The sequence below is a fragment of the Cupressus sempervirens genome, chromosome 1 (genome assembly GCF_028749045.1).
Source record: "Cupressus sempervirens isolate cs-2001-9-10 chromosome 1, ASM2874904v1, whole genome shotgun sequence".
Classification (NCBI taxonomy): Eukaryota; Viridiplantae; Streptophyta; class Pinopsida; order Cupressales; family Cupressaceae; genus Cupressus; species Cupressus sempervirens.
This window is the reverse complement of record NC_143118.1, coordinates 888,491,322-888,563,410: the sequence shown is the minus strand read 5'-3', so window position 1 is coordinate 888,563,410 and position 72,089 is coordinate 888,491,322. Positions and strand designations below refer to the sequence as shown.

The 72,089-nt window shown below is 36.6% G+C and overlaps 2 protein-coding genes across 4 annotated transcripts; one reads left to right on the top strand and one right to left on the bottom strand.

The window, feature by feature from the left end:
- The first annotated feature begins 18,137 nt into the window (after positions 1 to 18,137).
- Positions 18,138 to 59,082, top strand: LOC149580700 (plant UBX domain-containing protein 10-like). Of its 3 annotated transcripts, XM_089792911.1 has the most exons (6): positions 18,166 to 19,776; positions 22,923 to 23,096; positions 57,304 to 57,468; positions 57,577 to 57,795; positions 58,304 to 58,468; positions 58,577 to 59,082. In XM_089792911.1, the coding sequence occupies exons 1-6, from the start codon at positions 19,108 to 19,110 to the stop codon at positions 58,811 to 58,813; spliced, it is 1,629 nt and encodes a 542-aa protein (XP_089649037.1). In that variant the 5' UTR covers positions 18,166 to 19,107; the 3' UTR covers positions 58,814 to 59,082. The 3 variants fall into 3 exon arrangements, with proteins under 3 accessions (XP_089649040.1, XP_089649037.1, XP_089649048.1); XM_089792914.1 differs by lacking the exon at positions 57,577 to 57,795 and having other exon boundaries at positions 18,138 to 19,776; XM_089792922.1 differs by lacking the exons at positions 57,304 to 57,468; positions 57,577 to 57,795.
- On the bottom strand, positions 38,357 to 41,276 carry LOC149580701 (uncharacterized). Its single transcript, XM_089814488.1, has 2 exons — positions 38,709 to 41,276; positions 38,357 to 38,594 (listed from the first exon to the last, which is right to left on the bottom strand). The coding sequence occupies exon 1, from the start codon at positions 40,429 to 40,431 to the stop codon at positions 39,868 to 39,870; it is 564 nt and encodes a 187-aa protein (XP_089670614.1). The 5' UTR covers positions 40,432 to 41,276; the 3' UTR covers positions 38,357 to 38,594; positions 38,709 to 39,867.
- Positions 59,083 to 72,089: the final 13,007 nt, after the last annotated feature.

Here is a 72,089-nt window from a genome sequence, read left to right as displayed (position 1 = left end):
TAGCTCAGGGATTGGGTGAACCACGTTCAATCTTGGTGCCTTGTGTTCATTTCTGTGTGTTCTATTATTTTCTGTTATTGGTTATATTTGCATGTAGTTTTTTTTATATCTGTCTGTGGTTTATCCTAATAGATATCATATTTGGAGGTCAAGATGCTTTATGTAAGGATTTTGCAAATAAAATGAAGCAAGCATTTGAGATGTCTATGTTTGGAGAGATCAAGTTCTTTGTGGGTTTGCAAGTACATTAGATGAAATATGGTATATACATCACTCAATCAAACTATCTCAAGGAAATATTGAAATTTTTTAGATTGGAGGATTCCAAACCAGTGAGTACACCTATGGTGATAGGACACAAGTTGTAAAAGAATGATGATTCAACTGAGGTGAATCAAACATTATATAGGTCTATGATTGATAAATTGTAATATGTAGTACATAGCAGACTTGATATTGCATTGTCTTTAGGGATAGTTACAAGATTCTCTACTAATCCTAGGGAGAATCATTTGATGGTTGTAAAGAGGATAATGAGATATCTGAAAGGAATAGAAGAGTTTGGTCTATACTATAAGAAGAATGAAAATTTTGAATTGAGAGCCTACATTGATGCTGATTGGGGTAGAAATATTGATGTTAGAAAGAACACCAGTGGAGGAGCATTTTTCTTAGGCAAGAGGCTAGCTACATGGACTATCAAGAAATAAAATTGCACTTCACAATCTACTACTAAAGCTGAATATGTTACCGCTGTTATAAATTGTACAAACATTGTATGGATCGAACGGCTACTCAAAGGTATGAAGGAAGAGATCATAGAACTAGTGATACTTTATTATGATAATACGAGTGCTATCAATATATCAAATAATCTTGTGATGCACACAAAGACTAAGCACATTGTAATCAAGTATCATTACTTGGGAGAGTTAGTTCAAGATAAAGAGGTGAAGATAGAATATGTTAACACAAAGGAGCAAATTGCTGATATCTTCACAAAAGCATTATCTAAGGATGCTCGTGAGTATCTAAGAGGTAAACTAGGGGTGATACCCCTATCTAAGGCTATCTAAGTAACAAGAGGAGTGCCCTACATCAAATAAGCTGATGTTCATATGTTACACATTGATGCAGAGGATCTTACTTTAGGAGCTACCTAAAGTAATCAAAGAGTTGAAACTTCAAACTAGTCAGAAGCAAGGTGACAGAGGGAGAAATTGAAAAAACTGAAAAAGTTTATATTTGCCATGTTAAAGATGACAAGTCTTTGGAATTATTGTCAAAGAGGGAGAGTTGTATTGATCAAGAGGGAGAGATTATATCAAGAGATTGTTGTCAAAGAGGGAGAGTTTATTGATCCTAATAGGAGATAATTGTTGAAAGAGACAGTTGTTGGTTAGGAGGATGAAGAAAGAGAAATTCTAAACATCTACCTAGTAAGAGGGAGATATAGTAAGAGGGAGTTATAAGAAAATATTTTGTAACCTATTCAAAAGATGGAAGTTGCTGATAGAGGGAGAGATTTCAATACAAGTTTTCTTTTTGGTATTGTCTTACTATTTTAACCTAGTTAGTTTGGTTGAACAAGGTGTTTACCATTTGGTTGATTTGGTTGATCAGTTTGGTTTGCCATCAATGCCAAAGAGGGATATTGTTAAGATCAGATTGAAAAGATCATTATTGAGGGAGATTGTTGAAACTAGATTGAAAGAGGGAGATTGTTAAAGAAGACTATGTGTTTCAATCATTGTTTTGACACTGATGTCAAGCATGCTATTTGCTGGTAAGACAACTGCTTATACAATTTGAGTACTATCACTTATTTGATTGATAAAGAGGATTTGATCAAAAGATGTAACAATAGCACCTAGAGGAAAAGTTGAGTTATGATTATGTAATGAAGTATAAGAATAAGTTAAGATAGTGATAACATCATGTATTGATAATCTACTTAAGGTTACAAAGGCGAGCTACACTAAGAAAGTTTAGAAGAACAAGTTACACAAAGTTTGTCTGCCAAGCTTGATTGAGTGGATAGTAGGTGTTGAGCAAGGACAGAGCAAGCCAAGCAGAAAATCAGTTGGAGCTGAGTAAAAACTCATTCTAGTGTATGTCGAGCAGAACAGTGGATGCCTAGTAAATTTTAGTTGATGCCGAGCACCAGTAAACTTTAGTTCATACTGAGTAATTTCATAGTAGATGTTGAGCAACACAGTATGTACTAAACATCAGAAGCTTGATAATGCCAAGCTGTTGCATTATTTAAAAGATCGTGAATTTGATGGAATTGAGCTTACAAGTTTATTTTTTTGGATTATGTGAACCAGGTGGAAGATAAGGTTGATGAGCTAGTGGCGCAGAATTCAAGGTAAACCATTTTTAGGTGAATTCAAAGAGGATTCTAGGAGAAGTTTCTAGAAGAGATATGAGATATGGGGTAAATACATTGTATCCTACCTAATCCATCTTAGCCCTACCTAATACGATGATCTATAATCTATGAATGAAGTTGTAAGTTGTATCACATCAAAGCCTTACTATTACTCTCTAACAATTGTATCAGTCTAGGGTAAATCCTTTGGATTAAGATTGACCTAATAGTCATTTGTAAATCCGTTAACCAGGTGACATTCCAAGTGAATGGTCTAAAATCATCTAACAAGGCTTACTCCTAATAGGTTAATTGAAATCCTTTAACAAGATCACATTTAACAGTGTGTCACTTCACAAGAGTGAAAAGAGTAGCATGTTACTGGTGGTTTTTCTCAAATTGGGTTTTCACGTAAATCATTGTGTCAAGTGTGTTGATGAATCTATTATGTTTCATGCTTTACATTTGTGCAAGTTGATTTGACAGTAACCTACAAGTTTTAAGTGATTGCATAATCTTATGGATGCATACATGATGAATAATCTTTTATGGGTTCACTAAGCTTTCAAAAGTTTTATTTATACATCTGGACCTTGGATAACTGATTCACCCCCTCCCTTCTCAGTTATTCTAAAGTATTCCAAAAATTTGGAAATGTATGCCCTTGTCCAATACCTTAAAAAATGGAGACACTATTTGTTGTCCAAAGAATTCATTGTATACACAGATAACTAGGCTCTTAGTTTCATAAATAGTCAAGAGAAACTGAATCATAGGCATATGAAATGGGTAGAAACATTACAAGCATTCACTTTTTCTATTAAGCACAAAAAGGGAGTTGCAAATAAGGTTGTTGTATGACACAAATTCAGTTGGAAACTACAAGAATTCCAAATCTGAAAGATATGTATGTTAATGATGCTGATTTTAAAGAGATTTATCAATCATGTACTAATTTGGATGATAGATACAATCATGAGTATGCTGATTTTCTAATTCAAGAAGGGTTATTGTTCAAAGGAGGACAAATTTGCATACCAAAATTTTCTATGAGAAATAAAATCATACAAGAGAAACATAGTGGAGCATTATCTGGTCACTTTGGACTAGATAAGCCTTTAGAGCTGGTTTGTAGGAATTACTTTTAGCCAAAGTTACAGAAAGATGCAAGAAAATTCTTGGAAGAATGCACCATTTGTCAGAAAAGAAAAGGTAAAAGTACTAATGTAGGATTATATCAGCCTTTGCCTATTTCTCCCAGACCATGGGAAAGTATCAGTATGGATTTTTTAATGGGATTACCAAGAACTGAAAAAGGGTATGATAGTGTTTTGGTTGTCATAGACAAATTTAGTAAATGGCACATTTCTTACCACATAAATCCACCAAAGATGCATCATACATAGTAGATTTATTCTTCAATGAGATGGTTCAAATTCATGGATTACCACTTAATATTGTTTCAGATAGAGATGGCAGATTTGTAGGTCATTTTTGGAGGACCCTTTGGAAGAAACTTGGCACAAATTTATCTTTTTCATCTACGTATCACCCATAAACCAATGGTCAAATGAAAGTTGTCAATAGATATATGAGAAATTTGTTAAGATGTTTTACAAAACAACATGGAGAAAAATGAGATTCTATACTTGCTCAAGTTGAATTCTCACACAATGATACAATGAATAGAAGTACAAGAAAATCTCCATTTTAGATTGTGTATGGTACACACCCAAGAGGAATTCTTGAGCTGAGAGAACTTCCAAACACTTTTCTAAGTAGTTCACATGGTGAAGAATTTGTCGAAGCTATTAAAGAGGTCCAAGATCAAGTCAAGTTGTAGCTACAGAATTCAAATCAGAAATACAAAGAATTTGTTGATCAGAAAAGAAGAGAAGTATAGTTCAAGGTTGGTGATTTAGTATGGAAGTATTTGAAGAAATAAATATTACCTCAAACAAAGCATACAAAGTTATTACTTATGAAGGTTGGTCCTTGTGAAATTCTAGAAAAATATGGACACAATGCATACAAGATTCAATTACCTACAAAGGTTTTGAAACACAATCCACAAATGAAGATTCAATAACAACATATTTGTGGAAAGTATCTAAACTAACACCACCTCAATTAGAGAAGATACTTGATACAAAGTTAAAGAAGACTCGAAGGAGACAATATACATAGTATTTAGTCAAATGGAAGAATAGACCAACAACAAAAGCTATTTGGATGGATGAGAAACAAATCAGTAAGCATGGTTCATCATTACAATATCTGTTGGACTAATTGCCAGCCTTCCCCTTCAAGATTTGTGACATGGCTTAACCGCCTCCTATGTTCTATAAGTCTAGTGGTTGTATTGGGCATTGACAGGTGGATCTTTTGGTGCAATGACTACTCTAGCTTGTAAAAATGGTATTAGAGCTTGGTCATAGGTTTGAATCTCCTTGGGTAATGCTGAGGGGGGAATTGTTGGACTAACCACCAGCCTTCCCCTTTAGGATTTGTGACATGGCTTAAGCACCTCCTGTGTTCTATTAAGTCTAGTGGTTGTATCGAGAATTGATAGGTCAATTTTTTGGTGCAACGACAACTCTAGCTTGTAACAATATCTCATCTCAAGTGGACTTGAGATTCATTCTACAGGGGAGTATGTTGTAGTGGCAAATCAGAAAAATGCTACAAGAACTAACATGGTTGAAAATGGTACAAGAAGTTAATGTAATGTTTTAAATGTGTTTTCAATTTTAATGTTTTTAATAAAGTCCTATGTTGTGGTGGCATAAATGGAGTAGTGATTCGATGAACTCTCCAAGTATAGCCACTTAAGACAAAGAGTGTTTGCTTTTCAGTTGAGTCAATTTTCTTTATGAGCTTTGTGCGTGTTTAAAATAATTAAGCCAACTAAGCATTAGAAAACTACAAGAAGTTGGTGGCAGATTCTCACTCCTAACTGATTCCAATGATTTGAAATGACTTTTGATTCTCGATTGTTGACATTTTCATATCCCATATGGAAAGACGGGAAAATCATGAAAAAAGGCCAATTTGGGAATCTAAAGAGGTTATCAGATGCATAGCAGAGGAATATAAAGTTTTAAGTTTTTCTTATTTTTAAGAATCTTTGATTTTGAATGTGCAATTTTCCTTGTTTTCTTTCCTGAATTGATATTCTGAATTATTAGAACATATCGATGGTTTTGTTTAGAACAACAATACATTGATCAATTTTGAATTCAAATTAAGTTTGTTTTTATTGGAATTGGTTCTAGAAAACATGATTTTCTGATTCAATTGTATGTAAAGATCCACCATTTTGAGGGTCATGAAAATCAATGGGAGTCATTTAAACTCTCCACATGATCTATTTTCTAGGATTGTGGAGGAGTTTTGTATCATGTGTTTTTGTTTCCTCTTTTTTTCTAGTTATGTTTACCCCTACTCGTGCCGCACAGAAGTTAATCTCTAAATCGGGTGAATATGTTCATGTATTCACTGATATGTATAATCACATGAATAATATGTGATAATAATAAACATCGATGCGAGCCATGAAATGTGTAATTTTGTTTCATGTTTGAAATGTCCTATTTAATTGTCGGATTAGACCCGAACTTAAATCACACATGCAAAACAATGGTGTGGATTTGGATCATAGTCTATTGTTGTTTGTTAATTAGAGTGTAGACATTTTGATGTTATGTTTTTGTATTAAAAAATGTCCAAGTCATTTGTATATTTTAGATTGAAAGTGGTCGATTTATATTAAATAGATGCAGTGAACCATAGGTTGCTACATGAGGTTAAGGAAGCTCATGTTGCATGTTAGTGTATGAATTAATATTAAGGGAATCAGTTAGATAGCTATTTGAGGTTGATTTAAGAATGATCCTGGAAGGCATATGTGCCCCTTGAAGAAACTTAGTTGAGTGATTAATTTCCTCCTAAGTTTTCCAAGGTGAGGCTCTACATCAAAAATAATATAAAAATAGAGAATATTCTAGCACCCTCCCTTAATGGTTATCATACTACCCTAGAGAAGACTATACATGTTTTGTGGTCACAAATTATGAAGAACATTCTACCTCTACTGAGACACTTTGTGGATTTTCTAAAAGTCGATGACCAAAAGTAGCCAAAATCCATCCAAAAAAAAATAGAGAATGGTGCCCCCTTCTTCATAGTGCTCCACAATAAGAGACAAGAGCCACTGAGATGAGTTTTCCACTAACCCTCTCAGAGTCTAATTTTTTTTTTACCACAAATTATTACAAAATGTCTGACTTGATATTGGATAATAGAATTATATGTCCTTGTAGAAAGAGATGCATTAAGAATATTTGTCATGATTTTGAGAAAAAATTGGCAAACCCTCCAAACTTTTGTAGATGAACATGATGCCCCAAAATACATCGCAAGATACCGTGATTTGCCAATAGCTTTTTTTAATAGATGTACACTGTATCTCAAAATAAACTGGAAAAAGTATGCTTTTTGTGAGAAAACCTACCCAGGCCTGAAACTAAAATTTACAAAGCATCATTTTTGGAAATAGTGGTAAAACCTTGAAAAATAGAAATTGTTGATGTAAAAATCTAAGTGAACTTTGTGAAGTATATAAAACAAAAATGATTTTTGAGGTAAAAATCAATTAAAACCATATATATAGCTAGCATTAAATCTGAGACACACATTAGCATACAATACATAAAAATTGAGAGCCCTTTCGAACTATAGAAACCTGGTAAGGGCATCTAGGAGAAAACCTTTAATTTTTGAGAAAAAAATTATATACTCTTAGATGATTAAAAAAATTATAAAAACTCCATAATTTTATTTGATAATTTTTTTGAAGGATAAAAAATTATGAAAAAATCACAAAATAATTTTTTATTGGAAAAAATTGTAAACTCCAGAAACCCACAACTTAAATCTAATTTATGAATTTAGGATTTTATGCCAAAAAAATGTTTTACAAAACCAATAAATAATTTTTTTAAAGAGTTAAAAATATTTTTAAATTTGAAATAATTTTTATGAGTTTTTATTGTTAAAACACAAAATATTTATTTTGAAAAAATATTAAAACCTTACATCTAAAGATTGTGACACCTAGAGATTGCAACAAAAAACTAAAGATAGGTTAACACAAGCAGGCTAAAAAAGTCATGTCCAGAGCAAGCACAACACTTTAAGACTTTAACAACTAAAAAAGCTCAAAAAATGGTGTTCATAAGATGTTGTTTCAATGGGTCAAAAATGATGGAAAACACCAAATCAGGCCGAAATAATCATGATGTGGACAAAACAAAATTAAATCAATAAATGGAAGGCATAAAAACAAATAAGCATTTGAAATTGCAAACTAATTAGGAAAAAAATCAAACAATTTTAGCCTACATGCATTGGTGTGATTTTTATTAGGGTTCAAACTTGCGAAAAATACAAAAATCATTTGAAACCTTAGCTATAGGCTATAGAGCACAAAAAAATGGACGACCCAAGATCTTGAAGAAAAAAATAACTTCCACAAGCTTGGGCAAGATCTAGATCCTTTATATAGCATTTTGACCTAGTTTTTTTTTTTAAGTCTTGGATTTGTGTGAAAAATTGCACCCCTACCTAATTTTGACATCCTAGATCTATTTTCAGGATTGAAATTGAAATCTGGGTTCATCTTGATGGTCAAATTTGCATTAAAATTGGGGTAGGTTTTGAGAAAGCTAAAAAATCAAATAATGCAACAAATAAAATGAATTATGAAGTTAATAGATAGTTTCCTAGAACATACTCATTTTATGGTTACCGTCACTTCTATAATTATTTTGGTCATAAAGCAATGAATTGTAGGGTTATGTCAAGATGAAGGATTAGCTTTGTAAGACCAAATTCTTTTGGTTTCTTAAACAATTTTAACTTGATTTGTTTCAAATGTCAAAATTTAGGACATGTATATGTATATGTATATGTATGTGTGTGTGTGTGTGTGTGTGTGTGTGTGTGTGTGTGTGTGTGTGTGTGTGTCTACATGTGCATGTGCATGTGTATGTGTATACACATACATGCACATGTGCATGTGTATGTGTATACACATACATGCACATGTGCATGTGTATGTGTATACACATACATGCACATGTGTGTATATATATCTACACACTAACATACATATATATATAGATATATATTGTCATGCCCAAAATATGAGGCAAAAACACACCAATATTTTTTTTTTATAGTAATAATCCACTATGTTAATACATGCTATACTGATTAGGGTATGGAAAGATGACATAGGATTAAAGTGAGTTTCAAATACATATCATTAAGATGCAGAGTTGACATCTCCACATACTGTATGGGTTCAAACCCCTAAGTCCTAACGCTATGGGAACACTTAGTTCCAGTTGAATGAGTCGATCAATTAAACATTAGCTTCAAATTATAAAGGTATAACATCAAGTTCAAGATACATATATAGGATTTCCAAGTTTCTTAAGTTGACTATGATGCTATCCTTTTATCACTATACTAGATCAATCTTTAACAGAATCTAATTATGCATTTAAAAGTTAATCTATCATAACATACTAATACTTAATCTAGATGTTATCATAACTCATTTTGAACTAATTAAAAATATTAAAATATTTATCATAAACTATTTACAACATCTAACTTGTCTTCTATAATAACCAGACTCATCATATTTCATTACCTAGTCAAATTTGAGTTATAACACTTCTCAATCCACTAACCACCTTTTAGGTTTAAAATTCAAATGTAAAATATCCCAATATTATACTCATCACAAAATTTTAAATCCCAACGAAAGACTAATAACATAAAATTCCCAACTAATCCATTTTCCATTTTATCCTTCACTTAACTACTAAGAATGTTATCTAACAATAACTAACACCATCATAATGACTCTAACCCTTAAAACAACTTCAATATCCTACACCAAAATAAATGCTAACTATTATTTTCAAAATAATAATAATGATTCACTAACATTAATATAATCTAAAATAATATTACTTCCCTAATCACGTTCTACTTCCAATCCTTTCAAATCTTCATTAAAAAATATATTAGTTTTAAATTAAAATAACTAAACAATACTAACTAAATACTAGTTCTATCTACAAAAGTAAGTTTAAATAATACCAACTTAAACTTCTTCTTATACTACTATAATTAGAAATTAATAATAAATCTAATCACTAATATACTAACTAAAAAACATACTAAAACACTAACATCTATCAATAAATAACCTTTGTTAAATTCTAACATCTAAATTCAAATATAAATTTCATAAAATATAAAGTAACATCTAACATTAATTAAATCTATTAACTTTATTACTTACTAACATTATTCTAACCGAACATCTAACATAACTAACTTAACAACTAACATATCCTATCTTAACTCTAACACCTAACCTAAATTCCTCTTGGCAAGTGGACCAGCCACTTGCTTGGGCATTCTGAAGGAGATGGTCAAGACCAATACACATGTTCATAAAGGGGGGTGGCTGAGAACCAAGAAAGGAGGAATTAAAAAGTTGAGGTGAAAAAAAGGTTTATTTGATGAATGTTCACTTGCCTTGTTCAAACCAAAACTCATGCCCACTTTGGGTTTATGGAAATTTATGACATCATCTTGTATGGGGATTACCACCACTCCAAAGTCAACAAAGGAGGCCAAGGCTTTATTAAAAATCTTTAGGCTTCCTTATTATTCATTTTGCCAAATCCATGTCAAATCCATTCTAACATAGGGGCACGTGAGAAGACTTATGAGGCATTTTGGAGGGAAGTGAATTAAGAGTTATGGCTAAAAGTTTAGTGGGTGGGACTTAGGACAGACTTAGGATAGTTAGATATTTATTTTATTAATTTTTTATTTTTTTTTGTTTCAATGTATTTTATGTCATTTATTAAAAAAAAAAAATTGTTAAAAAGAATCTTGAAAGAGATGCTTTGTTCACAAAAGGATTAATTGATTTTCCCATACAAAGGGCAGAGAACTTTTTGCTCTTAAATTTTTTTTTTTTTCTTCAAGTCCTTTTTTTTGTAAGTGTAAGATTTGCAAATACAATTTAATTTATATGGTAAGGGGATCTTTTTTTCTTTTAAATTCCTAGGATAATTAATAGCATAAATGTTGATGTTATATTGATGCACTCGAACATGATTATTTTTCTTCTCAATTATTGCAAAATACAAATTGGAGTACCAATCATATAAATTGATTTTCCTTTAATCCATGTTTGAAGTCAAATTGCATAGCTTAAATAACTTCATTGTATCTAATTACCAACAATCATATGAATACAAATTTGAATTAAAGAATACCGTAGGGAAAGTAAAACATCATTGCATCTATTTATTGATAAACTTATGCATATAAACTAAATCATAAGGAATATCATAAGAAAGAAAAATACTAATTTTTTTCCAACATATGTGGGCTAGCCACTTCTTATTTGTTTTATTCAATCATTTGATTCAAGGACTTTGTCGAGAAAGAACCACGGAAGAAAACCCAACATCATAGTCATTTTAAAAATAAGTTCAACGTATAACATTTTACAACAAGATCATTATCCCGAGGAGAAAACTCCCAACACATTTTAATTGAAACAACAACTCTGAGATCCTGCTTGGCTCCATAACAAGGTAGCCACTACAAAATCTACGATTCTATCAAGATAATCATGGAGAGAACAAAACTGACTAGGAGACAAATAGATTTAACACGAAGACACAATCAACCTATTTACTCCCATCATAGGTTTGCACAATAGGTTCATTCATCAAACCAGACTATGGAGAAGGTGGATTTTTCTAAGCAGGAGAAGTCGGTCACAACACCATAACATATGCCCTTTCGAAGCTAATATCACAAGAACTTTCGTTCTTTCATAGATGCCCTTTCGAAGCTAATATCACAAGAACTTCCGTTCTTACACTTCTCAATTTTTCAAAATAAAAACATAGTTTGTACTGACGAGTAGGGGCCCATAACACCCTACTCTCTCCCTCTCCTTGTCATGAGGAGAGACTCTACACTGTCGAAGTCCAATTGAAGTCCTCCTCTCATACATGGCCACTTTTTCCCTATCCAAGGGTGAGTAATGCCAACACATCCCTTACAATTTTTTTCAAAAATCAAATGTAAAACACAATTTTTTTTTTATAAAGAGATACCATTACAATCCCATCCCAAACATATTCATCAAACACACGAACACACATATGCAAAAACCTACTTTAATAAATGAAACATAGCATGAAGACATGAGCTTGAAGGATTCCTACCTTCACAATATGGTCATGGCAAACTAAAATTTAAGAAGAACTTTCCTTCGTTCTCCTTCAATCTTTACTTTTCTTTCTAAAACTAGAGGTTGGGTGAACAATCTTTCACTCTCAAATCTACCACTAAATAGACTCCCAACTCAACCATCTACAAAATGCAATAATTTCTCCACTTGACTAAAGGGTTTTAGAGTGTTCTAACTCAATCCTGTCATTAAGGTAAACCTCATGGTGGAATATAACTTGTCAAACTCATGGTGTAACTCTAATTTTTACACTAAAGTAAAAATGAGATATTTGGGTGGTCACAAAAGTCAACGAAAGGGGCTAGAGGGGTGGAAAATGCCTCCAACTCATACATATACCCCCTAGGTACTCAATTTTCATAATCTAGGACTATTTAATGACCTATTAAATTGCTTGAAATATTTGGACTTTCTAAAAACTTTAAGAAATAAAATCTTACCATTAAACCCTGATTAGGGTAATTAATTCCAATTACCAACTAATTAGTATTAGGTTATTAACCTAGTCCAACTCATATTTTTAGGCTACTCAGCTAACCCTAATTATCATGCTAAAATGCATATACAAATCATGAGTGTCAAGTGGCACTATAAAATCACTATTACAAAACATTAACACTTAATGATTACATAATGATACAAAGATTCAGATTACAATACAAAAGAAAATACGAGACAATGGGGTCTACATCTTTATTAGACTCAACCTAGGTAGTTTTCACAAATGGTACACAGGGTCTAGTTCTGATTCTCCATTAGATTTCCCGGTTAACAATCCTACACACTTCATTTCACATATCAGTAGCTCAAGAAAAATCACATGTACATATATTTAAAACTCATATAGATAATCACACAGATCAAACATCAACTTATTCATTAATTTTGATTAAAATACTAGCATAATCATTGTTAGGCATGCATATACCTAAACATCATAAAAATCACCAATAAGGAATATTGAATTATCAGAATGCATATAACGTAATTATTAAGGTACCATAATCAACATCATTGTTATAAGGTGAGATGTCTTGTATCATCATTAGTGCAAATTAATGTTTAAACAATCGAGATAATGTAGTAGTTCTCGAATCATTGAGTATTTAAAACATGAGTGTATCAACTAAATTCAATTTCCATTAGGGCATCTAAACCATAAAACATTTCTTCATATCCATTCAAATCTCCTATACGGATTTAATAGAGAAATTTGTATTTAATAAGTACATATGTCGAGGGACCTTATATATGTATGTGTGTGTGTATTATATATGTGTATGTATATATACATACACATATATGTATATGTGTGTATATACATATATGTACATACATACACATGTATATGTGTATAGACATATATGTACATACACATATATGTATATATACACATATGTATGTATATATACATGTACATGTGTATATATACATATACATGTACACGTACATATATGCATGTATCCATATACATGTGTGTGTATATGTGTGTGTGTGTGTGTGTGTGTGTGTGTGTGCGCGCATAGATATGTATATTTACATACATACGTATGTGTATACATACATACATACATATGCACACACACACACACACATGTATACATATAAATGTATATGTATGTGTGTGTCTCAAACATATATTTTACGTATATCTAAATACTAAAAATATGTACATATGTGTGTGTGTGTGTGTGTGTGTGCATATAAATGTATATATACATGCACATGCATATGTACATGTGCATGTACATATGTGTGTATATACATATATTTGTGTGTGTGTCAAAATTTTTTTTTAGATATATCCAAATATTAAAACTAGTAGTTGCATGCTTTTGTGCTTACAATGATAAGCTGATAGGTGCTTGATAATAAAATTATTTTTAAAACTAACAATCACATGCTTTTGTACATGCAACGAGTGCGCCGATAGGAGATGAGATTTAAGAGAAAGACGTAGAATGAACATTAAATAATGTAAATATAAGTTTTTAAAAAATAAAAATACAAAAATAAAAAAGTTGAAGTTTAAAATATAGATATAAAATTTACAATATTTAGAAAATTTGAATATTACTTAAGAAACATGTTCAATAATTTCAAGATTTTACAATTAAATTAAATTTATCATATATGAAAAGAAAAAAAACTCATCAAAAAAGTTTATAATGAAGAAATACAAAAAAAAATATGAAAAATAACGACATCTTTAACAAATATTCTATTGACTAAATAAATTATAGAAACTGAAAAAATAATATTTAAAGAAAAAATAAATTAAGATAAAAATAATAATTTGAAGTAATTTAAAAACTAAAATCTAAATCAATTTAAAAAATTAAAAGTTTAATAAATAGAGATCACAACATAATCTAATGTGGAGATCACACGTAACTATTTTTTAAATAAATAAGAAAAGAAAAACAATAGTTAAAAGTGGATATTTAAAATATAATCTTATATGAACAAATTAGATTATTAATAATTTTTAATTTAAATAACATAATTTTTATTAAAATCTTTTAAATAGATTAATAAATATTATTTATTTAAATTAAATTTATCAAATATCATTTTAAAAAATCATAAAAAAATTATTATGAAAAATTAATAAGAAAAATATAAAAATATAATATGTCTAACAAATATTCTATTGACTAAATAAATTAGAGAAACTAAAAAATAATGCTTGAAGAAAAAATTAAACTAATATTAAAAAAATTAAAAATTAAAAAATTAAAATTAAAATTAATTTTAAAAATTAAAAGTTAAATGAATAGATCACAACATGAGCTAATGTGGAGATCACAACTAATAAATAGAAAAAAAAAAACAATAGTTAAAAGTGGAGATAACAACTAATAAATATCAAAACGAGAGTTTAAAGTGGAGAAAAAAAAAAAAAAGGTCGGTAAATAATTAACGGGAAGAATTTTCCATTTTCCAATCAAACTAACAACTTTTTCGGACAACTTGCAAATTTTTCGTCAAAAATTTAATTTCTGAGAACAAAGTTCCAACAAATAGCCTATCGGCTAAAATATAATCTTATGTGAATTAATTAGATTATTAATCATTTTCAATTTAAATAACATAATATTTACTAAAATCTTTTAAATAGATTACTAAATATTATTTATATAAAAAATTCCATCAAAAAATCTATTATAAAAAATTAATAAGAGAAATATGAAAGAATAGCAACGTCTCTAACAAATATTCTATTGATTAAATAAATTATAGAAACTAAAAATATATATTTAAAGAACTAAACTAATATAAATTATAAATTAAAATAATTTAAAAACTAAAATCTAAATCAATTTTAAAAATCAATACACACACGTATATATATGTATATTTATAAATGTATATGCATATGTATGTGTGTGTGTATCAAACATATCTTCTACGTATACCTAAATATTAAAAATATGTACGTGTGTGTGTGTGTGTGTGTGTGTGTGTGTGTGTGTGTGTGTGTGTGTGTACATACATATATATAGGTGTGTGTGTCAAAATAATATTTCAGATATATCTAAATATTAAGACTAGCAGTTGCACCCGTTTGTGCTTACAATGATAAGCCGATAGGTGCTCTATAATAAAATTATTTAAAAAAATATAATCTTATGTGAACAAATTAAATTATTAATAGTTTTTAATTTAAATAACATAATATTTACTAATTTTTTTAAAATAGATTAATAAATATTATTTATATTAAAAAATCTCATCAAAAAATCTATTATGAAAAATTAATAAGAGAAATATGAAAAAATATTTGACTAAATAAATTATAGAAACTAAATAATAATATTTAAAGAACTAGACTAGTATAAATAATAAATTAAAATAATTTAAAACTAAAATCTAAATCAATTTTATAATGTGTGTGTGTGTGTGTCAAACATATCTTCTACCTATATCCAAATATTAAAAATATGTACATGTGTGCATGCATGTGTGTGTGTGTGTCAAAAAAATCTTCTAGATATATCCAATTATTAAAACTAGTAGTTGCATGCTTTTGTGCTTACAACTTGATAATAAAATTATTTTTAAAAATATAATTTTATGTGAACAAATTAGATCATTAATAAATTTTAATTTAAATAACATAATATTTACTAAAATCTTTTAAATAAATTAATAAATATTAGTTATTAAAAAAAATCTCATCAAAAAATCTACCATGAAAAACTAATAAGAGAAATGCAAATAAATAACGACCTCTCTATAGAATAAATAAATTATAAAAACTAAAAAAGATTATTTAAAGAAAAAACTAAACTAATATAAAAAATTAATTTAAAATAATTTAAAAACTTAAACCTAAATCAATTTTAAAAATCAAAAGTTAAATAAATAGAGATCACAACATGAGTTAATGTGAGATAAAAGTAATTATTTTTTAAATAAACAAGGAAATGAAAAAACAGTGAAAAATATAGATTTAAAATATAATTGTATGTGAACATATTTGATTATTAATCATTTTTAATTTAAATAACATAATATTTACTAAAATATTTTAAATAGATTAATAAATATTATTTATTTTAAATTTAAGTTATCAAATATGAAAAAAAATTATTTAAAAAACCCATCAAAAAATTTATTATGAAAAATTAATAAGAGAAATATTTTTAAAAAATTGAAAAATACCAACATCTCTAACAAATATTCTATTGACTAAATAAATTATAGAAACTAAAAAAATATATTTAAATAAAAAATTAAACTAATATAAAAGATAAATTAAAATAATTTAAAAGCTACAACCTAAATCAATTTTAAAAATCAAAAGTTAAATAAATGAGATCACAAGATGAGCTAATGTGGAGAGACGAGTAATTATGTTTTTAAATAAATAACAAAAGAAAAACAATCGGTAAAAGTGGAGATAATAATTAATAAATATTAAAACAAGAGTTAAAAGTAGAGAGATAAAAATTGGCCGATAAATAATTAATAAGAAGAATTTACAATTTTTTGGCCAAACTAACAACTTTTCTAGCCAACTGACAACTTTTCCATCAAAAATTCAATTTTCGAGAACAAAGTTCTCACAAATAGCCTATTGACTAAAATATACAAAGTATTATAGTAAGAGTCACATGCTTTTGTACATGTAACGAGTGCAGTGATAGGAGATGAGATTTAAGAGAAAAATGTAGAATAAACATTAAATAATGTAAATATAATTTTAAAAAAAAATGAAAATACAAAAATAAAAAAGTTGAAGATTAAAATATGGATATAAAATTTACAATATTTAAGAAATTTGGATATTGCTTAAGAAACGTGTTCAATAATTTCAAGATTTTACAATTAAATTCAATTTATCAAATATGACAAAAATATTGACTAAATAAATTATAGAAACTGAAAAACACAATATTTAAAGAAAAACTAAATTAATAAAAAAAAAATTTAAAGTAATTTAATAACTAAAACCTAAATCAATTTAAAAAATCAAAAGTTTAATAAATAGAGATTATAACATAATCTAATGTGGAGATCACAAGTAATTATTTTTTAAATAAATAAGAAAAAGAAAAAAATTAAAAGTAAATATTTAAAATATAATCTTATGTGAACAAATTAGATTATTAATAATTTTTAAATTAAATAACATAATATTTACTAAATTTTTTAAAATAGATTAATAAATATTATTAATTTAAATTAAATTTATAAAATATGAAAAAAAATCATTTAAAGAAACCCATCAAAAAATCTCTTATAAAAAATTAATAAGAGAAATTAAAAAAATTAATATGTCTAACAAATATTCTATTGACTAAATAAATTATATAAACTAAAAAATAATATTTAAAGAAAAAATTAAACAAATATAAAAAAATAAATAAAATAATTTAAAAACTAAAATCTAAATCAATTTAAAAAATCAAAAGTTAAATGAATAGATTAGAACATGACAACTAATAAATAGAAAAAGAAAAACAATATTAACAGTAAAGATAACAACTAATAAATATCTAAACAAGAATTAAAAGTGGAGGGATATCAAAATTCAACTTAAATTTTCCATCAATAATTTAATTTATGGTTGTCTTTTCAAATTTATAAACCAAACACAACTTAAATTTTCCATCAATAATTTAATTTATGGTTGTCTTTTCAAATTTATAAACCAAACACAACATTCTAGCTCTTGTTTTTATATATTAACTTTAGGTTTAAAAAAATCAACCCCTCGAATTAGATATTCACAACTAAATTTTGTATAATATCATTACTAACATGAATATTAATTCTTTCATTATTGTTAAAGTTCAAATTTTCATATATTACCTTAAATTTCCAACAAATTTTCAACCTCCCTTATTTATGTTAAGCTATTTATTTATACCAAATATAGTCATTTACAATAAATAGATGCGGCATATTTCTTTTATGCACCTAAAGTTTTTCTTCGCAAAACTATTGCTACAGATTTATGATTCAACCTCGATCTCCATCTTGCTTTCTTCCGTTCGAGATGATATTTTCTCAAAAGAAAAAGTAGTCTGGTTTATTCGATACAAATGTGGCAAATTCTTCCTACTAAACAAAAATACTTGCCGACAAACTGTGCAGGTAGATTCCTGTGCATCATTTTTTTCAGCCACAGCAACTTTACGTAAGAATCTAGGTATGCCGAGTTACGGATTTGGAACTGGGTTCTGTTCTTTTGACAATTTATACCTCATAACTTGAAATCTCAATGGAATGGTGATTGCAATGAAATTCCAGAATTATTTTATCTGGGATATTCTTTCCTTCACTTTGTAGCAGAAGCAATCCTTAGGCATTGTTGGGGTGAAGTTCAAATTCTTCTGTCAGAAAGTAGCAGAAGGATCAGGATATTATGGAAAATAAAATGTTCAAAGTCAGATGCCTTCATGACGTTACAAGCTTGGAGGATTTATCGATATGCTTCAGTATTTCCCAATTTCACGGTTGGGAATTTGATGCTGCAGTATATTCTATACTGGATGAAACTGTCAAAGAAACACCGACAAGTTCTCTATATAGTAGCTTGAGTAATTGGGTTCCAGCCCTAGAACAAACTGCTAACCATAAAGAAAGGATTTCGCAAAATCCGCCCTGTGGGTTAGATTCAGTAGAGGTTTTTTTGATAGGGAAAAGGTGTTTATTGTAGTAGTTCAGCCCAATCTTTTAATTTTTTGATATAGTCCATCTATAGGCCAAATCCCACAAGCTACTTAGCTCAATTGATAGAGAAGAAAACGATTATCATTGCAGTTCTTATCTATGCCAAACACCGGAAGAAAGTTTTTATAGAGGAAGAGAGGATTATAATTACAGCTATTGTTCAGACCAAACCTCCACAAGAACTATGGATCACAATGGATTGAGAGACCCATTTGTTGGCAATGGAGATAATAGGGGGCGGAAGAATCACCGACAGCAAGTGGATTCTACGTCAGAGCCGCAGTCAAGCTGTGCTGCTATGATGGCAAAGATAGTGTCTCTGCCTTCATGTATTGTAGGGGGAGTATCCAAAGCAGTAGGATATGGAATGACAGTGGCAGGGGACGTTTTATCTCATATTGGCATGGTCAGGAGACAACCACAGAGGATCCAGCAGCAGAATCCCTTCCTAGACCCATTTACACCATATGTTCAGAATGATGAGCCTCCTGTGGTTCCAATTCAATCAGAAACATTAGCTTTTGTTATAAACTTTGAGCAACAGTATGGGCATTATCATCCTTCCTTTGTGGAATCAAATTTCATGGATGCTTTAAGAAGGGCAAAGGAGGAATACAAGTTTTTGTTTGTGTATCTTCATTATCCAGACCATCCACACACCAATATTTTTTGTCAGAACACTCTCTGCTCCGAGCTTGTTGTACAGTACTTGAATGCTACCTTTGTTTGCTGGGGTGCGACAGTGAACAGCAGTGAAGGGTTTCATATGAGCAATGCCTTACAAGCAACAACGTTCCCCTTTTGTGCACTTGTAACATCTGCTTCACATGAAAATCTTGCAGTATTACAACAGGTTTGTCTGTAGTAATCCCGTCAATTGTTTCAAGTTCATCTTTTAGATTGGACAGTCTATTTTGTTACTTATTATCATCATTATTTCAAGATGCAAACAATCAAGTCTGGATAGCTTCCCAAAGCATAGGCATATCCATATACTCGAAGAATTCACGATCACACTTCTATTATCCCTTTTAGTCTTTAGATATAAATATAATTAGAAAGAGCGAAAATTGCTTGACTGCATCAACTCACAATAAAAGTAGACCGGGTTCCACTCTTTCTTGTTTAGCAACCTGCGTCCTCCCTCCAAATCTTCCAGATGAGCTCTGGTGTTCCCAAAAATATTATGAAGTTCTTGCTATCGTTAAAATGTCAAGTAGTCCATTGTAAAATTTTATTTAATGCAACCTCGTTGACCATCTGTTGAACTAATAGTGCTTCTATGACAAGAACGCAGAATAGAGTATTTGTTTATAATTTCTTCATGACCATAATGAAGCTAATGTGTATAAGAATTAATTGGTGGCTGATTTATAATATGAAAGCAACACGTTTATTTATAGCTATGCAAACAGCTTAAACATAACGTTTGTCCTCCTAGAATAACCTGTTAGTTCTAATATGGGCGCTGTCTTCTAAAAACATGTTTACAATATATCATAGTATCAAATATCATATAATGCCCCTCCAGTGACTAAATCAGATACAATCTAAATGATTGTGAATAGGTTACTAATTTAGTTAACGGTTAAGGTTTAGGCATGTTTTGCAAGGCTCGAAGACACCTACTAATTGATGTTACCAATGTAAAAATCCTTTTCATGTGTCCATGGGTGCCATTCCATATCACTAAACTGCTTGGGTAACTAGCTGCTGCAACTAGTGAGTAAGCTTGAAATAGTGCTGCATACTGGGTTCAGTTGGCTAATACTCTGCATGCAATCAACATCAACATGTCTTGAATTTTTTATCCTTAACCTATTTATTGTTAAGAGTGATCAAGTCACAAAAATATGCTATTTTAATAAGTTAGCTAAGCCAAATGTAAATTAATCGATCTTAGTTCCCAAGACTAAACAACAATCTACAGACATTCTATACGATCCAATGCATGCTTGTTTGACCTCCTAAACACATATATAGATTTCTCTACTTAATAATCCAAAAGTATGCTTCCATGAAATTTAATTCCACACTCTTAAAGAAAAGCAACCTTGAAGGCTTCTTGGTCGCACCCTTGTCCTCGACTTGATTCAAAAGATTTTGCCCTGCAACCTTAAAGGTTTTTTGGACATCCATTCAATTAATGCCCCTTCACCACATGACTATGGTCAAATTCCCAGAGGCACACATTTACGATCTTTGCATCCAAGCATTGGATCCCTAAAAAACTTCTTCTGATGGGATTCCCATCACCTGTGACTTGACAATAACATTACCACTTTTCTCAAGTGCCCCTTACCTGTCTCCTTTCGTGGGCATGCCCCAAGTCCACACCCTCTATCAAACACCCACATTATTTTGCAAGCACTACTAGATTATTCTAATCCTTCTGTGTCCTTACATGTTACAAACATGTCTTGCTATCAAGCTGCTTCAAAAATCAGCACAGTCCTTGAGTCACCGAATTACCTACCTTGGTCACTTGAATACTTCATTTGATGGGCCTTAGCCTTGGGGTACTTCCCTTGACCTTAGAAATAGTTCTTTCTATTGTCAACTAATGAGGCATTTTTCTCTTTCCACTACTTAAGGTCAACTCACCATTTTCAAGCAATCAAATACATGCTAGCACAGATAGGACACTATTTACCAGGAGAATATGTCCATCAATCTCAATTGGCTATTTAGTAGATGATTTGCAATGTTCAGAGGAAACACAATTTGCAATTAACCCTCCAAATTTAGCTCCACAATCAAACAAGATTCTTTGCCGCCATCATCACCCTAAACAGGGGTCTTTCTATACTTTTGTCTCAAAATTTAACAATATATGTGGTAATATCAATTTCAATTACCATATATTTGCAAGATGTCAGTAGCCTCTTGTGTCTGATTTGCATTTTAAAGGTTCTCAAGAAATTAGAGACAAGCAGCTGTGACAGCTTTGTATCCTTTCTTCCACATAATGCAATACAGCTTATGGGCCTCTACACCACGGCCGAACTTAATCATTGCTGTGTTTAAAAATCCATAGATTGATCAATATGTATAACTTACTCGCATAAATTTTATGACCTAAGTTGCTCAGTTCAGTTGTGGCCCACAACCAACGATCAAAATAGCTTTGTCAACTCTATGATTCCCACTAACATATTGGATTGCCTTCAAATTTGAAGTATAAATATATACACATTGTCTTTGTGAAAGCGGATTGCTGAAGTGCAGATGGCGATATCTAAAAACTGTCAATATAATGCATGATGCATGGGTATGAATTCACTTTGTCTTGGAAGCAATAATTTTTTATGGAAAAATAGGATTTTTTCTTAGAAGCTAAAATTGTTTTGGGAATTAATCAGCAACTCAGAAGTACAAGAAATTTTGGAAACAAAAATGGGAAATTTTGGGATTTAAAAAATACATAAAAATTTGTAGACAAAGAGACAAAAACTATTTAAAAAATAAATTAAAGGCATTTCGATAGCAGAGAGTAATTTATTGTTGCAATTAATATTTTTATTGATATAATTGCTTTTTCTGTCCATAATAGTGTTTTAAAGTTTTATGGAGTAAATTGTGTGAGTAATTTTAATATCAGTATTTCAGATCACACTTTTTGACCAGAGTGTGATCCTAAATGTGGTTGTTAGAAATAGCTACTGGTTAAAAAGTAGACACTACTGACTTGATATAGCCAAGTACAACATTTAGATTTAATACTACTTGCCGCCATATGGTATTCATAGTCTCCAATATATGCTAGAATAATGTTTACCATTTTTATTTGCTATCCATGGTTTTTCTACCCATAATATCTATATGCACCAAAACTATTTCACTAGTTTCTTATGCCACTTGTGGAGGATTACATTTCTAAAGGTTTATGTCAACTAAATTCTATCAAGCCAATATGAAGTATTTTTTCATAATCAATTTTAGTTGTCAAGTTGACTCCTTGTAGATATTCATCTTGATCTTTGTTCTTGTTTGGATTAGGTGGAAGGTCCAGTGCCTCCAGAAGCATTGGTTGAGATCTTACAGAGAGCATTAGAAGAACAAGGTTCGGCTTTGATGAATGAGAGGCTTAAAGAAGAAGATGGGATCTTGTCAAACAGGCAACTGAGAGAGGGTCAGGATGCAGCATATCAAGAGGCACTAAGAGAAGACAAGGTTTTTTATTTATTATGTCTATTAACATTTTATACATTTTGTTCCACAATCTAAATGTTCATACCTTCAATCGTTTGCTGCCACATTTCTCTGAAGGTTAAAAGGCAACAAGTTTGATCTTTTGCCATGGACACAACAGGATAAGTAGATTTAAATTTCACATTAGCTAAGGAAAATAATTGTGTAAAGCCCTTGGCATCTAAATTTAGAGCTAAAATTAAATACTAAATGCAGAAATTTTATGTATTAACCTGACTAGGAGAGTCATAGATAACATTTCAGCATATAAAACATTAAAAAAACAGAGAAGAAGAAAAATAGAACCACCATAGACAAGAGTGACATAGATATACCTACGGAAACCCAGGAAAATCAAGCCTCCAAAGTGTCAAAATCAATGTATTCTCAGCAACAACAATGTTGCAATGCAATATCAGTCAGTCTTATGCCTTCCATGGAGATCAATATTTTTGAATCTTTGGAGGTAATGGCAACATAACCCTATAGGAAACAATGCATAATGCCTCCATTTCAAGCCTCCTTGTAATATCCCCACTTTGGAGTTTCTTAAGATTTTCTCACAAGCCTTCTTAAATCTGAGAGTCTGATTTTTCGAAACCTCGAGATTTTCTCACAAGCATTCTTAATCCCATTGTTGGATTTTCCGTAACCTTGAGATTTTCTCACAAGCATTCTTAATCGCACAGTCTGATTTTCCGTGACCTCGGATATCTGCTTCATAAGTCTGCTCCTAAATAGAAAGATGTTGCATTGCATGGATGCCCAAATGAGTCTCAACGAGGTCTTTATACCTTCCAAGAGGCATCTCTTCTCCAAACGATACAACTTATCATATCAGGTTGGATAGTACATATAATATTTAATTTGTTTTAAAATATTTTACCAAGGGTCACAACTAGGTCAGCCAGCAATATGAACAAATGCTTGCTATATTATTTCCTTAAGATACAGCTGACAATGCAATTTTTTATTTATTTCAACTAATTGAATGCGCCATCATATGGAGAGGAGTCAGCTATTATGATAGATTTATATTCTCCATAAGGATTAAGCCTAAACAATACCTATTAGCCTTGTTTAATTATCTTTTACCACTCTTTAAATTCAGTTCTAACCCTAATCAGCCTTCCTTAGAAATTTTATTTAATGCCCTTAAATGCAAGGTGCAATTTTAAGGCTGCATTTTTTTCATAACATGGCAGGGACATGACACTTCGATATATAAATTTGAGGAGGCCCAAAAACTTATTAAAAGATGATTCCATAAGCCAAAAAGCCACAAATTACCATGGTAAGAATTCTCACGTGGCCTCCAAAACAGAATGTAACTCCTCGCATGAATATCTTCGACCATTGAGAACCTAGTGGGCGTATACCACCCCAAAGCACTCCCCCATAAAACACTAATTGCATATTACATCCACTAATGAAGGAAAAGCTCTTACAAGTCCATCATGTAACCCTCTCATCAATGCTTTATTACAACAATATTTCAAAGTCCCCAAAGAAAAAGAAAATAATTATATGTCCTTACACTCACATGGGCATCCTATTAACCCACTCCATGAATGTCAAAGATGCATACATAAGTAACCTTTTAATGAACAATTAAGTTACATTTGATCTTAGGATCTGCAAGGTGAATAGCGCACCCAAACCTAACATTCACCCATTTGATACTCATATGCAGAAGTGTTCCAAAACATGAACCACTAGGAGAGAAATTCCCATAGATAAGATGAATCGTCTAAATCACTCCATGCTTGTAAACTTCACCAAGCAATTGCAACAACCTAAGATATACATTAATGCACACCACTTGCCCATGAATAGTAATGAAATCATCAATGGTATTCACACTCTTATCGTCACATAGATCATACCTATATCTTGTTATAAACCAAAGTCCGAACACAATCTCCACATCCAAACTACGATGAACAAGATTGAGTATTTGCCAAGGAATTGCCTAAGTTCTTGGAAGTTGGAACTGATTAGTCTAAATTCCACTATCCTAGAGGGTTAACCTATCTTCAAGGCCACACAGTTGTTTTCAAAAAGGATAGGATATGGGCTCATCAATAAAATTTGGAGGACAAATGCTAGTCTTTTGGTGTGAAAACACTTTAGGCTCAACTAGACCTAGAAGGTTGTATTATGGTAAAATTATGAATGTGTTATTAAACAAAGATCATGAATGATCTATATATTAATATACAAGATACAAGAGAATGTTTCTATAACGAACAAGAGAGAGGAAATAAAAACATTCTTGTAGAGTGAAAAAGAAAGTTTCCATAACGAACAGAAGGAGTTTATGGAAACATTACAAAAAGAGTGACCATTAGAAAAAGACTCTGTATGTTCTGCAATGTTGGTCTGTGGTAGCATTAATTGTGGTAGGACGAGTCTCTGTACCTAGAACAAGTGTTTACCGTACTGGTAAAGAAACCAACGCATATAGATAATGGACACGAATACCAGAACTCTTTAGATTATATTCGCATATGCCAGACATTACATTATGCTTGATAAGATAAGATGAATCATGGTTTACAATGATCCCAAACGGGATATAAATATTATCCGCCGAACCTTCCCGAAGGAGTTCGTCAGCCACAAATATTATGTCCGCTACAAACTATTTACCCGTCGGCTATAGAAACACCGACGACCACCACTCCGTCGGCTATAGAAACACCGACAACAATCCAGCCGGCTGACACCATCCCCCCAAAAAGAAAAAGTCGTCTCCTGACGACTAACAAAATTAGGAGACAACTTATAGATAGTTATCAACTTACAGACAACCAAGAAAATACTAGAGAGAAGGAGGGGGCATCCCAGAAGAGTGTTGCTGGCGACACAACTCATACACCTGCTCTGTCCTGATGCGCAGATTTCTTTGAATCTGAGAATTAACCTCCACGGCCTCCTTCAGGAGAAGCGCGGCATCCATAGCCTGCCTCCTGGCTAACCGCAACTCGTGCTCAGCCGCATCCTTATCCCGCACAACTGCTGCCATATCCCTCAATAGTGCTGCCCGCTCCGCTGCCCATGTTGCCTACTGGTCAGCCAAGTCCACGGCTAATTTTTCTCTTGCCTCCCTCTCAACTGCTAGAGATCTCTGAGATGCAATACTATCCGCTGCCCTGTCCGCCTTCGCGCACTGCCGAGCATAGTAAACTTCCTTATACAATCCCACAATCTCATGTGCCAGCCTCATCAACGGAGTGTCACTTGGTCCCAACTCCAGAGCAGTGGCCCAATCTGCCAACATCTCTGGTGTCTCAACTGCCGGCCAACCTCTATCCACAAAACAAGTCTGAAATCGTTGAGGACAAACCCCTCGAATATACGCTCGGATCAAATGCCACTCCCTCCGCCGAGTCAGAGCCTGAATTGCCACATTGTGTCTCTTCTTCAATGCAGACTTCATAGTCCTAAGGTAGTCCCTACACCTGTCCTCATCCGACCCGTAATCCTCCTTGGCGAAGTCCTCCAATGACCATGCGGCATCACTATTCTCCTCCTCATCAGCCGGAGCCATGCCCACATCCGGTGCCGCCTCCTCTGTTGTTGGTGCAACCACGGCATGTGGCATTCCCTCCTCCTGAGATTAAGGCTCTACTATTGCCGGTGATGTTCCTGAACGCCTGGGAGACTGGATGGATGGACCCCGCTTAGCAGGAGTGAGTCGGAATTGTTGCCTCAAAAACATACTAGCTCTATCCATCACCTTCGGTTGCTCTGATTGTTCGGGCTCCATGTTCTCCTGTAGTGGCTGCGGTACTGGCTGGGCTAACTCGGCTGGCTCGATCTCTGCTAATAAGGATGATGAAACCGTGAGAACTGCATCACAATCAATGACATCCAAACGAACCTGAGGCTCAGGCTCCGACGGTGGCAACTGTGTTGTCTGTGAGACTGCGACGGTAACGACATCTACTTGTGAAACCTGGTCCGCTGGTACAACTGGAATCACCTCCGCTACAACTGTCGGCAATATCTCGGCGACTATCCGTGGGACAACATCTGTCGCTGTATGTGGGACCATCTCCGTCACTACCTGTGGGACAACCTCTGCCACCGTCGAAGGGGTCATCACGACCGAGACATGGCGCTGGCCAAACGGGGGAATGATTGTCGTGCAGGTAGTCAAGTGCGCCGAAGTTGATAGTTGAGGAGGGGTAAAGAATGTGGACCCACTACCCACTGCCTCTCTGCCAACTTTCGCCGAAGTGCTCTCTTCCTCTTCCACGGACTCAACCTCATCATTCTCTGAAGTGTCCTCCCGTCCGCTCTCTGTCTCTCTGGAAGTGTCCAGTCCTCGGAGTACTCTCTTCTGGCCCGCTATTGTTCCACCTGTATCCAAATGGCGCCAATAGAATATGGGAGGTTCCCCGTCGGCCAACTTGCCCCTCAGAGGAGCCTCAAAATCATCCAGTGGTATCTGGCTAGCTGCAGCCTCCAGGAATAGCCCAATGGCATGGTGTGGCATAAAAAATATTCGATGCAGAAGCGTCATGAATTCCTCCATCCTGTCGGCAAGGACTGAGGCCCAATCATATACCATACCCTGCATGATGCCATTCATGAATACCACCTATGGAAACGCTATATCTGAAGCTCGAGTAGCACCTATCAACCTGCTCTTGATTACATCCATGATGCACCGCCAGTGACCCTCTCGAAAAAAGTCCCTGCGAAGCCCTCTGCACTTTGACCCCTAAATCGCTGCGTCCCTCTCCATGGGTGTAAGATCCCAGCATATAAGATCTATCCAATGCTCCTTCCATTCTTGTGAGAGTTTGTGGTTCTTGATCTCCACTTTCTTACCATCGGGGCCAGGGATGCCAAAAACTCTAGTGAAATCCCTAGGTTTAAAAGACACCGTCATCTACTGCTTCTTGTACATGAATGTACTTGTTCTGCTCCGCGGGCTATATGTCTTTATCATGGTGCGCAATACTGATTCAAACATCCGGATGGAGAAGATGGGAAGCTGGATGGCCCAATGTACCTGTGCCCATATCAGAATCTGCTTAATCTGGTCTGCCTCCGGGGTCTCTTGCCACCACCTCCGGCATTCGCTCCCACTAAGACCCTCGAACTGGACGGTGAGATAAGTAAGTTCCTCCCTGGTCTTCTACTTCTTGCTACTGGAACCCGAGGGACCTGCAACACGAATCCCTGATGCCAAAACCCTTGAATTTCTTTCCATATTTGCCACCAACTGACTCTTCCACGGCTTCCATTTGCCCGCCGATTCCATGCAACATTGGCTTATTCCTTGTTATATAAGTTTTCCATTTAGCACACCTTTCCCACGGAAGGAATTTTGAATCATGGGTGTATTCTAATACTGCTCAAAAATGGGACACAACGAACAACCAACAATCTGCCCTTCGTGTTCTTCTGTCTTTGCTGAGGCCAAAACTATCCGTAGCACAGTAGAAGTCGGGCGCGGAGAAGAACTGGGGATCAATGAAAAAGGAGTGCAGAGCACAACAACATTAGCTGGAACATGCAAAGCAGAGATGCCTTGGCAGGCTGAAAACGGGCATCTTGATATCAGATACCAACTTCAACGCCTTTAGTCTAAACCGTTCCCGCCTTAGACCTTAGAATCTGATGATCTTTCTTGAAACTGGAGGAAATCCTAATCCGCCCGCGTAAGACTGTTATTCCCGCCTTCTAGTCGTTGTTAAAGCAATCAACAAAAGGGGTCTGCACATTTGACATTGGCCTTCCTTAGGATGGAACACGGGAATTCAAATTCCAAAATCTCCTTGTAGACCTTGTTCTTCTAAGCCACGAGAAAGTATACAGAATTGCTTGAATCTTCTTAGGGAGATGTGAATATACCCCTTACTACAAAAAAGAATTATGAAGTTTGAAGACAGAACTCCGTGGGCAATGTTATATCAAAACAACCTCCACGTGAATACCCCGCGAGAAGAGGGTCAAAACAGTCTCCGCGTGAACACTCCGCGAAAAGAGGGACAAACTGCTACGGAAAGGTGTCCGTGGAGCACCTCCCGTGGACAGGTGCCCGCGGAGAACTTTTCATTATTTTTATTTTTATTTTTTATTTTTTATAATTTTTATTTTTTAATTGTTTTTTATTTTATTTTATTTTTATAATTTTTTTTTTTTTCTCCTTTCCTACAGATTACCTCAAATTGGAGCAGAAGCCTCCCGGTTGTTTACCGTTGATGACGACCGAGAACTCATGTCAGCATTGGGCGATGATGATAGCGACGATACCTTCTAGGCGCGGTATATTTTCAATTTGGATCCGTTAACCGACTGAGGCATCTCCTGTCCGTCCAACGTCAATAGTTTGATTGCTCCATTGTCGCCAACCTCCCAGATCTGGTATGCTCCAACCCACCGAACCTTGAACTTCCCTGGTGTTATTTGATTGCGACCATCGTACTTCAACACTAACTGTCTTGGCTGGAACTTGCTACGTTTTAGATGCTTATCATGCCAGACCTTGCGTCTGGTCTGTGCCACTTCCGTCGCCCACTGTGTCAGCAATCGCTTCTCCTCCAGCTTATTTAGATTCTTTAACCGCTCTTGTAAGCTTCCTTCGTCATCCAGCTTGTTTTCCAACGCTATTCGCAGACTCGGGATCATGAATTCCGTTGGGACTACCGCTTCCTGTCCAAACATTAACTGGAATGGTGTGTGCCCTGTCGTTACTTTGTACGCTGTGCGGTAAGCCCACAGGGCGACAGGTAAGTTTTCCTCCCAGTCAGTACCTTCCACCGCGCAGGATTTGTAGATGATGGATACTAAGATTTTATTGGTAGCCTTGGCCTGTCCGTTTGCTCTTGGATAGTACGGACTTGACAGTGAATGATAAATCTTGAACTGGGTGGTGAGCAGTTGAATGACATGATTAACAAAATGCCCTCCCCTATCACTTGTTAATTGCAATAGAATTCCATACCTGGTAATGATTTGTTCATAAATAAACTTCGCAGTGCTAACGGCTGAGTTATCTGGTAACGCACGTGCCTCTGCCCATTTGGTCAGGTACTCCATTGCAACAATGATGTACCGGCACCATCGAGTCTTGCTCACCCTCAGGGGTCCAATGAAATCTAATCCCCACCGCTCAAAAAGTTCCTGCGCATGGGAGGGATTAAGTGGCATGAAATCTCTCTTCAACGGCTTCCTGACCCGTTGGCAAGTGTCACATCCAACGACCCATTCCCGCGCGTTGTTGTACACCGTCGGCCACCAGAGACCTGCAAGCAATATCTTCCGCGTAGTGGTGTCGGGTACCATGTGTCCACCTGCGGGACCCTCATGTGCTTCTTTTAACACCTGTGGTACCTCTTCTTCTAACACACACCGCTGAAGAATATGATCCGGCCCCATTTTATACAATAATCCATTGATTGATTGAAAGGTACGGCTCTTGATTATCAACTTGCGCCTTTCACTTGGTGGCATCCCAGTGGGAAACTGTCCTGTTGACAGGTACTTGCCAATACTCCTATACCATTTCGGTAGTACTCCAATTTGAAACAGCTGCGCGTCAGGAAAGTCGTCATTCACACCCTCTGCTGGTTCCCCTGTTTTGATCCGCAACAGGTGGTCGGCGCTGACATGCTTCTTTCCCGGCCGGACAATGATCTTGAAAGTAAATTCCTGCAACAGAAGTAGCCATCTGTTGATCCTCCCTTGGATGAAAGGTTTATTAATCATGTACAACAGGGCCTGGTGATCAACATAGAACACAAACGGCGTAGCGAGCAAATAATGATGGAATTTTTGTACAGCATAGACCATTCCCAACGCTTCTCTTTCGGTCGTGCTGTAGTTCTGCTCAGCCTTTGATAACAATTGGCTGGCAAAGTATATTGGGTGATCCAGTCCGTGGTTACCTATCTATGCCAGGGTCGCGTCAATCGCATAGTTGGAGGCATCCACATGAACATGAAACTCTTTATTCCAGTCTGGATATGCCAGGATGGGTGCCATAGCCAGTCGTACCTTTAGCCCTTCAAATGCCTCGTCTTGCTCTTTATCCCATCTAAATGGTTCCTCCTTGCAGGTTAACCTATCTAACGGTTGAGACACCTTGGAAATTTTTTTAATAAATCTCTTGTAATAACCTATATGCCCGAGAAAAGACTTTACCTCCGTCACATTAGTAGATGGCTGCATTTCAAGAATGACTCACACCTTGTCGGGGATCGTCTTTAACCCTTCCTTACAAACAATGTGTTCGAGCAGTCTTCCGCATGGAACTATGAATCTGCACTTCTTGGGATTCAACGCTAGCCGAGCTCTATGACATCTCTCCATGCATTCACTAAGTGCTGCTAGGTGTCCGTCCTCCGTGCTAAATATTAACCAATTGTCCAGGAAGGCTTTGAAGTTTCCCACGGACATCCTGTCGAAGATATGCAATATAATCCGCTGGAATGTGGCCGGCGCGTTACATAACCCAAATGGCATCTGGTTGTACGCGTAGACCCCATCTTCGACGACAAACGTTGTCTTCAACTTATCCTCCTCCGCTATAGAGATCTAATTGTATCCGGAGAACCCGTCCATAAAGGAGTAAATTTCATGTCCCGCGACTTCCTCCAGAATGCTGTTTGTGAATGGAATCGGAAAAGGATCCTTGATCGTGACTGCATTCAAGCATCTGAAATCGACGCATATCCGGATCTGAGTAGTATCCTTCTTCAATGAGATGACTATCGACGACACCCATTCGCTGGTCTGCACCTTGAAGATAATGCCAGCTTCTAGCATCCGGTTGATTTCCTTCGTAACCCGTGCCGCATAGTTTTTGTTCATCCTGTAGGGTCGCTTCCATATAGGTACGGCTCCTTCCATTAGCGGGATGCGGTGCATACATAATTCTGGCAGTACTCCCTTGAGGTCCTTGTATGTCCATGCAAACACATCCTTGTATTCCAGAAATATCTTGAATGCCGTGGCTTTAAGTACTGGATCCCAGTTATCTTTGACTAGTATGTTCTTCGGCTCTGCCTCGTCCCCCAAATTCATTGTTTGCAACATAGCTTCATTATACTTGATTGTCTCCCCTTTACTGAATGCATGGGCGGGTGTAACATCCAACGATGCCTCCCCCTCCTTTACTTCAGTAAACTCCGGATATTCAGTCGCTCTCGGGCCTTCCTCAATCGACAAAACATTGCAACTGTGAAATAATTCATAGTCCTCCATTTGCCAGTGGTAGAGACTGTTGACTGAATCCAAGTCGTCATTCGCTAATCCCCCGTCCAATCGCAAGACTCCCTCCTGATCCGGTTCCATCCGTTGTCTGCCTTCATCCTCTTCTTCCTCTGAATCTGATGACAGGGCTTCTTCCCCTACCATTTGGGTATGCAGATCAATGACAAATCGGCGACCTTTACTTTCCAGTGATAAAGTGTTCTTCTTCCAGTCGTGTCGGGCTCTCGCTTCGATAAGCCACACACGGCCCAGGATGGCGTTGTATCCTTTTCTCTTCAATGGAATCACCACGAAATCCATCAAGAATGGCTGAGTGCCAATTGTTACCGGCTGTGCCATGAGAATACCCAGCAGTTTAATGCCATGTTGATCGGCTGTTAGCAGCTGAAATCTTGGAGGCCACAATGTCGGCTGTCCAAGTTTCCTCTAAGTTTCTTCTGGCAATACATTTACGCCGGACCCTCCGTCAACTATTGTGTCCGTGAGAACATGTCCAAGGATCCCCATCTCAACGACTGCAGGGTGTCGTACGGATGTCAGCACCAGCAACATCTGATCTTCTCCGCCTATAGCAATCTCCTTTTCCTTTTGTTGATTTGGTTCTCCCGGTGCCTTTTCTTTCCCTTGACTTGATTCTTCCGGTGACTTGGGAACTGGTGTAATATTTGATAGAGCAGATCGAAGTTGAGGCATGGTGAGAAGTAAATCATTTATCCTTACTGGTACCTCCATCTGCAAAATTTTCCGTACAATGTTTTGTTTCACGGAATTACTCGCTGAAGTGCCGGCGGTGTCCTAAGGTGTTGCCAGTTGGGATACTTTTTCCACCTCCGCTCGTGCTTCCACAAATTTTCGCTTTTCTTCGGCGGGGCCTGGGTATTCTTTTTCTTGTTTTCGCGTAATTGCCAAAACTTCTTCCTCATTTGTCCCGACAGTGATCAAGTTCACTCCGGATTTTGGACACTTTGAGTCATCGTGATCGTCGGGTCCGCACCATCGGCATAATAGTTGAGGTGTATTCGCCATTGGACACTCTTGCACAAAATTCCCCCACAAGTTACATGCACGGCACTGAACAATTGGCCGTCCATTTGCATCATATTGGATCCAGCTTCTGCTCGTATTGTTATTGTTATTGTTGTTGTTGTTCTGTCCACGCCGATTATTCCTGTATCCTCCGGATGTAGCACCGGCAGTATTCGTGTTTCCGCTACTACTCGACGGGGAAGCCTCCTGCATAAGAAGCACCTGCGGAGATCCTCTTGTCTTCATGTTAAAGGGGTACTCCTTTGTCGAATGGCCCATGATTTGAGAAATGTCGCAGAATTGATTCTTTGGACAGGATCCTTTAGTATGACCGTCGGTCTTACACTCTGTGCACCACAACTCACTGCTTTTTGGTTCCTTCTGCATGTTTTTAAACTCCATGCGGATCATGTCCTTCTGCAAGGTGCGGACCTTCTTGCTACTGCCTTCATTGTCGCTGCTATCTTCGCCGAAAGGCTCGTCATCATCAGAATCAGAGGAACTAGTCTTCTTCTTCTTCTTTGTCTTGTGCTCACTTTCGAGATTCAATGCTCTATTATAGGCTTCTGTGTATGACGACGACAGCACAATTTTCATTTTCTTCCGTAGGTTAAGGCGTAGGCCTTCCACGAACCACCTTTTCTGAAGTCCATCCGCCGGCTTATTTTCTATTTTGTTTATCAAATCTTTCAATTTCCTGGCGTAAACGCGGACAGTTTCATTCTTCCCTTGCTTGGTATTGAAGATTTCTGCAACAATTTCATTATCGTCATGCAACAATTGAAATTCGGCCAGAAACTCCTTGTTGATGTTATTTCAACTGTTTAGCTTTTGTGGATCTGTACTAGTAAACCAATCAATTGCCACGCCCCGTAGGGTTGCCGGAAATTGTCTCATCTAGTCGTCTTCATCAGTTATGCCATTTTCCCTCCAGATTGTTTCACATGTTTTGCAATGTCGAATGGGATCGGCCGTACCATCGCCATCAAATTTCGGCAATTTCTCTTTTGGTCCCACCATCATGATTGGTTTCTATAAACAGGCGTTGCTCGGTCCTGCAACACTGGCGCTCTTCACTCCCACACGGGCGGACTGGTCTCCAACACCGGCGGTCTGCACTCCCACACCGGCGGACTGCACTCCCACACTAGTGGACTATTTTCCCACACTGTCAGACTCAACTGCTGTGAACCTTGGTGAAGAAGGGTGTTCTGAGGTTTTCCCCTGCGGAAGTATATTGTAGACGAAGAGTTCACTCCACGCTCTTGCTCTGTCGGCACTCCGAGCTGTGTGAGTCGATGCTCTTCCATCTGGATTATCTTCCCTCGGCGAACACAAATTCAAAAACTCCTCTCGTGCTTCTTCCACTGATTCCAGCCGTTGTCGAGTCTCCTCCAACAATGCCTCCGCACTCCTGTTTCCGTCGGCAATCTTTTGGAATCTCCTTCGGCGGTCTGCCTGTTGTGCCAGAATTAAATGTTCTTATGCAATATAGATTCCATCTTTTCCCTTTGCCTTATTTCGATCCTTGTTAAGCTGATTTGGCATTAATCTTCATTCGTCCCACCTTCCAGATTCATAAGACAACGGCGCCAAATGTTTACCATACTGGTAAAGAAGTCAACGCATACAGATAATGGACACAAATAGCAGAACTCTTTAGATTATATTCGCATATGCCAAACATTACATTATGCTTGATAAGATAAGATGAATCATGATTTACAATGATCCCAGACGGGATATAAATACTATCCGCTGAACCTTCCCGAAGGAGTCCGTCGGCCACAAATATTATGTCCGCTACAAACTATTTACCCATCGGCTACAGAAACACCGACGACCACCACTCCGTCGGCTACAGAAACACCGATGACAATCCAGTCGGCTGACAACAAGCACCTCAAGGCGACAGTACTCGATGATCATTATCATTCTCTGCTTCCAAGTGTTGTAGTTCTTTCTGTTGAAACATCAATTGCCTTACAGCATGAGATTGGTGAGAGATGCCATTGCACATTTTTCAATGAAAAAGTGTGAAAAATCTAAGATGGCACGAACTTCAAGATAGATTGACTAAAGAGCCGGATAAGAGCTTGAAAAACACATTAAGAATCTAAAATTAAATTTTAAATCTAATGGCTCAAAAATTGAGGCACAAAAAACAACGCACCCAGAAAAAAGTGAGACTAACCTAGTTGAAATCTGCAAAAACCCACCAGGAATATGCAAAATTTTTGTTAATCTAACACATGAATATAGTGTTTTAAAAAAAAACCCGTAGTTGAATTAAAAAACTTGAAAAAATTTACAGAGTTCTTGAACAGAGGGCAGATTTGAAAAAAAAGACAAATTTTAAACCATGTAGCACAAAGAAAATTGCAAAAAAAAATGGACGCCGAATCCCTAGTTGGGTTTGGAGGGAAAAAAGAGAACACATTCCGACAAATATTTCAAATTTTTTTGAACTAATAATTTCAAAAAGAAATTAAATTTTTTCAAAGAGGCTAGGAATTTGCTTTGATACCATATTATAGTAAAATGATGAATGTGTTATTAAACAAAGATCATGAATGATCTATATATACAAGACATGAGAATGTTTCTATAACGATCAAGAGAGAGGAAATAGAAACATTCTTGTAGAGTGAAAAAGAAAGTTTCCATGATGAACAGAAGGAGTTTATGGAAACAGTACAAAAATTTAAAAGAGTGATCATTAGAAAAAGACGAAAGAGAGAGAAAATAGAAACTATCTAATATCGTAATAGGTTGTTCTTGAGGTATCCTTAACAAAACAATTGAAGCATGTTGATAGAATAACATCGATAAATTAAAAAACGATGCTGGTTTCTGATGGGGCCCAAAACTTGTCATTAAGTTTGTTATACATAATAGCTTGTAAGTTTTTTTCCTCAAGCTAATAATAACAATCTTAGACATGTAGCTAAAGATAACAACAATATGATATGATGAGAATATGTTTATTCATTCACCATTCCAAGACTAGTTCCCCCTCGCATGGGCAAAAGAGTCATAATGCAAGGACAGCAGCATACCTATAACTAGACTGGCATGCACAAATCAAAATAAAGTTTTGCATTAACCAAACTTCTTGATAATCCATCTCAAAGCTACATTAAGCCACATAAAAGGAAGACCACTACAAATACCTGAAATGCTTCAAAATATTTTCACACATTCATCTCTCATTACATTGATACCTGCAAATATCATGGCAAATGTTGTAAGAGGAAACCCACAAAAGGTTTAGAGATGAATCATTATAATCTGCCATGGTGTAATGTCCCCTATTAGGACTTAACTCTAAGCTTCTCTAGAATTGTCAAATAATTTATAGAATATGTTTAAGAATGCAAATTGTCAATTTATATCTAGAATTATTGCCTGCAATCAGGCTAGTCATTATAAATAAAGATGAACAAATATATGTATATCCACAATGTTATAAAAAGAATCCCGAACATTACTATAATATCTAAGTAAGATTCTCTTAAATTCTTCACCAATAATCCATCCCCGTCATAAAGTAGCATGGGGGATCACACAAGGTGCCTCGAGCTAGTCCATCAAGCCCATGAGCATGGAATCACCTGCCATTTGGCCTCCCAGTCCCTCTTGGGTCACCATAGTTAAAAAACTCGCCAAGCCCCCTAAAAGTTTAATCGGGAAAAACTGTGCAATTTAAAAAAAAAAAAAACTCGAGAACCTAACAAACCGCTGAAATTTAATTAAAAATACATTTATTTTGCAAAATTTAATGAGAAGATGCATCTAATAAGTTAATTAAAGACGATACAAAAGAAACAAGCAGAGTTTAGATATATATAAATGCATAGTGCATACAAAATTGCATTCTCATGTGGAATGCTCCTGGCAAGAAGCAAAATAGTAAATAGTTTCAATCTGTCAAACTAGAAGTAAATACTAAAAGTCTAAATACATCAATACAAACACAATTCACATCTTCCTTTTTCCACTTGCACTAGTAGGAAAGCGACAGGGACTAGTCCTAGAAGAAGTGCCCCGCACTGGGATAGGGTGTGAGTTGCATGACTGTGAACTCTGTGGCTATGCCCCCTCGCTCGACATCCCTACTGACTGGCTTGGCATCCTGGAAGAGGATGCATCTCCTCCTATATGTGGCACTGGTAATGCCTCATCCTCATCCTTTGAGCCTGAATCATCATCATCCTCATCCTCGTCCTCAATGTCACCATTGTGAACTGAAAATTAGTTTCAGCATCCTCCTCCATGGCCTGCCTCTTCAAATCAGCGGTCTCATCTAGTGTAAACAATGGACCTAGCTCCTGTGCTGTCCAATCAGAATAAGGATCTATCTCATCTAGATCAAGTGGACCAGGTAGTTCTGAACTCTGTGCCTTTTTTATGCGCAACTTAAGATTATAGTGCACATAAACAAGGTCATTAAGCCGTTTTTGAGTCATTCTATTTCTTTTCTTTGTGTGGATGGACTCAAATAAGCTCCAATTGCGCTCACAATGAGATGAGCTACAAGGTTGGGATAGGACTCCGAGAGCAAATTTCTTTAAATTGGGGGTATTGCCACCCCAACTTGCCCACCAAGAATTTACAAAACAAAATATAAAAAGTTATAAAGCAATAAAAAAAGATAATTAGAAACACAACTTATCAATTAGCAAAAGTTTTAAAGTTGACACTTTACTTGGTGCTTGAATAGATTTTGCTCTCTTTGCTAGCATAGAAGAGAACAAAGGACCCCTTGATTCCACAAAGACTTGTTGTTTGGTCACAATAAGGTCTCTCTCCGCTTCATTGGATATCATTCTCTCAATGCATTTAGAGAGACCTTCCATGACCTCTCCATTAGGATCTGAGTAGGAATCATCAGCCCTAAAACAAATAGAAAATGATATCAAGTATTACTACACAACCTTAAAAAGTAAAGTAAAATAAATTCTTAGTAAAATCCCAACTTCAAGGACAATCATAGTACCTAAATTTGGGGTTGAGGAAGTAGCCTGCTGCATGAATGGGTTGGTGGAGCATATTGTTCCACCTATCAATTATTTCCTAAATGGGGTCAAATATGAGACTGTCCCCATGATAGTAACTTCTAACAGCCTCTTTGGCCCTATCCATGGCCTCATAAAGACCTCCCATTGGGGATTGCTGCCCATCACATATGCGCAAGACTAGAACCAGGGGCAGAGACATCTACATTTGAAATTGAAAAATACAAATTAGTTAATAACATAGTAAGTTATGAATTAATAATGAAACTTGAATAAACTAAAAATATAATGTTTTGATTCTTGAAGTTGAAGTTACCTCCACAATCTCCTTAGCCTTTGCAAAAAAACTATCATCAAAGACTATCCGTGCCACAGCCTCTCCTTTGGGCTTCTTTGAATAAGGTGAAACAACCCAATCAGCACACAAACATTTGTTTCAAAGCCAATATGTGGTCAAGAATACTTTGCAACGTCAAGAAGATCGTTGCAAACCTTGTCATAGCAGGTCTCATCAAATCTTTGCCTTTAGTAGCCTTTCTCATCAAACTGAGAACCCATGGGTGATTATAGATATATTTGGTGACTCGCCTAGCATCTTCCACAACTAGACTCACCCAATCAAGTTTTCCTATGTCCTCCAAAAGAAGGTCAAGGACACGTGCTGCACAAGGTGACCAAAAAAGTGTGGGATGTCTCTCTTGGAGGATTCTACCTAAAAGATTAGCAAAAAATCAATAATTAGTTACAAATACAAACTTTCCATATTTAGTATTTACAAATTACATCAAATATAAATTGAATACCATAGCATTACATTCATAATTCATATTGATTCAAACATAAAAAATTAAATTTACCTGCTGCCACATATGCCGCCGCATTATCTGTGATTATTTGCACCACATTCTCTAATCCCACCTCCATGACAACATTCTCCAACTTTAAAGCCAATGTGTGTGCATTTTTCACTTTGTTGGAGGCGTCAATAGATTTTCAAAACACATCATCTTTGCAAGCAACCAAAAAATTAATAATGGTTCTACTTCTTCCATCTGTCCGCCCATCAGATAAAATGGTGCAGCCATACTTCTTCCACTCTTTCTTTTGGTCTTCTATCAATAGTCTTGCCCTACCAACCGCTTTGTCAAGCAACCTACAAAATTTAGGTGCAATAAAGTGTTAGTAAAAAATAGAAAATAAGTTATAACAATTAACATTTAAAATATAACAATAAACTGAAGTGAATCACAATTATTTACAATTATTAAATAGTAAAATACTAACCTTCCACTCATATCCTTGCGATTAGGCAGCTTGTACCCTTTGCTCAATATTGAAATTGCATTCACCATATTGACCCAATAGGGACTATCAGCCACATTCATCGAGATATTGTTGAAAAACCAAAAATCAGATGCTGCAATATCAGTTTGCTCATGCACCTCCTTGAACCATGTAGTGCCCTCTAATGATGGCTATGCTCCAGGTGTGTTCCTGGGCACAAAATAACTCCCTATCCCTGATGCGGATGGTGATGAAGAACTAGGTGTAGAGGAAGTGGAACCGGTAAACGAGACATTTTGTTTGCGGATCTGTGGGCCACGGAGAGATCCTGGTATGTTCTCAAGTGTTTCTTCTTCTTCTTGCATATCAAAAGGAGCTCCTTCAGATTCAGCTATGGCTGCCCTCATAGCTAATTTCTCCCTCTCCCTATTCAATTTTTTCTCTTCAGCAGCTACAAGTAGGGCATTGATGAATCTTTTTCCTTCTTCAGTTACCTTGAGACAAGGATTTGAATCATGTTTCTTTATGCCTGCAAGGTGGTATTTGAGGCGGTTTATGCCTCCAGAAATAATTCTCTCACATGAAATGCATATCACCTTTCCAACGTCATTTGGAGCTTCATAGGCATACCGCCATGCCTTATCTCTTGCATTTTTAGGCCGAGTGCCTATATAACTAGATGGGCATGGTGTTTGTGGCCACTCTTCTTGCGGGTTTGTCATGTTTTTGTAATGCTTGACCGCTGCCCTACACATAAAGGTATAGAAAAATGAATAAACAAAGTTAGAACTTAGAAACTAGGGTTTCAAATGATTCAAAATTCAAACTTCAAACATAGAGTTAAACTTAAAATGATTTTAAATGATTTGAAAACATTTACAAACAACAACAAAAACAAAAGAACATTTGTTATAAAACTATAAAATGTTTTCAAACTATGATAAAATGAACATACCTGGAAAAAAATTTGTCTTCTAAAATTGGTTAGAATCCTCTAAAATCCACTCAAATCTGCCTTGAATCACTTGCAATCTGCTAAAAATGTCTCCAAACCTTCTTCTCTCGACACCTCAAGGCTCTAGACAATGCAAATACAACAAAGAATGAGAAAAAAAGCACTTTCTGCCCTTTCTAGCCGTCACAGGCCGCGGGCCAGTAAATCGCGAGTTTCAACAAAAAAATCGCCGAGTTTTTGCCGAGTAATCGGCGAGTTTTTGCCTCCCAGCCGAGTTTTTCTAGGATTTACTCGCCCAGCTTAAGTACTGGGCGAGTTTTAAAAACTCGCTGACTAATCTGCGAGTTTTCCATCTATGTGGATCACCACTACTCAAGTGGACCTTATGCTATTTGCATTCCTTGCTTGCACTATATCCCCCATGTATAATAGGACAGCTTAATGGTTGTAGGTCTTAAAGGAATCTTTATTGAATGAGGTAGTTTTCCGCAATCCATAGTCTAGTTTTCTATTGCTTCTGGAGATGCTTGTGTTGGCCTGCTGCAATACTAATTATGCATATAATAGAAGAAATGGAGTATCAGCATTTATCAATTGAAGACATAACAAATTAAGCAATTCATCATGTAATGCATCATATTTCATACCACAATATTAGACCAATAAATAACTTCTGTTTTCTATATTAATTTGAGTTTTGGTAATCCTCAATTAGATCAAGTGCTCACTTTTCTTCTACATCTTCTTCCAAATGGAGCCTTCTTCCTTTTATACTCTTGTCTTGCTCAAGGGGCACGACTATCCATGTGCTGATTGATCATTCATAACAATTTAATCTTTATTTAATTTCAGTTTTGTGCAATACTAATAATGCTCTTGTGGGCTCTATTTTAGACTTGTTTAAATCTCTCCAAATGTGGTGGCCGAGGCAATAAGATCACAAACAATTATCAGTTTTTAAATCATGCCTCTTGACCCTTAAAACAGATATGCCTTATAATCCATTGGTATTAGATATATCAAATACTAATAGTCTAATTGATTAAAAGGGATACATCTAAGAATCCATTGGCATCAGTAAATATCAAACACTAAATGAGTAAAAGGGATACATCTTAGAATCTATTGGCATTAGATATATCAAACACTAATTGAGTCAATAGTGTTTGCAGGCTTCAAAGTAGTCAGCTGCCATTTCTATCTGTTTCCTTTTTGTCATGTATGTTTAAATTTCAATTGTACAGACCTGCTGTTTTTGGTGGGGATATGACGTGGAGATATTTGATTGCATACATAGCTTCAATTGAAAACCTTCCTATAATTTACAACATATGATCATGTCATTTACAAACTAGACTTGCCAATATTGAAACTTAAAAACAACTTACCTTTCAGTCAAGGATGGAGAAGAACGATGAATCCTTATTACATATTTTATCCTTGTATTTATAGCACTCTGTTACATTAGAGTCAACTTGTCTTCTCAGGGTTCATGGAAGTTGCATGCCAATGGTCCAACACTCCCTTCTATGATAATTTTTTTATTGAATCTATTGTCAAATACCGTAATGTTAAAAAACATTCTTCTTGTGCTCAGAGATCTATTTATAAACCTGCAATATCTAAATTTCATTTATAGCATTCAGGATGCCTGTACTCATTTTCATCATCCTTACATGGCTTTGTGATCAGATGTTTATCAGAGAGTATGCTGCATATCTATTTATAGACCTATAATAGCTGTCAGCCAACTGGATGGTTCCGGCGGTGTTTCTGTAGCTAACAGATTGACTGTCGGCGGTGTTTGTATTTTGTAGCCGACGGGTAAATAGTTTGTAGCGGATGTAATGTTGTGGCCGACGGACTCCTTCGGGAAGGTTCGGCAGTAGTATTTATATCCCGTCTGGGATCATTGTAAAGCATCATCATCTACTATTACGGATATTATGAAGCATAATGTATGTCTGGCATATGCGAATATAATTCTGCTATTCTATTCCATTGTCTGTTTGTGTTGATTTCTTTACCAGTACGGTAAACATTTGGCGCCGTTGCCTTATGAATCTGAAAGGTGGGAGGAATGAAGATTAATGCCAAATCAGCTTAACAAAGATCGAAATAAAGTCAAGGAAAAAGATGGAACCTGTACTGCGCAAGAGAATTTAATTCTGGCACAGCAAGCCAAACGCCGACGGAGATTTCAGAAGATTGCCGACGGAAACCGGAGCGCCGAAGAATTGTTGGAGGAGACTCGGCAGCAGGTGGAATTGGTGGAAGAAGCACGGGAGGAGTTCTTGAATTTGTGTTCGCCGAGGGAGGAAAATTCAGATGGAAGAGCATCAACTCGCACGGCTCGCAGTGCCGAGGGAGCACGAGCGTGGAGTGACCTCTTCGTCCGGGATAGACTTCCGCGGGAAACAACTTCAGAAGATCTGTCTTCTTCACCAAGGTTTGCAGTTGTCGACACCTCCGGTGTGGGAGTGTAGACCGCTGGTGTGGGAGTTCAGACCGCCGGTGTGGGAGTTCAGATTGCTGGTGTGGGAGTGTCGACCGCTGGTGTGGGAGTGCAGACCTCCAGTGTTGTGATGGTGGGACCCAAAGCAAAGCTGCCGAAGTTTGAAGGCGATGGTACCGCCGACCCCATCCGACATTGTAAGACATGTGAGACGATTTGGCAGGCAAATGGAATCACAGATGCCAACGAATGTGTCAAGCAATTTCCGGCAACCCTACGGGGTGTGGCGATTGATTGGTTTTTGGATACAGATCCACAAAAGCTGAATACCTGGGATAACATTAAAAAGGAGTTCTTGGCGGAATTTAAACTTTTGCGGGATGATAATGAAATCGTAGCAGAGATTTTCAATACCAAACAGGGGAAGCACGAAACTTTCCGCGTCTATGCCAGGAGATTAAAAGACTTAATAAACAAAATGGAAAGCAACCCGACGGACGAATTGCAGAAAAGATGGTTCATGGACGGCCTACGATCGAAATTGCGGAGGAAAATGAAAATTGTGCCACCGTCATCATATGTGGACGCGTATAACAGAGCATTGGACCTTGAAAGTGAGCAGAAAACAAAGAAGAAGAAAACTAGCTCCTCTGATTCTATTGACGAGCCTGCCGGAGATGATATCAGCGACGACGAAGGTAGCAGCAAGAAGGTTCGTGCCCTACAAAAGGATATGGTTCGCATGATGAAGGAGTTTAAAAACATGCAGAAGGAGCCAAAAGGCAGTGAACTGTGGTGCACGGAGTGTAAGACCGACGGTCATACTAAAGGATCCTGTCCAAAGAATTAATTTTGTGACATCTGTCAGATCATGGGACATTCGACAAAAGACTGCCCCTTTAACATGAAGGCAAGAGGATCTCCGTAGGTGCTTCTCACATAGGAGGCTTCCCCGTCGGGTAGTAGCGGAAACACAAATACGGCCGGTGCTACATCCGGAGGATACAGGAATAATTGGCGTGGACAGAATAATAACAACAACAATAACAATACCAATACGAGCAGAAGCCGAATCCAGTACGATGCAAACGAACGGCCGATCATTCAGTGCCACGCATGTAACTTGTGGGGGCATTTTGCGTGGGAGTGTCCAACGGCGAATACACCTCAACTATTATGCCGATGGTGCGGACCCGGCGATCACGACGACTCAAAGTGTCCAAAATTCGGAGTGAACTTGATCACAGTCTAAGCAGATGAGGAAGAAGTCCTGGCAATTACACGGCAACAAGCAAAAGAGTACCCGGACCCCACTGAAGAAAAGAGGAAATTTGCGGAAGCACGGGTAGAGGTTGGAAAAGTATCCCAAGCAGTAACACCTCCGGACACCGCCGGCACTTCAGCGAGGAATTTCGCAGAACAAAACATAGTACGACAAATTTTGCAAACGGAGGTGCAAGTAAAGGTAAGTGATTTGCTTCTCACCATGCCTCAACTTCGATCTGCTCTTTCAAATATGGCAGGAGAATCAAGTCAAGGGAAGGAAAAGTCACCGGGAGAACCAAGTCGAGGGAAGGAAAAGGAAATTGCTGTAGGAGGAGAAGATCAGATGTTGCTGGCGCTGACATCCAGACGACACCTTGCAGTCGTCAAGATGGGGATCCTTGGACATGTTCTCACAGACACAATAGTTGACGGAGGGTCCGGCGTAAATGTATTGCCAGAAGAAACCTGGAGGAAACTTGGACAGCCGACATTGTGGCCTCCGAGATTTCAGCTGCTGACCGCCGATCAACATGGCATTAAACCATTGGGTATTCTCATGGCACAGCTGGTAACCATTGGCACTTAGCCATTCCTGATGGATTTCGTGGTGATTTCGTTGAAGAGGAAAGGCTATGATGCCATCCTGGGCCTCGACATGACTGGAAGAAGAACACCTTATCACTGGAAAGCAAAGGCCGCCGATTCGTCATTGATCTGCATACCCAAATAGTAGGGGAAGAGGCCCTGTCGTCAGATTCTGAGGGAGAGGAGGATGAAGGTAGACAAGGGATGGAACCAGACCAGGAAGGCGTCCTCCAATTGGACGGGGGATCAACGGATGACGACTTGGATTCCGTCAACGGTCTCTACCATTGGCAAATGGAGGACTATGAATTATTTCACAGCTGCAATGTTTTGTCGATTGAGAACGAATATTCGAAGGAGTTTAGTGAAGTAAAGGAGGGGGAGGCACTGTTGGATGTTACACCCGCCCATGCATTCAGTGAAGGGGAGACAATCAAGTATAACGAAGCTACGCTACAAACGATGAATTTGGGGGACGAGGCAGAGCCGAAGAACATACTAGTCAGAGATAATTGGGATCCAGTACTCAAGGTCGCAGCATTCAAGATATTTATGGACTACAAGGATGTGTTTGCATGGACATACAAGGACCTCAGGGGAGTACCACCAGAATTGTGTGTGCACCGCATCCTATTGGTGGAGGGAGCTGTACCTGTACGAAAGTGACCCTACAGGATGAACAAGGACTATGCGGCACAGGTTACGGAGGAGATCAACCGGATGCTGGAAGCTGGCATTATCTTAAAGGTACAGACCAGCGAATGAGTGTCGCCGATAGTCATCTCATTGAAGAAGGATACTACTCAGATCCGTATATGCGTCGATTTCAGATGCCTGAATGCAGTAACGATCAAGGACCCTTTTCCAATTCCATTCACAGATAGCATTCTGGAGGAGGTTGTGGGACATGAAATTTACTTCTTTATGGACGGGTTCTCCGGATACAATTAGATTTCTATAGCGGAGGAGGATAAGCTGAAGACAACGTTTGTCGTCGAAGATGGGGTCTACGCGTACAACCGGATGCCATTTGGGTTGTGTAACGCGTCGGCCACATTCCAACGGATTATACTGCATATATTCGATAGGATGTCCGTGGGAAACTTCAAAGCCTTCTTGGATGATTGGTCAATATTTAGCACGGAGGACGGACACCTGGCAACACTTGGTGAATGTATGGAGAGATGTCGCAGAGCTCGGCTAGCATTGAATCCCAAGAAGTGCAGTTTCATGGTTCTACACGGGAGACTGCTCGGACACATTTTCTGTAAGGAAGGGTTAAAGATGGATCCCGACAAGTGAGAGTCATTCTTGAAATGCAGCCATCTACTAATGTGATGGAGGTAAAATCTTTTCTCGGGCATATAGGTTATTACAGCAGATTTATTAAAAATTTTGCCAAGGTGTCCCAACCATTAGATAAGTTAACTTGCAAGGAAGAATCATTTAGATGGGATAAAGAGCAGGACGAGGCATTTGAAGGGCTAAAGGTACGACTAGCTACAACACCCATCCTGGCATATCTGGACTGGAATAAAGAGTTTCATGTTCATGTGGATGCCTCGAACTATGCGATCGGCGCGACCCTAGCACAGATAGGTAATCACGGACTGGATCATCCAATATACTTTGCCAACTAGTTGCTATCCAAGGCCAAGCAGAACTACAGCACGACTGAAAGAGAAGTGTTGGGAATGGTCTATGTTGTGCAAAAATTCCGTCATTATTTGCTTGCTACATTGTTTGTGTTCTATGTTGATCACTAGGCCCTGTTGTACATGATTAATAAACCTGTCATCCAAGGGAGGATCAGCAGATGGCTACTCCTGTTGCAGGAATTCACTTTCAAAATCATTGTCCGGCTAGGAAAGAAGCATGTCAGTGTCGACCACCTATCGCGGATCAAAATAGGGGAACCAGCGGAGGGTGTGAATGATGACTTCCTTGACGCGCAGTTGTTTCAGATTGGGGTACTGCTAGAATGGTACAGGAGTATTGGCGAGTAACTGTCAATAGGACAGTTTCCCACGGGGATGTCACCGAATGATAGGCGCAAGTTGATAATCAGGAGTCACACATTTCAATTGATCAATGGATTGCTCTACAAAATGGGGCTGGATCATATTCTTCGGCGGTGTGTGTTGGAAGAGGAGATACTGTAGGTGTTGAAAGAAGCATGAGGGTCTCGCGGGAGGACACATGGGGCCCGACACCATTGCACGGAAGATATTGCTGGTAGGTCTCTGGTGGCCGACGGTATACAATGGCGTGTGGGAATGGGTCGTCAGATGTGACACTTGCCAACGGGCCGAGAAGCCGCTGAAGAGAGATTTCATGCCACTTCACCCCTCACACGTGCAGGAACTTTTTGAGAGATGGGGATTAGATTTCATTGGCCCACTGAGGGTGAGCAAGACTCGACGGTGCCGGTACATCATTGTTGCAACGGAGTACCTGACCAAGTGGGTGGAGGCAAGTGCGTTACCAGATAACTCGGCCGTCAGCATTGCGAAATTTATTTATGAACAGATTATTACCAGGTATGGAATTCTGTTACAATTAACAAGTGATAGGGGCGGTCATTTTGTTAATCATGTTATTTGACTGCTCACCACTCAGTTTAAGATTTATCATTCACTGTCGAGTCCATACTATCCAAGAGCAAATGGACAGGCGGAGGCCACCAATAAAATCCTAGTATCCATCATCTACAAATCCTGCGCGGTTGAAGGTGCTGATTGGGAGGAAAACTTACTTGCTGCCCTGTGGGCTTACCGCACGACGTACAAGGTGATGACAGGGCACACACCATTCCAATTAATGTTTGGACAGGAAGCAGTAGTCCCAGTAGAATTCATGATCCCGAGTCTCCGAATAGCATTGGAAAACAAGTTGGATGATGACAAAAGCTTACAAGAGCTGTTAAATAATTTGAATAAGCTGGAGGAGAAACGGTTGTTGGCACAGTGGGCAACGGAAGTGGTACAGAACAGACACAAGGTTTGGTATGATAAGCATCTGAAACGTAGCAGATTCTAGCCGGGACAATTAGTATTGAAGTATGATGGCCGTAATGAAATCAAGCCGGGAAAATTCAAGGTGCGGTGGGTTGGACCATACCAGATCCGGGAGGTTGGTGACAATGGAGCAATTAAACTGGCAACCTTGGACGGATAGGAGATGGCTCAGTCAGTTAACGGATCTAAATTGAAAATATATTGCGCAAGAAGGATGTCGTCGCTCAGTACTCACATGAATCCTCCGTTGTCATCAATAAAGGACTGTGAGGCGACGCCACCAACTGAAAGTACCTCTGATATTTAATTTTGAAAAAAAAAAAAAAAAAAATTTAAAAAAAAAATTAAAAAATTAAAAAATATTAATTATAAAAAAAAAAAAAAAGGGACCCTGCGGGCAGTTTGTCCGTGGGTGGAAGGCCCCGTGGGCAGCCTGTCCGCGGGTGAAAAAAGGCCCCGTGGGCAGTCTGTCCGCGGGTGTAAGAAAGGCCCGCAGGCAGTCTATCCGCGGGTGCAAAAGGAAGGAAAGGCCCGCGGTTAAAAACAAAAAAAAAAAAGATCGTTGAGAGCATTTAAAGTTTCCCTCCAATCCCTTTGCACTGCGACAAAAAATGTTCGCCAGACTTCAAACTCCCTCCTGCACCCGGTCGCGCCGAACTTCTCTATGGGGCAATTCCTTCCTCCAGCCGTTCGTGCCAGACTTCTCCGTGGGGAAACAGAGACAAATAAAACAAGAAGTGTGCTTTTTCTGCCATTCGCTGCCAAAAGGAAATTGAATTGTGTAGGGGTAGCAGTTCTCAACAGGAGGAGCAAAGAAGTTTGCCGGCTAAGAGATCGCTCAAGACGACAAGACGGATATGCAGCACCAGCACCATTCTTTCCAACTGAGTTGAATCTACCATATTTGAAGCAGTCGTAGACCCAATCACACAGAACCATTTCATCTTATGCCTGTAATTTTCGGTGGCACAATAAAATCTTCATTCAACGCAAGCACTTTTACCGGCGGTTGGAGGTTCTGATATTGCATGTCAAGATAGTATCGTTGTTGTAGGGAGGAAATTCATAGGAGGAGACGTTTTGATTGTTTTCACTGCCCAAGAATTGCCTAAGTTTCTTATCTGAGTCGGACTCCTCCAGTGGTTATCTGCTACCGTAACGGTTCGTGGGAAAGGTGACTTCGACACATCCATAGTGAGATTTTTTGTAACGGATGGAGGAAACAAATATAAGGAGAAATAAGCCATTTTTGCATGGAGTAAGCAGGCAAGTGGAAGCCGTGGAAGAGTCAGTTGGCAGCCAATATGGAAAAGAATTCAAGGGTTTTGGCATCGGGGATTCGAGTTGTAGGCCCCTCCGATTCCAGTAGCAAGAAACAAAGACCAAGGAGGAACTCACTTATCTCACCGTTCAGTTTGAGAGTCTTAGTGGGAGCGAATGCCGGAAGTGGTGGCAAGAGACCCCGGAGGCAGACCAGATTAAACAGAGCACAGGTGCATTGGGCCATCCAGCTTCCCATCTTTTCTATCCGGTTGTTCGAATCAATATTGCGCACCATGATAAAGACATATAGCTCCCGGAGTAGAACAAGTACATTCCTGTACAAGAAGCAGCAGATGATGGTGTCCTTTAAACCTAGAGATTTCACTAGGGTTTTTGGCATCCCTAGCTCCGACAAGAGGAAAGTGGAAATCAAGAACCATAAACTCTCACGGGAATGGAAGGAGCATTGGATAGATCTAGTGTGTCGGGATCTTACACCCATCGAGAGGGAGGCAGCGGTTCAGGAGACAAAGTCTAGAGGGCTTTGCAGGGACTTTATTCGGGAGGGTCACTAGCGGTGTATCATGGACGTTATCAAGAGCAGGTTGATAGGCGCCACTCGAGCTTTGGATATAGCATTGCCGCAGATTGTGTTTATGAATGGTATTATGCAAGGAGTGATATATGATTGGGCCTCAGTGCTTGCCGACAGGATGGAGGAATTCATGACGCTTCAACATCGAACATTTTTTATGTCGCACCATGCCATCGGGTTGTTTCTGGAGGCTGCAGCTAGCCAGATTCCACTGGATGGTTTTGAGGCTCCTCCAAGGGGCAAGTTGGCAGACGGGGAACCTCCCATATTCTATTGGCGACACTTGGATACAGGAGGATCGGCAGCAGGCCACAAGAAAGTACTCCGCAGACTGGCTGCTTCCAGAGAGACAGATAGCGGACGGGAGGGCACTTTGATGAGTGACGGGGTTGAGTCCGTGGAAGAAGAGGTCAGCACATCGGCGGAAGTTAACGGTGAGGCAGCGGGTAGTGGACCCACATTCTTTACCCCTCCTCAGTTGTCAACTTCGGTGCACTTGACTACCTTTTCGACAGTCATTCCGCCGTTTGGTCAGCGCCATGCCCCGGTCCTTATGACTCCTCCAGCGGAGGCAGATGTCCCACGGACAATGACGGAGATGGTCCCACAGATAGCAACAGATGTTGTCCCGCGGATAGTTGCCGAGATATTGCCGACGGCTGTAGCGGAGGTGATTCCAGTTGTACCAACAGATGTCACCGTCGCAGTCTCACAGAAGGCACAGTTGCCATCGCTGGAGCCTGAGCCGCAGGTTCGGTTGGAGGTCATTGATTGTGATGCAGTTGTCACTGTTTCATCATCTTTTTTAGCAGAGGCCGAGTCAGCCCAGCCAGTACCGGAGGAGAACATGGAGCTCGCACAGTCAGACCAACCGGAGGTGATGGATAGAGCTAGTGTGTTTTTGAGGCAGCAGTTTCAACTCACTCCGGCCAAGCAGGGTCCATCCATTCAGTCTCCTAGGCATTCAGGAACATCACCAGCAATAGCAGAGCCTCAGCTTCAGGAGGGAATGCCACATGCCGTGGTTGCGACAATAGCAAAGAAGGCGGCACCGGATGTGGGCATGGCTCCCGCTAATGAGGAGGGGAACAGTGATGCGGAATGGTCATTGGAGGACTTCGCCAAGGAGGATTATGGGTCGGATGAGGATAGGTGTTGGGATTACCTCAGGACTATGAAGTCTGCGTTGAAGAAGGGACACGATGTGGCAATTCAAGCCCTGACTCGGCGGAGGGAGTGGCATTTGATCAGAGCATATGTCCGTAGGATCTGTCCTCGACGATTTCAGACTTGTTTTTTAGACCAGGGCTAGCCGGCAGTGGAGACAGCTGAGATGTTTGCAGATTGGGCTACTGAGCCGGAGTTGGGACCTAGTGACACCCCTATGATGAAGCTGGCACATGAGATTGTGGGATTGTACAAGGATGTTTATTATGGTCGTCGGCATGCGGAGGCAGACAGGGTTGCAGCAGAGAGATCATTGGCAGCTGAGAGTGAGGCTAGACAGAAGCTAGCCGCCGACTTGGTCGACTAGCAGGCAGCATGGGCCGCAGAGCAGGCCACACTCTTGGCAGATATGACAGCAGCGGTGCAGGAGAGGGATGTGGCTAGGCAAGGTACAGAGGCGGCGGTCCAAGATAAGGATGCGGCTGAGCACGAGATGCAGTCAGCTAGGAGGCAGGCTATGGATGCTGCGCTTCTTCTAAAGGAGGCGGTCGAGGTTAATTCTCAGATTCAGACAGATCTCCGCATCAGGACAGAGCAGGTGTATGAGTTATGTCGCCAGCAGCACACTTCTGGGACGCCCCCTTCTCTCTAGTATTTCTTCTGTGGTCTGTAAGTTGTCTCCTAATTTTGTTAGTCGTCAGGAGACGACTGTTTTTATTTTTGGGGGGGGGTGGTGTCAGCCGACTGGATGGTTCTGTAGCCGACTGGGTGTTTCTGTAGCCGACGGATTGACTGTTGGCGGTGTTTGTATTTTGTAGCCGACGGGTAAATAGTTTGTAGCGGATGTAATGTTGTGGTCGACGGACTCCTTCGGGAAGGTTCGGCAGTAGTATTTATATCCCGTCTGGGATCATTGTAAAGCATCATCATCTACTAGTATGGATATTATGAAGCATAATGTATGTCTGGCATATGCGAATATAATTCTGCTATTCTGTTCCATTGTCTGTTTGTGTTGATTTCTTTACTAGTACGGTAAACAATAGCTTTCAATTATGGTAATTAGAATACCCTTACTCATTTTCATCATCTTTGCATGGCTTTGAAATTAGATAAGTGCCTTTGAGACCATTGGCATTTTGGTTTGATTTGGATGGGTGTACAACTTCTTCTTAATCAATTTTGAACCTTATTTGCATCTTTGAAAGTGCAAGGAAATAGGTGGAGCTTGGTGTTTGAGTGGTACGGTCCAACAAACACCATGTTTGAAGGATGTATAGATATTGAAATTTTTTAAATAGATATTCAAAGGCAATGGTTCGAGGATTTTAATGTTTGAATGAAGTATAATCGCTGGGGGGAAAGTAGGTGATTGGGGGTCAGAATGTAAGTAGGCTAGATGAATAGGGAAAAGGAATAATTTGTGGGCTCAAGAAGGAAGAATGGTGTGATAGTGGGAACTTAGAGGTTAGGTTCGTTGCTAACAATTTTCAATTGGTATGTTTGCATTAAGATTTCTGAAGGTTCAAGGGAGAAAAGGCTACAGGGATTGAGAGAGTGGAGATTAGGATGCTCTTCATGCAATTTTGTAAGAGGTAAGATGGTTGGGAGTACCTTGAAGTTTTGTGGAGGTGAAGCTTGAAATGAGGTGAAGAGTGGGGTTTAATGAAATCAAATTCCTTATACTACTTGGGTGAGATAAGTGAAAGGTTTGTGGATTTGCAAACATCTTTCCAAGGGAGAGTAGTGATTGAGACTTTTGGATACTCAATGCCATAATGTTGAGGGAAAGGAAATCTTGAAAGCTTGTCGATTGTGGGGTTTGGGGTACCATGATATATTTTCCTTCAAGGAGGATGGTAGGGAAAAATTCTTTACCATATGGTATAGCGAAGATTGGGGCTGAACGAATAGGATTTGGGAATGCAAGTGGACATTGGGATTTGGACATTGGTCATACCCCTTGCACAATGCAAAGTTTAAGTGGATCCATGAAGGCTTGCAATCGAGCTAGTAGAAAGTAAGTGGCAATTGAGGATTGGGGGAACAGGAAAATAGGGGCAACAAAAATGAGGAAAATTCAAAAAAGAAACTTGAAACCCAGCAGGATATAGAAAAGAGGAAACATGGAGGTGTGAGGAATTAGGGATGGAAGGAAAAGGATGACAACAAGATATACCCTAAAACAACAATAGGTAAGAAAAAAAAGAGGTATCAAGGTTAAGGAAATCCCAAAACATCACCCAAGGTTGGAAATCAACTCAATTCTTGTTGACTTGCTATTGGCTTCTTATTCTTGTTAACTTGGTATTCATGTTCTTTCTTTGTTACCCTAGTCATGATCATGCTTTGACTTTTAAGTCCTCGTTGGAGTTATATGTATCACCTTATTGCAATGTGAGTGTCCTTCCTATTATGGTTTAAGATTGATTTTTTTTGCGAAAATAGTGAGATAGCAATGGAGTCAGAAGCAACAACTACCAGTTCATTTGATGTTGCATTGTCCTTGGGTTGATGCTTATGTGCGCATCTTGTAGAATAATATTGAACTCTTGTCAACTCAATTGGCAATATTTGATTGTATCACTCAGCCTCTTCACTTCATGGTGACAAGTGTGGACTCCACTTCCACTCCTCCAATGCATGATGGATTTATCTTTTCTAATGAAAACTCTAATGTGGTTTTAATGTTGGATAATATTTTATATGGTAGCATAAAGATGACATTTTTTATTGCATCATTGAGACTTTGCATCACATTTTTGGTAGTGGATCACACATTCATATTTGCAATGAATGAGGGGAAGTAAAGGTAGAATTGGTGCAGGGCACCTAGGTGACATGATAGGTCATCTAACAAAATAGAAGGAGGCTCAAGATGAAAGGCATGGGGTGATGATCCACCTCACTTAATATGTTGGTTTATGTTTGTTTGTAATAGGGATGATCCTTTTGTTTGGTCAAGGAATTTAAGGTGCATATATAAACCTAAGTTCACTTAGTCCTAAGGATCTTGCATTTTGGTTATTTTAGCTAATAAAATGACTCTTGGTGTGTTTTATGAGTCATTACAGCCTATTAGGATCCTAAGAGTTGCAAATGTCCAAGTTGTTAAGTTCTAGGAGGCAATAGTTGAAAAATTGCTTTTTGCAACAATTATTGCTGACAACTTTTTGTCAACAACTCGTCTTGTAACTGTTCCAACCATCCAAAAAATCGATTAGAATGATGTATTTAGATCCTAACACCCTCAACTAAAAAGTTACAACTCATCTTGTAACTGTTCCAACCATCCAAAAAATCGGTTAGAATGATGTATTTAGATCCTAACACCCTCAAGGAAGTCAGAGGTGTGATGTGGTGTACGTTCAAGCAATTTTGCACAAGGAATACACAGATTTTCTTAAGTATTTATTGGTTGTACGAAACTATATGGATGGGGAGATTGAATCTAGTTGCATGAATAAGTCTCTAAGTCCTAGTCCCATTGCATTTGATTTCATCCTGATAGGTTAAGTTTGGAGCAAGTTATAGTGATTTTACTGTAAGTGGGTCAGCAAACACTGAAATTGAGGGTTTCAATGAAGATGTGGCCCTAACCTGCAATTCCACGGTTGGTTTTTGACAGCCTTCTGGAATTTGCAAGGTTAGGGTATGTACTTTAAGATTCCTAAGTGGTGAATTTTGCTCAGAGGATCTAAGGGTCCTATGAACATGCCCTAGGCTGAATATTTGCATGTATTCAGTCAAGAAATTGAGGAATTTGAGAGGGCTTGAAATGAGGCCATAGAACTTAGTGAGCGGTCATTCCTTGGTGAAATAAGTTAGGTAAGACCTTTTGCACCAATAGTCCAGACCTAAGTACCCATCCTTGTTCATTTCCAAGTGTTCCATTCTTAATTTGGCCAATTAGGCCTGTGAGGCTTGTGTAGGTTCAGGGGTGTTGGAGTAGGTTGCAAAGTTGGTATTTTTGGGATTGATGTAACTTCCAAAAGGGTATCTGAAACCCTAGTTTGTTAGCCAAGCTCTGTGGGAAAATATCAAGTTACTGTCCTAAAACCAGTAAAAAGGGTACAAGGAGAATTAGGCCTCTTAAGAGCAATTTTGCATAGTTAAAGTTGGGGAAGCCAAATTTTAGTAGAAATCTAATCCTTGAGTGTCCCTTGGAATGTTCCAAGTGTTGGTTTGGTCCAAGGAACAGATTTAAGACCATTTCCTAGTTTGAGCCCATTTTCCCATTGTGATCCCTAGAATCACTAAGAGGGAAAGTTGTCTTGGAAGGTGGAAGATTTGGATAGAAGCTTGTGATTGTTTGGTAGGTTGTTATAAGGAGTCATTGTGGGCTCTAGAAGAGTTGATAAGGTAGGGTTACCTTGAAGGTTTAGAAGATTGTGGTTTCACTAAGCTTTTGTTGTGATCACTCTGCATCAAAAATGGTGAGGAAAATTACCGTGATATGATTGAGTCACATGTTATCCACTTGGCTAATTGCCTGACACCTTAATGGATGTAGCATTCAAATGCAATAGTTTTCCACAATCCAAAATTGATAGTGATTGCTTCTGGCTGCGATTGTTTATTAGTTTTTGCATCAAAAAATTAAAACTAATACACAATCGCAGCCAGAAATAATCTCTATCAAATGCAGCATTCCTATGCCAAAATGTGACTTGTTTCTCCAATAGTGTGAGGTTTAAAGTTAAAAGCATAATTTGATGCTTGGCATGTATTTTCCATTTCTAGGGCTCTTCACATTGTAGTTTTTAAAAGGATGCACTCTATTTGATGTGGTAATGTGTGATAGCCATCAGTTGTATTGACCGAATAAGATCAATGGGTAGCATTCAAATAGATTTCACCTCAAACCTTCATTCAATTTGGGAATCCCCATAACTATTGGTGATCAATGTTGGTCCCACAATGGTTGAATCATATCTTGTCCCACATAAAAGCAACGTATAAGTATGAAGTTGAACATAGGTACTTGCAATGTATTCTTAAGGAGGTGGTGACTCAGCTTCTGATAGTTATTGAGACCCAAAATGTGTCTATAAAAGGTTATGAATGTTGGTGTATAGTCATGATTAGGTGGCAAGTTCGAGAGTTAAGAAGGATATTTCTCCTTTATATTCACTTTATTCCTAATGAAAATACATAAATATTTATTTGTGGTTGCAATTTTCTTCCATGTTTTGTTTCCATTTTGCCTAGTTTCTTAGCTAATATATACATGATATTATAATCTTTTCTAGTGCTGAAAGAAAATACATTAGATAAGAAATAATAAATAATGAAGAGGGTTACACATAGGAACCAAGGGTAGGTTTGTTTATAGTCCTCTTTGTCCCACTTTCATTCAAAGGGTTAAGTTTTTGTAGAAGAAGCACAGAATTCAATGCAATGTGACATTAATATAAAGGATACATAAATCAATCTGTAGATTTTGAGAAGCACTGTGCCCCACAAACTAAATGAATATGAAGAAAGACAGAAATGGGTTAAAAGGATTAAACCTAGACCAGATTGATCATCAATCTTTAGGAAAAGTTACATTATCTACCTTTGATGGTTGTAACAAGTGCACTACTTGTTCATGGGTGCAGAAGTTGGACACATATTATCAAAATCAACAACCGAGGATAATGCCATCAAATTTTTCATGTGAGTACCATTTCACCTTTCTGGTTATTCCACTAAGTTGTCACTTATGGTCAATTGAGAAGCTATCCATTAGGCTTTCCCAATTTGCAGATAATTTTTTAAACTCAAAGTACTCTTTCATATGGATTAACCAAGATTCAACTCCATCTCCATTGTGCTTTGGGAGAACTTCCTTAAGGCCTTTGAACAATGCATTGTTCATCTATCTGTTCTTTTGTTCCTATCTGGTGGTGGTTCATTTTGATCGTGGATATCTATCTCTTATGGAGGTTTCATTTCCTCAAAATTAGATATCTCCTCATTAAGCATTTCTTCTTTGCTTTTTCTCAACTCTTTAATGTTTTGTTCCAACACGCTCATTTTATGATGGAGAAGGGCTACCTAATTTTCTCAGTGGGTATTTTTGAAAAAATTTAGTAGCCTTTTGGAATTAGGATGCCCCTTCGATTTTAGTGGAGCAGTTGTTGCTAAAAAGTTTAGCTGATTTTTGTAAGAAACTAGTGAACCTGTAGCAGGATTCATAAGGAAAGTGATATGTACCTTGCAAAAGGCCCCATTCAGTATGTTGGTTGACCCTTTTATGTTACATTATTTATGTTTGATTGCCTTCTTGATCATTAAGTAATTTTGCTGATATTGCAAAATTCACAATTGGCGAAATAGGAGAGAGATCAACGCACACAGTTGCAATCGGGACATCGCTTAAAGAAGTCAGAAGACAAAGAGAGGAAGAAGCTTGCAGGAAAAGAACTTCCATCTCAATTTTATGGGGAAGAAAATGCAACTGCTAATGGTATTCAGTCCACTAAAGGTCCTAACGTCACACAGGTAATACCTTGCTAACACATTTCAGCTTTTATATTATATGCTATACTATGCTGTTTTCAATAGAATAGCTACATTCTGATGCATACAAATCAGTTGTCCTCTTCTCAGATTCTCATACGGTTTCCTAATGGTGATCGAAAAGAGCACAGATTCTTGTGCACAGACACGGTGCATTCTATTTACAAATATGTTGATTCCTTGGGTTTAGTGAGTGTTGGAAGTTATAAACTAATTGCAACTTTCCCAAGAAGAGAATATGGTTTTGAAAAGATGAACTTGACCTTGAAGGAAGCAGGGCTTCATCCACAGGCCAGCTTATATCTAGAGGTCTCTAATAAACAGTGAACATGTATATTTACTTAAGGCTTAACACGTTTTGGCTATAAATCAATATGCACAGACTTATTCACTTATGCAGGGAATCATTCTGAATTATAAATTGGATTGTGTGTTTAGAGTTTAAGGTTTAGGGTTTAGCAGCTCAAAACAAGTAATAGGCAAGTTAGATAAATAAATGAGAAGTAAAATAGAATTTGGTGGTTATAATGAAGTTGTTGTAATAGGAAAGGGTAATCCTAAGCAAGGAAAAACTAATATTCAGATAACGCTTTGTATGTGTCAGAATTGCAACAAAATTTATTAAATATTGGAAAGTAGCAATAACATATACAGTTGTATATGAGGACAATTATTGGAAAATAACTGGGAAATCACTTAATTGTTTTCTTGTAGCAAAGGTTTCAATAAGAGAGAATAGTTTATTTCCTCTCACATTGCTTTCCAAAGTGTATTAAGTTATTTTGCTGATATTGCAAATTCACAATTGCCAAAATAGGAGAGAGATCAACGCACACAGTTGCAATCTGGACATGTCTCAAAGAAGTCAGAAGACAAAGAGAGGAGGAAGCCTGCAGAAAAAGAACTTTCATCTCAGTTTCATGGGAAAGAAAATGCATCTGGTAATGGTATTCAGCCTGATAAAGGTCCTAATGTCACACAGGTAATACCTAGTAAATATCTTTCATCTTTTGTATTATAAAGTACACCATTTTGTTTTCAAGATAATAGCTGCATTCTGATGTATTCAAATCAATTGTCCTCTTCTCAGATTCTCATACGTTTTCCTAATGGAGATCGAAAAGAGCGCAGATTCTTGTGCACTGACAAGGTGCATTCTATTTACAAATATGTTGACTCCTTGGGCTTAGCAGGTGTTGGAAGCTATAAATTAATTGCAACTTTTCCAAGAAGAGAGTATGGCTTTGAAAAGATGAACTTGACCTTGAAGGAAGCAGGGCTTCATCCACAGGCCAGTTTATATCTAGAGGTCTCTAATAAACAGTGAACCTGTATATTTAATTAAGGCTTAGCACTCCTTGGATATAAATCAATATGCATAGACTTTTCCACTTATGTAGGGAATCATTTTCAAACTACCGAATTATAACTTGTATTGCATATTCACGTTCCACAACTGTAGAAAAAACACAATTGTGATAAGTGACAAATGATATGGAATTATACTTGTAACTATAGAAGAAAATAAAATCTTGTAAAGAAACAAGCAGTTTGGGATAATGAATGTAACTAGTGATAGCGGATTTACTGCAGTAATCATCTGTATCTACATATAGAACTAAAATCAGCTCATTGATATGCATGGATAATGTAATATCTCCCTATCCAGGCCTGTAGGATTTGGAACCGATTTCTTCAAAATATATTATAAAGATGTCTCTCTAGTAAATGACTTAATTAAAGAATAATATCTTTTTAGGAGTGTCTGCAGATGTTCATTAATATAACTTATCCTTCATCCTTGATTATCTTCCAAGATCCAGTCCACAACACTTGTATCACTGTGATCTAGGAAACTTTCTTTTATAAGACGCAATGAATATCCTATTGATGAGGTGAGACCAAATCTTATTTGTTGATATATGCAATGATGTTTCTTATATACACACTGTTCTCTAACTATGGATTCAACTCCAACATTCTTCATGAAGACTGTATTGGAATACCTTAACTGTGTCGTAGTCATCCTCAATTATATACAAATAATATTTACTCAAAGACATGACTTATGATCATTCTACTTCTAATTGCACCACTTCATTATTATGTTGGTTGCCAATCAGACCTGCACTCTTTTATGGCAATTGTCTTCCTTCCTCCCTCTTACGTGCTCGGTATGGACCAGTTATATTTCCTAATAACTGTTTTTGTTGCACCCTTTCATAATGATATCCATCTATTGCAAATGGTAATAGATAGTATGGTCATCAATATGAATTGTCATAATCGACTGCATTGTGTATGCAATAATACTCTTTGCTGGCGACGTAGACATTATATCCTCCTTTGGCCTCTGGTTCAATTTTTTTTTTTTTTTAATCCAGTCAAGTGTGACTTCTTTCAGTGCAGTAATTGCCGAATGGATTAGACATGAGTGTTTGCCTGACTTTGATTTTTGTTTTCTTGCTGAGGCGAATGCTCCTCCTTTATGTGGTTCCCCTAATCGCTTCCCGGCTTGACTAGTGTTCAATAATGAAATCGAGGGCTGAGCCAGCATAGGTTTGAATGATTAATAGGCTTGACTATTTTAATATCTTCCTTAAATAATGCCTCGGGCGTCACGACCCTTAGAGTAATCATATTATTATAATTATATATACTATTATAGTTTAATATAATATTATTTGATATTTGATATTTTGGCATAAATATTAGATATCATAAAATATTCCCGCGTCTTACCTTATTTTATTATATTACACTTTTATATTTATGATATTTCATATTAGCATTACATTAATCTATTTATTTATATTTGAAATATTATTATTAATTATTATGTAATATTGTCATTTATCTATATTATGTCATTATTATATTATGATTCTTTGATTAAATCTTCTTTAATTGTTAATCATTTATATTATGACATTTTATATCGTGATTTGCAAATATCCCAGAGGCTTCTGTCCGTAATGGTTCCAAGTAAATGAAAATTTAGTTTCGAGACATAAGTCTCTCTTACCGCTCAAGAATTATATTGTACTATTAGACTTTCAGTCGTGTGGAATTTTGTTTGAAAATCTTAAGAGAGTATTTCACAAATATGATATAGCAGTTTGTTAATGATCATTTTAGTATTTAAAAAAAATATTAATAATACTAAGCTTATATCTTGTATTAGATTTTATTTATTTTAAAAAATATTAATAATACGAAGCTTATATTTACATTGGATTCTATTTATTACTAAAACATAGCTCTTTGTGTAACAATCTATAATAAATTTTAAAAGCTCTTTGTGTAACAATTTATAATAAATTTTAAAATTCATAATTATATATATATTTTAATTTTTAAAAGAATAATGTGTGTGAGTAAAAATATCATGTCATGTTTGGAATTTGCAAAGATTAGATTTTTAAAATATTTTTTCAAATGATAAATGCTAATTTCTTAGTGGTCTATAGTTAATTTCCTCACTTATATTTACTACATATTGTTTTATATGTATATCCACAAAATGTATTTTTTGGGTATGTTCTTTCTACACTTTTACTTTTTTAATGATAGATAAAAATGTTTTGGAAACATTTTTTTAAAAATTGCTAGGAAGATATAATTTATTAAAATGCAAAAATTCAAGTTAATATATATATATATATATATATATATATATATATATATATATATATATATATATATAAATAAAATTGTGAAAAAATTAAAATAATATTATGAGAATAATTAGAAAATATATTTAGAATTTGACGCTATTTTTTTTTTTTTTTTTAAATTATAAATTTATTATTTTGAAGAAGCATAATATTTTATGTTGTCAATTATAATTTTAATAGTATTTTAAATGTAAACATATTAAATTTATAATTTTTTTAATTTTAAAATTTTGAAGAAAATTTAAAACTATTACAGGAGATAAATTATTATTGAAAATTATAAAATTTTAAAATGTGGTAAAATTTTAAAGAAAAATTAAAACTATTACATGAGATAAATTATTATTGAAAATTATAAAGTTTTAAAATGTGATTAATGTCAAGACATTCTAAGTTTTAAATTAAATATAAATATAAATATAAATAATATATAACTTAGTGATATTTAATAAATTTTAATCTCTATAAAGCTTGACATATATTGCAATTCTTTTGTGACTTATTGACATATATTATATATCAATTATACACAGTAATATTACTTTGAAATAAAGGTAATTTTTTAGTAGAGTGTTTTATTAGAAATGATTTTCAAATATGTAAAACTAAACAAAATAGACAAAATAGGAACAATAGCTCAATAAAATAAAGCATTAAACATGTTTTTACCTTCTTCTTTTTTGAGGTGGTTGTCTTGTATTTGGCTAGAATGTTATTTAAATTCTTTGAAAAAACAAATCATCTTGAAATCTTTCATTATTGGGCTTTCACAAAAATATTCTAACATAATACTCCAAAAGGCAGGGACTCCAGGTCGCAAAGAACTCTTGTTATATTATTATTCTTTGATTAAATCTTCTTTAAGAGAGGGACATTACAGATAAATTGTTCTGTACAAAATATGTCAATATATTTGTCATGCATGGTACACATCTCCAAATTGAACTGGAAAAACCTAGTTTATTACTAATTTTTTGATCATAAATGCAAAAATATATTTTTCCCTGGAATGCGGTGAGTGCAAACCTGCAATTCTAGCCTTAGCTGATTATTTTTCTTGTTTATATTTTTTTCAGTGGCTTCAATGCACTTGACAATTAATGTTTATAATACATTTGTGTTAGAAGGATGGTCAGTGTTGTAACTTATCACATATCCCATGAAGCCAAATTCATCGCTCTAAAGTGTTGCATTAGTTTATTTTTCAAAGAGCACATGCCTGTTGAACATCCAAAACTTTATGCTCAACATTGAAGATAGAATTTATTCGTTGTAATTTATTTGATTTTAGCAGAGAGTGAAGAATATCATTGAAAGTTTTACAGAGAGCCAAAGCTTTTAGTGATGCTCAATGGTCTAGTTTGCATGATGGCAATTAAAATTCTGTGGCTTGGTTTTCCATAACAGCAGTCTTAATCTGCAGAATCTATTTTCCTATTGTACTCTACTCTCTTTCCATGGTACCGTATCATGAGATTTGAGTGTAAAAAAAGAATTCAAACTTAAAAAATTTGATTTAATTACAGTAAACCGGCAAAGCACTAGTGCATTATTTGAATGTGTTTGGCTAAAGAAAGCCACGAAAATGGTTGGTTTGTTGGTAGGAGCTGTTCAAATTATATGATAAATAAATCTTTTCTTTTTGTCAGATTAAATGAAAATATGAGAAATATGAGTAATTTTTCACAAGTCAAATTGTGATATCGTTGTCAGAATTCACCTGTGTAGGTTTTTGAGTCACACGCATTGACCCATGTTTCATGAGTTTGGTTCACATGAACCCATCTATTATGAAAATTAATGGAAAACATAGCACTCCTTGTTGTGGAAATTAACACTATTGCAGTCACTGATTATTAATCTCCTATCGTAAACGATTATTAAATTGTTGAAAACAAATTCACAGTTAATATTGAAAAAATAATACAACTACAACTTCACCAATAAAATATGGAAATAAATTTAGAACACAAAGAACACAATATTTTTGGACAAATCATCCCTGGAAAAACCTCCAAGGGAAAACCAATTCTACAGATGAAAAATATATTAACTTCAACAAATCAAGAGATACAAAATTCATTGCCTCTCACTGGTAGAATTCAAACAACTTTCTAATTTTTCCTGTTGATATTCCCTACTGCTATCCCCAATGCTATCACCGTGCCCTTGCTAACATTGCAAGACTATTTGCTATTATTGCAAACTCATTTGCTAACACAACAAATGCTTCTACAACTCTTGTTGTTCTTTGTTCTGTTTTATTCTCCAAATACCTTCCTTGACTCCCTTTTATACTACTTAATTAAGAGGTTTCTAATTGCTTCTTGATCAAGACAACTTAATCAAGAAGTTTCTAGTTGCTTCCTAACCAAGAAGTTTTTAGTTGTTTCTTGATTAAAACAACCTAACCAATAGGTTACTAGTGGCTTTTAGAAGGAGTCAATTAATTAACAAATATTTGTCGTAATTTTAACAATTATTTGGCAATTAATCACATGAGGACGAAAAACTGTCCAAGCTACTTAAAACTAACACTCCCTCTTAGTGAGAAAGTTAATCTGCATGACACCCAACGTATCTATGAAGAAGATGAATTTTGCCTTCCCCAATGCCTTTGTCAGAATGTCTGCTACTTGCTCCTCTGTAGGTATATACTGTAGTTGAACAACCTCCTGTTGTACACAATTTTTGATGAAGTGATATATGATGTCTATATGTTTAGACCTACCATGAAACACTGGATTCTCAGACAACTTAATGCAACTTTGATTGTCACAATGTATCACAGTGACCAAACAAGGCTACTAACAACTTCCAAAGCCATATAGCTTCACATGTCGCCATGCTAGCTGCTATGTATTTTGCTTCTGTTGAAGTCAAAGCCACAAATTTTTGCTTCTTGCTAAACCAAGATACAACTCCTAATCCCAAACTGAAACAACACCCTGAAGTGCTCCTTTTGTCCATTATACTTCCTGCCCAATCTACATCAGTATAGCCAATCAACTTGATACTTTTACCTCGAATGTATCTGATCCCATAGTCAACTGTACCACGCAAGTAATGCAATACATACTTAGCCCCTATCCAATGCATTCTCTTTGGTTCAACTATGAACTGGCTAAGAGAATTTACTACAAATTCTATATCTGGCCTAGTGTTGACCAAATACATAAGCGAACCAATTAACTATTTGTATAAGGTGGGATCTACATCCTTCTCCTTAGATGTATCTACCTTCCTCCAATTCGTGATCATGGGTGTAGACATGGCTTTGCAATCCTTCATCTCAAATCTCTTCAAGATTTCAATGCAATATTTCCATTGACCAAGGCAAATCTCTCCATTTGTCTGCCACACCTCCATGCCTAGAAAGTAGTGCATAAGTCTTAAGCCCTTCATCTTAAACTCTTCTGCAAGGTCCCTCTTGTAATCTTCTATGAGCCCTAGTGAACCTGTAAGAAATAAGTCATCCACATAAAGAACGAGAATCTCACCCCCAACCACCAAGTAGTAGAGATTAGCATCCGCTTCACTCTTCACAAAGCCCATATCTTGCAAGTATGTATCAATGTGCTCATAACATGCTCTTGGAGCCTTCTTGAGTTCGTACAATGCTCTCTTCAATTTGCACATGTGGATCTCTTTGTTGTGTGCTACAAAGCCTTCTAGTTGCTCTATGTATACCTCCTCCTTTAATTCACCATTAATGAATGTTGTCTTGACATCCATTTGATGGATCTGCCATCCCATTTGTGCTACAAACGAAATCACAGCTCGTATAGAAGTATACTTGACCATTGCAGCAAATGTCTCCTCGTAGTCTATTCCCTCCTTCTAAGAGAACCCCTTGGCCACAAACCTTGCCTTGTATTTCTCGATGCTACCGTTTGCACCGTGCTTTATCTTATAAATCTAGTGTGATCCAACAACTGCCCTATTGATTGGTCTAGACACTACCTCCCACACATCATTCTGCATTATTGAATTATACTCCTCAACCATAGCATCTCGCCATACCTGATGCTCTGTAGCCTCCTGGTAGCTGGAAGGTTCACTATTTACCAACTAATTAACTAATGCCACATAGTCATTGAACTTGGCTGGTTGTCTTTGCTGTCTAGTACTCTTCCTAGGAGCTCCCACAAACTTTTGAGTACCCCTTTGTCTCTTGAACCTCACGGTTCCTGCTGCCAACTATAGAGGATGAAATATCAACCTCTAAGTCTTCTAGATGCATTTCCTGTTGCACCTATTGCTCCATGCTCTATGAAACTTTACTACCTAAGCCTACACTGGTACTGGTAACTATACTTGTGCTTTGTTTCCCTTGACTAGGCCTTGGAGCTTCTACTGGCTGCTCACTCTGATCATCTGCTAGCAAATCTTTGGACCTTCTAAATGCCTTGTCCTCTAGGAACTTGACATCACGTCTGACAATAATTCTTCTAGACTTGGGGATAAAAATCCTATATGCCTTTGAGGTCTCACTGTACCAAACAAAGTACCCCCTTTGTGTAGTTTGATCTAACTTGGTACATGTATGACCTGGAATATGACAATATGCTAAACTCCCAAATATTTTGAAATGGCTATCATTAGGCTTCTTTCCTGTGAAAGCTTCCTCTAGTGTCATCCTCCCTAGCACCTTGTGTGGAACCCTGTTATGAATGTAGATTGTTGTACTACACGCTTCTACCCATAAGTAGCAAGGCATATCCTGGTCATGTAGCATAGCTCTTTTTGCCTCTGATATAGAACGATTCTTTCTCTCAGCAACTCCATTCTGTTGTGGATTGTAAGGAACAGTCCACTCTCTCTTGATTCCTTCCCTAGTATTGAACTCCTGGAAGTTATTTCCTTTGTATTCGCCTCCATTATCTAACCGATGAACCTTTATCTTCTTTCATGTCGAGTTCTCCACTAGAGCCTTGAACTCTTAGAACCGACTGTATAATGTCCCTCATCTGAATGTACTTTTAAAATAGGAGACACCTATAATAATACCTTATCTTTATTCTGAGTTTGAATCTTTATTTCCACTGTCAACTTCTGAATACGAATGATATATCAAATTGCCAATATTTATACTCCTCAAATGTAGTCAATTAGATGTGACCTCAATGAGTTGGCCATTAAAGATAATTTTATACTCAATATAATTATAGCTTCTTGGTATTCCCCTTATAATCACTTTTTATATTTGTAGCCCTGTATTGATTCTCAAATAAGTTAGATCTTCAACTTGACCAATTTTTAACAGATTCAAATGAGATAATTCGGAATCAAAGCTTAATTAATGTTTGATGTTGTAAACAATGCTAAGGTTTATATGCTCTCTCTCTATTATATTCCCAGATTCTCTTCTTCTATCCAATGGAACTATCATTTCATGTGCTTATAGTTCTCTTATCCTCCTCTACTATCAATATGGTATAACGACTTGGTATTTCATGTTGTTCATAAATGCCAAATATATCCTGCAATCTAAAAAATGAATGGTGCCGCCTATCACTTGCTTCCCATCTGCTCTCCCTACACAACCCCGTTATCTCTCCCCATTCCAATTGGTAGCATATCCCAAACGCTGCCTAGTCAATGTAATAAGTAATCTGTTGTCCCCCCGTTCTTCGTCCATCTGGTATCTACGTACTCTACCAATCTGTCTGCGATATATTATATTTCCCTCCTTCAATTCCGTGCATAAGATATCCCCCTAAATATTGTACAATCCTCCTCTTATATCTGCGATCAGGCGCATGGATAAAAGAACTAACTATTGTTTATCAACCGACGTTTGCCTTCCTTATACTAACAATGTTTGCTATCATTGTATAATCCAAGTGTCAACTTGATTTAGGATGGATAGAATAATCACAACACCTTCAATTTGGGGTTGCCTCTTATCGAAGAGGGATCGATCAAATGATCTATTTGGATTTCCATGGTTGCGGTCAATTTTGTATTGAAAACCTTGTTATGCATATACCACCATTTGATGATATCACCTCTTAATACTCACCCCTCCATATAGTTTTTCTTTATCAGTAGCAATGGTCATTCTTGAGGAGTCTTCAATTATTTGAACAATAATATGTATTCCTCCATCTCTACGTGATTTGAATATTATTTGTTTATTAAAGTTGTATTTGTTATTTATTAATAATTATATGGATTGGATAGGTTTCCAAGTTATTATATTTTATGATACATATATTTTCATTATAATAATTTTATATTGTGTATCCTAATGATATTATTATTTTGATGGTAATAATAAGATTTTATTTATTATATAGTAATTTTATTGTTTATTATTATATTAATTTTATATTATTACTATATCAATTGATATAAGATTATATTATATCAATTTGATAAGTGAATTATTATGATATTTATTGCTTTATTTAATAGTATTTCTTAAACTCCACTCTAGAAATGGGGATGTTACAAATTGAAAACCTCATCCTTGGTCTTCAAGAAGTATATCCAGGTCTTCCTACAGAAAATATTGATAAAAGTAACATAGTACTCATATCCTCTTATAGACTTTGTTGACATCGATCCACAAACATTTGAATGTACTAGATCAAGAACACCTTCAGATCTGGTGTCACTCCTTGGAAAAGATGCTTTCACAAACTTTCCCAACACGCATTCTTTACATACATCATCATGCTCTGTGCTCACCTCTGGTACACTTGTCACCGTCTCATAAAGCAATTTGAGTGCTTTATGATGAATATGGCCCATCCTCCTATGCCATAACTCTCTAAGATTTCTAGGATTAGTGATGTTCATGAGTGCCTTAGGAGTATCAAACTGCAACTTGTAAAGGTAACCACTCCTAACTCCAATAGTTGTGGGTGATTTCCAATCCTTGAGCTTAATCAACACACGTGTCCCTTTACAGAGTACATTATACCCTCTATCCTGAAGAACATATATGGAAATCAAATTCATACCTAATCTTGGCACATGCAATACATCATGAACTGGAATTATCTTTCCATTCTCCCTCTAAAACTAAACAGTCTCTTTCTCAACTAGGTTGAGTTTGGACAAGTTTCCCATAGAAATATGGATATTGGCATTCTCCTCCTTATAACTGGAGAAGTACTCTTTAACTCATGTCATATGAAATGACACCCTACTATCTATATACCAAATAGTCTATAACCTGTTGAGTTCACCATACAAGCAATAAGTGCAAACTCATCTTCCATTCTATTGGAGAGTTCATCTACACTTATTGAAGCTGCCCCCTGCTTCTTTGCCTTCTTCCTTTCTGGGCAATCACTGACATAGTGACCATACTCATAACATCCAAAGCACTTGATCTTAGAAAGGTCCTTCTTCTTCTTCTCATTCGATCCCTTGTTGGATCCCTTCTTTGTTTTTCCTTTCCCTGCTAGGAGAACATTCTCGTGTTCCACCTCACTTTTCTGACTCTTGTTGGCCCCATTGACAAGACTTAGTTTAAACTCCTCCTGAGTGAAATCAATCCATAGTTGATCCCAACTCAGTAAAGTATCTCATCTACTGACAACTTGAACAAAGACACTCCATTGTTTAGAAAACCCATTTAGGGTTATTCTCACTAACTCATCATCACTAGGACTATCTCCAATAGCTGCTAACTTGTCCTTGACAAGTCTAAGCCTGGTGAGGTAACTTGTAATGTCTTCTCCTTGGTTCATCCAAGTATTCTTCATCTTCTCTCTGAGAATCATCTTCCTATTGGTGGTAGTATTCTGGTACAGATTCAGAATGGCATCCCACATCTTATTTGCCGTGTCTAGCTCTGAGATATGTGGAACAATATGATCCTTGACACTGATTTGTAAACGAGGATTTATAAGTTTTATAACTTAATCCAAAATACAGATTTAATTCCTGATCCAGGCAATAATTGTGTGGTATGTATTTTAAACCGTTGAAATTACAAGAAAATTTATGCTTTAAACACAATTAATCAACTATGTGTTTAATAACAATAAAAAACTTTAAAAATTGAGAGAGTAAGGAAGAGAATAAAGAGACAAACAATTTGATACGAAGTTCGTCCCAGTAGGACTACGTCTTTGGGTCCGCTTCTCAATCGGGGGACCATTCTATTAATTTTGCCAAGTAAAACATATTGTTATAGAATCCAAGCTTCGAACATTCACAGTCTTTTCTATGCACTTGAAGGCACTAGACAATGCCTTCGTGCTTACAAATTGTTTCACAAAGAAAAACTATTCCTTCCTTTACAAAAACTCTCTAAAAATTCTCCAAGACTATTTTTTTCTCAAGGACTAATTGTCCTTACAAAAGGAAATAACCCCCTTTTATACAAAATATTTTCCTTATTTGGTCTAAAACCAAATAACAAACATAATAACCACTTTCCCCAAATAATAATTAACAAATAACTCCCTATTTTGGCCTTTATAATTACAAGCCATACAAACAAAAACACCCCTTTAATTAATCAAACAAATAACAATATTTGTTTGAAATGTATGGTAAACAAGGGTTTGAATATATTCCATTCCCATATTGTTAGGGATTATTTTTAATCCATATTTTATGTTGGGGTTTGGATATATATATATATATATATATATATATATATATATAATCATCATGTTCAAAAGACCATTTTCATTTTACAAAATGAGGCTGATTTTCCATGTCATTGGGCTGATTGGGATTATGACATCAATGTTGATGTCATCATTTTCAACCTTTTTCCCTCTAACTTCAAACAAGCATAACTTCTACATGCAAACTTCGTTTTTGATGAAACAAGCATCATTGGAAAGCTTTCGATGAGGTCTTCAATTTAAGACCCATTGTTGGCCACTTTTGAGATGGTCAAATTTCACCTCTTTTTATTAAGTCAACCTTTGGTTTTCCAATTTGACCCAAACTTTGACCAAACATAACTTTTCACCATGACTCCTTTCGACGTGATTCAAAATACGTCAAAATTGTATCAAGAAGCTCTAGTCACTGATGTTGATTCTATGAGATTCTGAGACTATGAAATTTTTAGGCCTTTTAGATCCACCTGGATCATTCCTCCCCACTGAGAAGCTTTTGGACCTCCAAAAGTCTAATTTTTACATAGAATAAAAATGAGGGCATGTTTGCCTCACTTGTCCAGTATCACCTATACAAACTGCTAGAATTTTGAATATCTGAACCATCACACACATTATGAAGACTAAAATAGCACTGCTAATACAATCAACGATAAATCCACCAGTGTTCATTGTTATATCCATCACCCACATAGTACCAACTAGTAGAAATAGAAGCAACAAAACTGAAATAACTGATGAAATGGAAAAAGTATCAACATTTTGGACCTCTTGTACAGAAACATTATTAGAAAATGGACATTTCAAATCCTCTTTTACCATCACTGGTTGAAGAATTGATTTTGCTTGCACCTAATCCTCACTAGCTGCTGTAGACACGAGAGTCAGTTTACTGCTTGCATTTACAATCATTTTTAAATGTCCTATGTTTACAATTGATCCTTCATTCTTCATGAAATGAGCTCTTATAATGTATTCAATTCCATTTTTAAACAAATGATGCTCCCTATAGAAGATAGCTTTCCTATCATATAAGAATCGGCTACCCAATACAATCCCACAGATATCAAGTGGAACCACATCAAATTCAACCTCATCTACGAATTTAGATGATATTGCAAATCTTAACTTACATTGCTTAGTGAATCGCAATCTATTATCATTGCAAACCCAACCTAATGGATAAGGTTTCTTATGTGGCTTGGTTTCCAATCCTAACTGTTTAACAACTTCTTTTGAAATCAAATTAACTTGGGACCCACTATCTATCAGTGTGTCAATTTTAGTGTTCTTAGAAATCACCCTTATATGAAAAAGTTCACTCCTTTTACTATCTTCAGGAAAAACATAACTTTTGGAAGTAGAAGCATTTGAAACATCGGTGGTAGAATCAACAAAATTTTTACCTTTCAAACCCATAGCTGATATTGTTGTCTCATCACCAGAATCTAATCCAAGATCCTGAACAACAACTGTAGACTTTTGTTTTCCTTTGTTATTATTCTTAAACTACTTGGGTTTCAATTCAGGATGTAGTTTCCAACACTTCACATCTTCATGTCCTTTCTTTTGACAATGTGAACACGAAGGCTTTTCACCTTCCTCTTTCTTCACTGTGGTTGCTTTCTTACCCTTCTTGTGTCCTTCAGGAGGAACATAATCCTTCTTTGAACTAAAACTTGTGTTTCCTCCACTTACTTCAATATGAGTTTCTTGAACACATACTTCATCAAAATTAGAAGGACTAAACATCAATATTGTATGCTTCAAATATGAATGCATTCCACCTATATACTTTAATAAAGTATCTTGCGTGTAAAGAGGAATTCCAAGAGTTAATGCCTTCTTCCTAAACACCTGTGTATACTCTTGCACAGACTGCCCTTTACCTTGCTTGAGATTTTGCCAGTCCATAATGGCTTGTTGCATATAACCCAAAGGATAAAACTATTTCTTCAAAGTAGAAGTAAATTCATACCAAGGTGAAATGATTTTACTGTATGTAGCAAGATCATCCTAGATCTTTGTCTCCCACCAAACTAATGCAGTACCTCCCATCCTGAGAGTAGCTAGCTGGATTTTGGAAGAATCATCCGAAATGTTTTGAACCCTGCATTACACTTCAATCTGCTTAAGCCAATTATCCAGTTTTTTTGCATCCAATTCACCACTATATATAGGTAAATCAAACTTTACATCAAGCTTTAACAAGAGTGTCTTCACAAAATGTTTCTTTTTAGAAGAAGTAGATAGAGAAGAAGAAGACGATGAAGAAGATGAAGAAGATGAAGAAGATGGGGATGGAGGTTCAGGAGGGCCACTACCACCT

What these genes read in the sequence shown, in the direction of transcription:
- LOC149580700 (XM_089792911.1), top strand. Translation starts at nt 19,108, where the DNA reads ATGGATCACAATGGATTGAGAGACCCATTTGTTGGCAATGGAGATAAT. An exon ending in ATCTTGCAGTATTACAACAG is followed by an intron (nt 19,777 to 22,922) that starts GTTTGTCTGTAG and finishes TGTTTGGATTAG; the next exon opens with GTGGAAGGTCCAGTGCCTCC. An exon ending in AGGCACTAAGAGAAGACAAG is followed by an intron (nt 23,097 to 57,303) that starts GTTTTTTATTTA and finishes TTGGCGAAATAG; the next exon opens with GAGAGAGATCAACGCACACA.
- LOC149580701 (XM_089814488.1), bottom strand. Translation starts at nt 40,431, where the DNA reads ATGTGTAGGGCAGCGGTCAAGCATTACAAAAACATGACAAACCCGCAA.